The sequence below is a fragment of the Sorex araneus genome, chromosome 2 (genome assembly GCF_027595985.1).
Source record: "Sorex araneus isolate mSorAra2 chromosome 2, mSorAra2.pri, whole genome shotgun sequence".
Taxonomy (NCBI): Eukaryota; Metazoa; Chordata; class Mammalia; order Eulipotyphla; family Soricidae; genus Sorex; species Sorex araneus.
Window position 1 is genome coordinate 309,604,281 of NC_073303.1, and position 72,089 is coordinate 309,676,369.

General features: G+C 40.4%; 1 protein-coding gene across 1 annotated transcript; it reads right to left on the reverse strand.

Moving 5' to 3' along the window:
* Window positions 1-30,747: 30,747 nt before the first annotated feature.
* Window positions 30,748-55,009, reverse strand: LRRIQ4 (leucine rich repeats and IQ motif containing 4). The gene is made up of 5 exons (XM_055124800.1): window positions 53,990-55,009; window positions 44,046-44,219; window positions 41,248-41,386; window positions 39,187-39,383; window positions 30,748-30,891 (listed from the first exon to the last, which is right to left on the reverse strand). The coding sequence occupies exons 1-5, from the start codon at window positions 55,007-55,009 to the stop codon at window positions 30,748-30,750; spliced, it is 1,674 nt and encodes a 557-aa protein (XP_054980775.1).
* Between the last annotated feature and the right edge of the window lie 17,080 nt (window positions 55,010-72,089).

Here is a 72,089-nt window from a genome sequence, read left to right on the forward strand (position 1 = left end):
TTTTATTTTTTTTATTATTTTTTTAAATTTTTATTTTATCACCATGTGGAAAGTTACAAAGTTCTCAGGTTTACGTCTCAGTTGTACAATATTCAAACACCATCCCTTCACCAGTGCCCATATTCCACCACCAAAATCCCCAGTATACCCCCCACCCCGCCCCCCACCCCCAACTGTATAACTGATGAATTTCACTTCATTTTCTCTTTACCTTGATTACGTTCCATATTTCAGCACAAAACTCACTATTGTTGTGGGAGTTTCCCCCCAAACAAGACAACCCTACTAAGGAAGCATTTGATAATTAGTTTTCCATTAAAAGACTGTATGTTTTCAGTTTTTAGAAAAGGTCCCGCGGCCGCGGATGTGTCCCAGTCCAGCATCCCGGAGCCGTGTTAGTTGCTGCTAAGTGTCGCCAGGGCTCCATCAGGAGAAGGTGTGGTGGCTGCACCTCCTCCGTCCGGATCCCCGGTGTTGCTGGCCCCAATTCGGGTCCGGAGCATTCTCTAGCCGCGTTGCTCACCAGAATGCCTGGCTGCTTCTCTGTTGAATGTGGCAAGATGGCCTATTTGGAGGTTTTAAAGGGAAGGAAGAAGAGAGAGAGAGAGAGAGGGAGGGAGGGAGAGAGAGAATAACATGCTCAAGAGAGAACACCCGGGCGTCTCCAAGGGCGGAGAGAGCCCCTGCACACATCCCAGCATTATACAGGAAAGTGCATATCTCAAGAGGGGAGATGCAGGCGCCACATGTGCTCGGCCATGTGGGCGCAAGCAGCATATGCACGCCCTTCCTTTGTTCAGGGTGGCTTTTATAGGATTTCTCCAACCACCCCCCTCACGTGGGGCTTCTACCTAGATAAGAGTCCCTTTTGCTAGGGTTGTTGCTAAGTGGGTAGAATTGGGTGTGGCCTTTGTAACTCCTTTTCTTGACCTCTGGTCCTGCTGGATCTTGAAGGATGGGTCCAGCCTTCTCTGTTCTGGGCTAGCTGAGGGTTAATCGAATTATAGGAAGGAATTGAGGGTTCTCCAGTAATTTCCTTCAGGTTCTTTCTGTAGGAAGGGGTCCAGTTTCCTTTGGATCTGTTGCTGAAGAAGGTCTTGCTTTCAGTATCCACAACGTAGGTCAGACTTTTTTTTTTCTTTTTCGGTCACACCCAGTGATGCATAGAGGTTACTCCTGGCTCTGAACTCAGGAATTACTCCTGGCGGTGCTTGAGGGACTATATGGGATGCTGGGAATTGAACTTGGGTTGGCAGCGTGCAAGGCAAATGCCCTACCTGCTCTACTATCACTCCAGCCCTAGGACTGGTGGCTTTATTCCAGATATTTCATTACCATCGTGTGTGTGTGTGTGTTGGGGGAGGCTGGGGGGCTTCCCTAACCTACCTGCCTGCATCAATTTCACCTCTAGACAACATAAAGACTTTCCTTCTTTCCTTTCTTCTTCCCTCCCAGAAAATAAAAATACACGTAGGGAAGTTCTAATTTTACTCACTCTTTCCTCCCTCCTTCCCACCCTCCCTCCCTCCCTCCCTCCTTCCCTCCCTCCCTCCTTTCTTCCCTCCCTCCCTCCATCCATCCATCCTTCCCTCCCTTCCTTCCTTATTTCCTTCCTTCTTTCCTTTCTTTCTCTTCTTTCCTTTCTTTTCTTCCTTACTTTCTTTCTTCCTTTATACTACTTTTTTAAAAAATTGAATCACTGGGGCTGGAGCACTAGCATGGCAGGTAGGCGTTTGTCTTGCATGCAGCCGGCCCGGTTTTGATTCCTAGCATCCCATAGGATCCCCTGAGCACCTCCAGGGGTAATTCCTGAGTGCACAGCCAGGAGTGACCCCTGAGCATCACTGGGTGTGACCCAAAAAGCAAAAAAAAAATCACTGTGAGATTCAACTTTTTACAAAATTGCAACTGAGTTCTAACACCTGTCCCTTCAAGAGTACACATTTCTCACCACCAGTGTCCCCAGTTTCCCTCCATATCTCTGTCGAAGACACCTCTCTCTTTCTCTCCCCCCTCCTTCCCTTCCGCCCTCCCTGAATTCAGGATCATTATGAACTCATCCTGGCCCCACCAAGTGAAGATCCCAGCAAAGACATGAGTCTTGCTCATCAAGAATAAGATGTGTTCCACAGGAATATCTGTGGATTAGCGTAAATGGAGTCAATGAGTTCTTCGCTGTCACTGGTTTTTGTTCGTTTCCTGGAGGCTCCCTAGCTTTTTTAAATTTTTAAAATTTTTAATTGAGATTCTGTAGTTTACAATGTTATTAATAATGATTTCTTATGCACATAATTCCAATAGCACACCCATCACCATGGACCCGCTCCTGGCTGTGAAAGGGTTTTAAAAAGGTGGTGTTGCAAGTTTGAAATAAGGGAAGTGAAAACAGTGCGGGGGGAGCCAGGGGGAAGGGGAGGAGAAGCTGTATTCAAAAAAGGGACTGGAGTTACTAAAGGCAAACTCCTTTAGTGGCAGTTTTTCAAAGGACTAGACTTGGCTGGAGGCAGGAAGGGTGCTTACCCAGGTTTCGGCTAGGCTCCTCAAATAGTCCTCCAAGCCAGCCAAAGGTGACCCCTGATCAGAGAGCCGGGAGTAAGCCCTGAACACCACAGATGTGGTCCCAAACAACAATAAACAGCTGGAGAGATAGTACAGCAGTCAGGGTGTTTGCCTTGTATGTGACCAATCCAGGTAAGGTCCCCTGAGCACTGCAAACAGTGCACCAAGAGTGAAGAGCCAGGAGTAAGCCCTGAGCACTGAGAAGTAGACTGCCCACCCCCTGCTCCTCCCACCCAAATAGCAACAACAACAAAAACCCCACACCCACAAAAAATAAAAAATAAGAGAGCTTGAAGTAAGATAAGTCCCTGGGTTAGAAGGTAACTTTAGTTGCTCAAATATAAAATGCGTCTACACATTTGATGAACTTGTCCATGTGGTGTTTAATGACTAGTCTATCTCACACCATAAAATACTCAAAAGAAAAATACTCAAATTTGCTTTGGATTTGAGTCTGCTGGATCCTGGTTACTGGATTGCATCATTCTTATTTTTATGTTAAACATTACTAGAGAATAAAACAGAGAACAAAGCAGAAAATAAAAATGCACATAGAGAAGTTCTGATTTTACTCAAGCTTGAAAATCTCCAAAATTTTAGAAAACTGAAAACAGAAAGATGTTTGATTGAGAATGACTCTCTCAACTTAACTATGAGTTTAACAAGGAAAACAAATTGGTCAGAAGGAGAAACTGTCAAACTTCATTTGTCAACTAATTCCTCAGGGGCTCTAAAAATTAGGTGCTCCAGAGCTGACCAGATCAGTGACTTATAACGCTGGAAGGAGGCGCAGGGGATCCCCACTTTAGATACTGGGAAACTCCCAACTGCTGTCATTTATTATTTAGAATGATGTTTTCCACTAAAGAGATTGATTATATGGGTTAACATAAACCAAAAAAGTAGAGTATCTGTTCTAAACAGTTATTATGTTACTGAAGTGCTTTCGTTTGCTAATGAAACCTGAGTTATCAGAGCTGGATTCAGCCTGTCCTGGAAAGCAGATTTGGAGAGCTAAGTTAAGTAAACATAATTATTAATTAATTAACCACTCATAAAGGAATATAAAACTGTAGAAAGACTTAGGAAAATAACTTGTTTCCTTTGACAGTGTCTATAATTTCTTTTCTTTTTTTTCTTTTTTTTCTTTTTTTTTTTTTTTTGCTTTTTGGGTCACACCCAGCGATGCTCAGGGGTTACCTCTGGCTCTGCACTCAGGAATTACTCCTGGCGGTGCCCGGGGGACCATATGGGATGCTGGGGATCGAACCCGGGTCGGCCGCGTGCAAGGCAAACGCCCCACCCGCTATGCCATCGCTCGGGCCCCCTATAATTTCTTTTCATTGTTTCTTATTTTTTTTCTTCTTGGTCTACACCTGAGCTTAGTACTGGGGGGTTGCTCTATGGTGCTTCAGGGCCCATGGGGTGTCTGGGACTGAACCTAGGTCTCCGTCATGCAGAACATGCACTCCAGCACTTTGTGTATCTCTGGAGTCCCTCTTTTCAGTGTTTGTTCATAGATAGGTAGTGATGGCCGGACAGAAGTCTACAGATGATAAGTGAGGATCAACTGTGTAAAAGTCACAAGAGACAGGACCTTGTGTTCACAAAGACACAAGTGCAGATATAACTTCATGTGATAAGTGATATGAAGAAAAATAAAAGTCTGGGACATGGGGAATGATGGAATAGGGTGCCATTTTCGATGAGGTGCAGGGGAGGACTCTCTGATTTGGCAGTATTTGAGCAAGTGTTTGAACAGTTAGCCAGGCACAGTGAATGATTACACAGCTTCCATGGGAATTTCATGGGAAGAGCTCTCCAGGCGTAGGGAAGAGTAAGTGTAAAAACCCAAACTAGGCCTGTGTGTCAAGGCTTTGAAAGCCAAATGGGAAATGAGGGAGTGTGAAATTGGATGAGAGGTGGGGAAAGAATAGCGCAGTAGGAGGTAATTCAGATAGGGATGAGGTCCAGACAGTGCTGCTGCCAGAACCAGCACCTTCGTACTGTAAGAGCCTACACACCCGGACCCTTCAGCTTACAAAGAACTTTAATTCTACCCCCTGGAATATCATATTTTGTATACTATGTGAGAATTGTGCTCAATTCTCACATAGTATACAAAATTTTAATTTTATTTTTATAAAGTTGTTCATGACTGGGCTGGAGCAATAGCACAGTGGGTAGAGTGTTTGCCTTGCATGCGGCTGACCCGGGTTCAATTCCTCCACCCCTCTCGGAGTGCCCGACAAGCTACCAAGAATATCTTGCCCACACGGCAGAGCCTGACAAGCTACCTGTGGCGTATCCAATATGCCAAAAACAGTAACAAGAAATCTCACATGGAGATGTTACGGTGCCCGCTTGAGCAAATCGATGAGCAACAGGATGACAGTGATACAGTGATACAGTGAAAGTTGTTCATGATGATTTATTGCATTTAATATTCTAACCCCAATCCTACCACCATTACACCTTCCCACCACCAATATTTCCAGTTTTCCCAACTACCACCAAGCCTGCCCTAAGAGCAGACCCTAAATAATTTATTTTATATTGCATGTTATGAATAATTCGCTAAAAATGATCAAAAAAGATTTTCTCAGAAGAAAGTGTGTGAAGAATGCTGTGTCTCGCCCTGAATCCCTGAAGTCCTTGTATAAGAGATTACTAACATGTTGTTATAGGTTAAGGCTTGTGTATTAAAATTTTCTTAATCGAGATTGGTTGCCATCTAATTTATATCCCATCTAATGTTTTGTGCTCCTTCTGGTAAATCAGTGGTACAGAGTTTGAAATGTAGCGCTCCAGAAATTCTAAAATTTTGAATGGTGTCATAAAGCTGGAGTTAAATTTTTAACTGGATGGTGACTTTGGGGCCCGTAAACATCTCTGCAGCTTGTTGATCAAAATTTCGAGATTTTTTATGAGTTTATGGATCATCGGCGATTAATGAGCTCATATGGCACCAGAGGCAGTTCATGGGCATGACTGCCAGGCTCGTGGAAACAAGGAGATGGAGGGAGGTCACCCATTCCCAACTCTGTGATAGCCTGGATATTTCAGTCACAAAACCCACATACCTGAGTTTTTGACAGATTCATCCTGCATGAGGCTTGCCTTGAGTCTGTGGAGTCTGGCCGTGAGCATGGTGGCAACTGGAATTTTAGACTGCCGGAGCTCTGTTTGGGCAGGTGATGGGCTCACTCTCCCCACCCCCACCTCCTGGAGTACCTGGGATATGAGACTCAGTCTGGCCCGGGGTCTGGAGGCATCTCTACGGCTGGCATAATTTTAATAGCTACATAACATTTTGAGCATTTCCTATGTTGAAGTCTTCTATGTCCTTCAGTGAATATCACCAAGTTTCACTCTCCCTTCCTCTCTGCTTCATCATATTTTACCTAATTTTAGCACATATTTTTAAAACTGCAGTTTTATGAAACTATTGCAAATTTTCTCAATTTTTATGTGCCATATACAATCTCAGCAATATATATGTATTAAATTAAATGTATTTGACAACATTTGACAACAATTAAATGTATTTTACAACATATATGAAAGTAGGGGGAAAAGGTGTTTCCTTCATCAATTCCTCTAGCAATTACTTTTTATCTTATTTATCTTAATTTTTAATATTTTTGTTTTAGGGTCACACCTGGTAGTGCTCAGGGGCTACACATGGCTCAGTGCTCTCTAGTACTCAAGGGCCCTTATGGTGTCAGGATAACCCCAGGTCTTCTGCATGCAAATCATGTACTTAGCCCATGGAACTATCTCTCTGACCCCATAGCAGTTAATTAATTAATAACAAGTGACCAGTCTTATTTCATTTATACCCACCTGTATTTTCAACAGATTATTAGCATTAAATACCAAAACAATATCGTTTTACCTTAAGGAAATGATTCTTAAATATATTTCAATATATTTCTTTTTTAAAATATGTTCTTTTAAACTTTGGTACATCTACACAAAGGAATACTATCCAGCTATGAGGAGAGATGAAGTCATGAAATTTGCTCATAAATGGATAAACATGGAATGCGGGCCGAATATAGACTAGAGATTGAACACAATGGCCACTCAACATCTTTATTGCAAACCACAACCCCTAATCAGAGAGAACAAAAGGGAATACCCTGCCATAGTGGCAGTGTGGGGTGGGGGGAGATGGGACTGGGGAGGGGGGGAGGGATGTTGGGTTTACGGGTGGTAGAGAATGGGCACTGGTGAAGGGATGTGTTATCGAACTTTGTATGGGGGAAACATGAGCACAAAAATGTATAAATTTGTAACTGTACCCTCACGTTGACTCACTAATTAAAAATAAACTATTAATAAAAAATGGATAAACATGGAGAATATCATCTAAGTGAAATGAGTCAGAAAGAGAGGGGCAGACATAGAGGGATTGCACTCATTTGTGGAGTATAAAATAATATCACATGAGGCTGACACCCAAGGACAGTAGATACAAGGGTCAGGGGGATTGCCCCATAGCTGAAAGCCTGCTTCATGAGAGGAGGGGAGAAGGCAGATAGAATAGAGAAGGGATCACTAAGAAAATGATGGTTGGAGGAACCAGTTGGGATGGGAGATGCATGCCGAAAGTAGATAATGGACCAAACATGATGATCTCTCAGTGTCTTTGTTGCAAGCTATAATGCCCAAAAGTAGAGAGAGAATATGGGGAATATTGTCTGCCATGGAGGCAGGGGTAGGGTGGGAAAGGGGGGGTATACCTGGGATATTGGTGGTGGGAAATGTGCACTGGTGGAGGGACGGGTGTTTGATCATTTTGAGGTTGTAACCCAAACATGAAAGCTTGTAACTATCTCGCGGTGATTCAATAAAATTTAAAAAAAAGAAAAAAATATGTTCTTTTAAATGTATTTTTAACTTGGAAATTTATAGAAGATAATTTCTACCAGAAAATTGTTATTTGATCCAAAGCATCATTTGAAGCTTCAGGAACATGGTTAATAGTACCCATAATGATGATTAACAGTATGAGACCTAGCTGTGCTTCTCTATTTTCATTCCTTTTCCAATTCAGTGGCTCCTGGAATCAAATGAATTCTTACCCCAAATAGCCAGAGAGGGGCTCCGCCTCGCTACTGCTTTACTGGCACACATTTCCTCTTGCTTGGACTAGTATGACAGCTTCCTCACTGGTCTGTTTCTGTTTCCTTTCTTGCCAACCTATCCTCCACACTGTCACTGGTGTTCCTTCCAAGTACAGATATAATGGTGCCTCTTACTTGCTTCAAACCCTTGCCAGAGTCTCTATTACTTGGCAGAGAAAGTCTACCCTTCCTCTTGTAGAAAGTGAAGGAAGAGGAGAGTCTTCAAGTCGTTTGTGATCAGGCGGCTAGTTGTTCAAGATCTCTGCCTTCCAAAGCCTCCCATCACACCCTGTGTTATTCCTTGACTCCTTACACTCTGTTTTATTTGCAATTTCCTTAAATGGCCATATTCTCAAAGGAGTTTCCTTGTACCTAGAGAGTAGTTCCCTATTCCTAGAAACTTTACTTAGGTCATCCCCCTCCTTTAGTGCCCCTCCTGCCTGCATCTGTCCTTCATGCCACTCACTGTCTGATTCCTAGTTCTCTTTGTTGTTATTGCTATTGATGATGGTGATGATGATGATGATGATGATGAAAATACAGAATGTTAGCTAGCAAGTAGCAGGCTCAGAACATGGTTTCCAAAACTGAAATAGTATAGTTGTGGCTCCTTCTTGTAAATTTCCACAAAGTGCTTTACACTCAAGGGCCTGTCAGAGGTCACCTTTCCCCATCCCCAATGTCTTCTTGTTTGCTCAAAAGTGGAGTTGGCAAATTAAATAATGCAAGATTTAGAACATACTCTTACTAAAAACAAACATTTCTTTGTTTACCTGAGGTTTACATTTAACTGAACTTGTAGTTTTGTTTTTCTTAAAGTGCTATTCAAAATAAAGTATCTCATTACCAAGGTATCATAATAAAAATCAAATTCTTAAATGAAGAGGTAAAGTAGAGGGTGCTGCTGCCTCCTACCGGTGGAATGTGGTCACACCAGCCATTCTTGCGAAGGTGCTCCTGTTATAGGTTTTCCTAAAAGCAACAAGCTATAAAATACTCTGTGGATAAGAGTGGAGTTTTTGTTACCCTGATAATGTTTACAGTAATTTATTACAACTATAATTTACTATTTTTTAGTATATGTGCTGCCAAGGGCTGGAACGATAGCACAGCCCCTCTTGGAGAGCTCGGCAAGCTACCAAGAGTATTTTGCCCGCACGGCAGAGCCTGGCAAGCTAACCGTGGCATATTCAATATGCCAAAAACAGTAACAACAAGTCTCACAATGGAGACATTACTGGTGCCCACTCGAACAAATTGATGAGCAACGGGATGACAGTGACCGTGATAGTGAAATAATTTACTATATTTTAGTTTTTACTTAATACCAGTATGTTTCTTTCTAGCTGTGTGGTTTTATATTTTGGTCAGGGTCAGTAGAATATTACTCCCTACTTGGGACATATGCTTCCTGTTGGATTCAAGTGTACTCTTTGTATCTACTTTTATTTGTCACATACCAGTAACTGAATCAAAGACCTTAAACATGAGAACATGCTTTCTACCACTGAGTCATGTCTCTGGTCCTCTTTATATATGTTGTTGTTTTCATTTATTTTTGATTTGGGTCATATCTGGCAGTGCTTGAGATTTACTACTGACTCTGCTCAGAGGTCACTCCTGGCAGTGCTAAGGGGACCAAATGTGTTCTTGGCTTTTAACCTGGGTCAGCCATGTGCAAGGCCAGTATCTTACCTGCTCTACTATCTCTCTGATCCTATGTATATTTTAAATTGCACATTTTCATTGACTAACCACTTTAAGGTCAGTATCAGTACATACATATTCACTTTTTCTCTGAGTCATGATGGGCCTTGTGGGTATCATATACACAGGCCCCTACAGAAGGTGAAGGACTAGTTCATACCAGGAGCTCAGTAAAATGAAAACCTTTGTCATTCTAGTGACGTCACACTGGCATAGAGTTCCTGCAGAGGAAGTTGGGAGGGTAACGCTGTCAGCAGAAGGAAGGATGAGCCTTTCTGAATGTGTTCTCTGGCGAAGCCGAGCAAATCCGAAGACTCTTCCAGGAACCTGCTCTGGCTTTACCAATAGGGCAGCACCGGAAGTGAGCAGCTGCGTTTCACTGGCTCCCTGGAGCCATCTGGAGCTCTTTAGAGGCGGTTTTACTGCTTCCCTTTCTCTAAACCAAACGTTCATAAAATGTTAGTTAGGAGGCCACTACCAGCACGACTAAATTTATCAGATATATCTGTGCCCTTTAAACTGCACTGGTCTGATCGCTTCAAAGCTTCCTGCAGTAACCGAGTCCTACACACTGAGAAGCCAGAGTCAGGCACGAAACCCAGTAGTGCCTCAGGCTTTTCTTGGTAAGAAAGTGTCACGGAAAGGTTAGTGTCCAGTACCCGACTGCAGGAATAGCGAATAAGCGTGGTACCTGGTTCATGTTTTTCCTCTCAGCTGAGGTCTCACCAGGGACAGTGTGGATGCTAAGCTACTTGCTTCTCTTTCCTGTGATCAACTTTGCCGCTTTTCATTTCATTTTTTTTGGGGGTGCTCAGGGCTTTCTCCTGGCTGTGCTCAAGAAACCATATATGGTTTTGAGTATTAAACCTGGGTCGGTCATATCTAAGGCAAGAACCCTAAGTGCTGTACTAATGATCCAGTCCTGATCTACTGTGGCTCTTTTATGCTGTCAATCATAGCAGGTGTTTTATTTTTATAACTAAACCTCTCACTTCAGAAACAGAATTGGGCTTCCAGATGGAGCAAAATGAGCAGTTCTTGCAGAAACTGGTCCAAAAGCCTGGCAACACGTGCATTGATTTGAATAACTGTGAATTAATGGCGGTGGACATGAAGGAAGTAGGTCTGTATGCAACTAACCTCACATAGAGGAATTCGGGACATTTGGGGTCTATCAGCAAGCAAAACACAGCACTCTATTGTGTGGCCCTGGACAGAACAAAAAGAGCAGCTGCACCACTAATAACATTTAAAGCAGGAAGAAAGTTTTTTTGCTTTTCCTGGCAAGTTTGTTTTCCTATTAATTGCCTCTTGTTTCTTGAAAGACATTTAGTCTTGCCAATGACATAAAACTATGTCATAAGAGACTGGAGCGATAATACAGCGAGGAGGGTGTTTGCCTTGCACGCGGCCAACCCGAGTTCAATTCCCAGCATCCCATATGGTCCCCTGAGCACCGCCAGGGGTAATTCCTGAGTGCAGAGTCAGGAGTAACCCCTGTGCATCGATGGGTGTGACGCCCCCCAAAAAAGAAAAAATATTTAGCATTATTTTTGCACTCTCTACTAGAGAAGAAATAGCTTCGGGGGCTGGAGAGAGAGTACAGTGGATAGGGCACTTGCTTTGCACACAACCTATCTGCTTTCAATCCCTAGCACCACCTGTGGTCCTCCCAAGTAATACCAGGAGTGATCCCTAAGCATAGAGTCAGGAGTAAGCCCTGAGTACCCTCACGTGTTGCTCCCCAAATGAAGCAAAATAAACATTTTTTTTAAATAATGGCTTTGGTATTTATGTAGCTAACACTTCTGTATTATGGAATGTCCACATTAAGGAAAGACAGAAAAGGAAATTTTGCTTTTCCTTTGCATTATACTGCCTTTATTAGCCTTTTCACTGACAGTAATGTTTTAGACTGTGCTCAGGGCTTATCCTGGCTCTGTGCCCAGGGACCACTCCTGGAGAGCTCAGGAAACCCAACATGGTGCTGGAGATGGAACCCAGGTCTGTCACGTGCTAGACACGTGCCTTGCCTGCTGTGCTTTCTCTCTGACTCTCCACACTAAATTTTATTATTTCCCTCCCTTGCTTACACTGGGATCCCTTTCTTGTTCTAGCTTAAGATGTGTAGTAGGTTCTTCATATGGGCCTTTTCTTGTTTCTTCATGAACATTTGCATTGTTAACAACTTTACTCTTAGAACATCTTTTACTGTGTCCCATATATTGTGGTTAGTTGTGTATTCATTATAAATTGTTTCCAAAAGTATTTTGATTTCTTTTTAATTTCTTTAACTCACTATTGTTCAATAGTAAATTGTTTAGTTTTCAAGAATTTGGAGTTTTTCCCAGTTTTCCGTTTGTGATTACGTTTCAAATTCAAAGCACTGTGGTCTGAGAGGCTTTTGTCCTCTTGAACTTATGGAGGCCTGTTTTGTATCCCATCACAAGGTCGAAGCATGTCCCATGTGCATTGGAGAAAAATGTGTACTAAACTTTTGGGGTGATGGAAAGCTATTAAGAACATCTAGTAAATCCATCTTTTCTATTTCTTTCTTTAAGACCAATATTTCCTTATTGATTCTTTTCCTTAATTTATTCAGTGATGAAGGTTGTTAAAATCTTCAACTGTTACTATGTTGCTGCTATTACTATGTGTGTTAGTGGTTAGTTTATAAATGTTGATGGTCTTTCATTTGGTATATATGTTAGTGAGAGACTTACTTGTTAAATCTTCTTGATGTATGAATCTCTTGATCATTAAGTAAGTAATGTTCATCTTAGTCCCTTATGATTTTTTGAAATATGAAATCCATACTGCCTGATATAAGTAGACTGTACTGGCTTCCTACTGGCCTTTCTTAGGCAGCTATTTGCCTGTAAGATTGTTTTCCACCCTTTTACTTTGAGCCAGTACTTATTGAGACCTTCCAGCTCACTGTATTTGTCGTGACTCTTGTAAGCAGCAGAGAGCTCAGTTTTCTGATCCATTCAACCACTCTGTACACTTTTTGATTGGTAAGTGAGATTATTTGAATGAAAAAATTTGTCAGCATTTTGTATAGATTGTAAGTACTTTTGAAATTTGTCTTGCCCCTAAAAGTCTGAAATTTGTCTTGCTTTTAGCGCTTCTTGTTAAGCTGATTTAATGGGCTTTATTTTTTTTTCACTTGTTCATAAAATGTTGTGACATTCTTTTGCAGTTGAATGAAAACCTAGCTAGATAGAGGGTTTTGGGGGAATATTTATTTCATCCAATTTATTTGCTATACTTAACCATTTTCTTTTGACGTGTAAAATTTCATTTGATAGTTTCTCAGAGTCTTATGGGAGTTCCTCTGTATGGAAGTCTTTTCTTTGAGCTTACTCATCTCAATATTATATCTCTATCTTTTTTTTGAATATTTAATTATCATCCCAAATGGTGCTCTGGAGACCGTGAGCCCCTTCCATTAATTCTTGGCCAACTGGACTGGTGATTCAATATAAGGACCCGAGTATGCAGTTTTTCAGAACCTAGCACACCTTGGTGATGTTTGTGGGTCTCCAAGATTACAACCAAGCAGTGATCACAAGCCTCAAGACTACTCCTGGTGATTTATAGTGGAAGGGTGGGGATTGGCAGAGATACATGTTGCAAGGTATTGAATTGGGGTTGGCTGTGTACAAGGCATGCATGTTTGCCACTGTACTTTTTGTCAAATGACAAAATCAAGTGGCCAGAAAAATAGTACAGGGGTAATGATACATGCCAAACAGAAGAAACTCAAGACATACTGTAATTAGTATTTCTTGAATTTCTTATATTATAGGGTTTCTTTTGTTTGAAACACTTTGAATTTCTTGGATCCAAAAATATGACTCAATTTTCAGATTGAGAAAGTTCTCAGCTATAATTTCTTTGACCAGTGAATCTTCTCCATTTTTCAATTCCTCTCCCTTGGAGACTCCTATAATTGAGATGTTGTTCCTCTTAAAATTATCAAGTAATTCTCTAACATTGTATTAATTTTTCACTTTTTCACCTTATTTATTTGTTAGTTATTTATTAGGGAGTTCCTGTATTTTATCTCCCAGCACACTAATTTGTTAAACATTTTCTGTCACTCTCCTGTGGAGGTCATCCAGTGAGTATTTTACTTCACCTACCATACTCACCACATTTTTCAGTGCATTGACTTCTGACTGTAGTTTTCTCATACCCTCTCTGGTACTTGCACTTTGTTGGAAGTCTCTACTATCGATTCCCTCAGTTCACTGGAAATTTTATCATCATGACTTTGAAGTTGTCATCTGCAAGGTTCTATAACTGTTCAGTTCTTAGGGCCTTTCTGAGCTTCTGTCTTCATCCATATATTTGGGTCAGTTCCTCCACTTCTTCACTGTGTCTACTGAGCTGTGAGAACTAGAAATGAGAGCCTGAGTTTGTGCAGGCTTGGATACCAACCTAAGGTTCACATTCAAACATTCCACACAGTCTTTTGGGCTGAATTTGTGTTTTTTCCCATTAGTGCTGAATTTGCCATACAAGCTAGCTCTGTCTCGCTACTTCTACAGTTCCTGATGTTACATCCTGGCCTCAACAGCCATAAAGCCTTTTTTGAACAAAACTCCTGCAAGTAGGTGAAGGCCTAAACCTAGGTATACTTTGTGAGAAGGTACAGTCTTTGATTTCCCTGGTGCTGTAATAAGTTTTCTGCCCACCACCTCAGTCTGAAGTGCTAGTGATCACACCTCTTCCTGGGATTATAGATGTGCACCCTAATATAATTGCAAACTGACAATACATCTGTGAAGGTCTGTTTCTATCTATTCTATTCCATTGACCTATTGTTCCATTCTTGTATTAATGCCACACAGCCTAGATTACTGATGCTTTCTAGTAAATCTTGAAATCAACTATGACTTTTCTGATTTTGTTCTTTTTCAAGATGGTTTAGTTTTTCTAGATCCTTGGCATTGCCAGATAAATTTTAATATCAATTTGTCAATATCTATAAAAACTTCTACTGGAATTTTATTGGAACTTCATGAATTTATGGGTAATTTATAAATAAATGATATCTTAAGTACATTGAATACATCGATCTATTAATAACAGTATATTTTTCTCTTTACTTTGGTCCTCTGATTGTTTTGTTTTATTTTTTTCTGCCAATAGATTTGAATTTTTTGTTAAATAATATTTCATTATTTAAACTAATTAGTACAGGGGCCAAAGAGATAGCACAGTGGGTTGGGTAGGGCACTTGCCTTACCATGGTCAACCTGGGTTTGGTCTCCATATGGTCCCCCAACCCATTTTTGTTGTTGTTGTTGTTGTTCTTTGTGTCACATCCAGCAATGCTCAGGGGTTACTCCTGGCTCTGCACTCAGGAATTACACCAGGCATTGCTCAGGGAACCATATGGGGTACCAGAGATGGAATCAGGGTCGGCAGTGTGCAAGGCAAATGCCCTACCCAAGCCTTGCCAGGAATAATACCTAAGCACAGAGCCAGGAGTAAGCCCTGAGACTGATGGATGTGGTACAACCTCCCCTGTGAAAACAGTTTTTAAGTACGAGGGCTAGAGAAGTAGTATAGAGTTAAAGTGCTTGCCTTGCACACCACCAAGACCAGTTTGATTGCCAACACCATATGTGAGTGCCCCAAGCATGGACAGGAGTGATCCCTGCTCACATAGCCAGGAGTAAGCTTCAAATTAGTCAGATATGGCTCCCAAACTAACTGAATAACAAAATGTATAAATAAAATAAAAGTAATAAATACCATTTAGTCCAATGATATCACTCATAGTTATTCCTCTAACAGAAGTGAAAATTATAATTTAAGAAACATACATCCCTATATTCATAATAGCATTATTCACAATTGTCAAAACATAAAATAGCCTAAATTCCCATCTACAGATGACTGATAAAAAAAGCAGTGGTATATAATGAGTAAGGAATAGTATTCTGCTATTAAAAAGATGAGACTGTGCCATTTAGAACAAAGTAGAGTTTTAAGTGTGTATGCCAAATGAAATAAGTCAGATAGTAAAATACAATTGCCAAATAGCTACTCATAAATATAATATAGATAACTCAAGCAAGCAAAATGGCAAAAAAATACAACAAAACTAATTATTAGACTCACAGAAAATTTATGTTATTTAACAGAGGAAAGGAGGATGAGTGAGGGCATGTAAAGGGCTTTTGGGGGTAATGGAATAGTGTTAGAACTTTGGTGGTGGTTCTGGACAGAGTTACACGGGGAGGTGTTAAGCTAGACATTCAAAATTCTATAATATTGCAAACCAATGGTATAGTAATTTAGAAAGTAAGAAAAAGTACTGATTTTAATTTTTTTAATTTCCAATTGTTAGTATGTAGAAATAAAATTTCTATTAACATATTGACATATTAAACTACTGAACTCATCCATTAGTTCTAGGAGATTTCGGTAAGTAATATAAGATTTTTTAGTTAGATGAAACAATCATATCATCTTCAGTTAAAGATCATTTTAGGGGCTGGAGTGATAGCACAGTGGGTAGGGGGTTTGCCTTGCAGGTGGCCAACCCGGGTTCAATTCCCAGCATCCCATATGGTCCTCTGAGTGCCGCCAGGGGTAATTCCTGAGTACATCGCCGGGTGTGACCCAAAAAGGAAAAAAAAAATTGACTTTTTCCCAGTTTGATTGCTATTTATTTTTAACTGACTAGGATTTCCTGAAGACATAGTACATTTGTTACCTGTCCCAATAGTAGGAGGAAAGCATTTAGTTTCTCATAATTAGTGATAAGTTTAGCTACAATGGGTTTTTTCTTTTGTTTTTTTTTGTTTAGTTTTGTTTTTTGATATATGCATCTTCTTTTTAAAAATTATTTAAATTTATTTATTTTTTAATTAGTGAGTCACAGTGAGGGTACAGTTACAGATTCACACATTTTCGTGCTTGTTTTTCCCTCATGCAATGTTTGAGAGCCCATCCCTCCACCGGTGTCCATTCTCCACCACCAATGAACCCAGTATCCCTCCCACCCCCCCAATCCCATCCCCCCCACCCCACCCCACCTCTGTGGTAGGGCATTCCACTTTGATATCTCTCTCCTTTTGGGTGTTGTGGTTTGCAATAGAGGTATTGAAGGGTCATCCTGTTCAGTCTCTAGTCTACTTTCAGCACGCATCTCCCTTCTCGTGCAGGATCTCCAATCACATATTACTTGGTGTTCTTTTATCTATCTGGGATGACTTTCCCCCAGCGTGTGAGGCCAGCTTCCAAGCTATGGAGACAACCTCCTGGTATTATATACTACTATTCTTGGGTATTAGTCTCCTACTCTGTTGTCTTATATTCCACAGATGAGTGCAATCTTTCTATGTCTGTCCCTCTCTCTCTGGCTCATTTCACTTAGCATGATACTTTTCATGTTGATCCACTTATATGCAAAGTTCATGACTTCATCCTTTCTAACAGCTGCATAGTATTCCATTGTATAGATGTACCAAAGTTTCTTCAACCAGTCATCTGTTCTAGGGCACTCGGGTTTTTTCCAGATTCTGGCTATTGTAAACAGTGCCATGATGAACATATAAGTGCAGATGTCATTTCGACTGTACTTTTTTATTTCTCCAGGATATATTCCCAGAAGTGGTATTGCTGGATCAAATGGAAGCTCAATTTCAAATTTTTTGAGAAGTGTCCATATTGTTTTCCAAAGGGGCTGGAGCAGTCGGCATTCCCACCAGCAGTGTAGAAGGGTCCCTTTCTCCCCACATCCTCTCCAACAGCAGTTGCTTTTGTTCTTTTGGATGTGTGCCATTCTCTGTGGTGTGAGGTGGTATCTCATGGTTGTTCTGATCTGCATCTCCCTGATGATTAGTGATGTGATATGTGCATCTTCTACCCACCAAAGGAATTGATAATTTGGCAAGAAATTTTACAATGAATTAAAGATAAATCTTGTTAAATGCCTTTTCTTGATCTATTGAGATCAATGTGTTTTAGTTAATATGGTAAATAATAATAATAATTTATTTTCACATGTTATATCAGCATTACAATCCAAGATAAACCTTTTTGTGATGTACTTGATAGTAATTTTAAGAGGATGTTTGTGGCTGTGCGTAAGATGGAGAATGGTTTGATAATTTTCTTTCAGTGTCTGGCTTTGGTATTAGGATAATGATAGCCTCATAAAATGAATTGGTGTTTTTTTTTTCATTTTTCTTGAATCACATAAACTTGGTATTATTTCTTCCCTGCCAATTTTACAGAATCCACTATTGAGTTGAATTGGACTTTTCCTTGCTTAAATTACAAATTCAATGTGTGTGTGTGTGTGTGTGTGTGTGTTGTATTTAATAGGACTAGATTTTTTTTTCTCAAGTGAGTTTTTGTATTTCAGGCCTACTGAATAATTTTCCCGTTTTATCTAGATTATTGAATGTTCCATTTTTTGAAAAAAAATTTATTATAAAAACAAGGCTGCAGAGATATTATAGGGGTTACAATTCTTGCTTTGCATGCAGTCGTACCTTGCATGGTTTGATGCCCATCACTGCATATGGTTGCTCGAGCACCCTAGGAGTCACTGCTGAGCCCTGAACACCACTGGACAGGGCCCAAATTGCTTTCCTCAAGAAAAAAAAACAGGCAGTGGGGTGTAAAAAATTCAAAGGCGTGTGCACGCGTTGGAGGGGGACAATGTGATGATGTGTTGTGTTGTTGTGTTGTTCGAGGGCTCTCGGGGTGGCACTCTCTTTCGAGCTGCTGTGTATGGACTGGATCGAGATGGCTCCTCCTTGTGCTCTGTTTCTGTGTGTGCCACTGTGCTCTCTTCTGTCTGTCTCTCTATCTCTGTCTCTGTCTCTGTAGTCTCTCCGCTGGTCTCTTCTGACCGCTCTCTGTTTCTGCTTCTGTGTCCCCTTTGCTTCTGTGTCTTTCCTCTTGCTTCTGTGTCATCTCCTGTGTCTTCTGTGTTGCCTCTGCTTCTGTCTCTTCTCCTCGCTTCTGTCTTACCTTTGTCCACTTCTGTCTTACCTCTGACCCTTCTCCCTTACAGTCTTAGTTTATATAGCAATCACATAGGGTGGTGGCACAAAGGTGGGTTGAACATTAACAAATCAACAAAGAGGGCTAAGACCATTTCTCCAGGAGATTAACAAAATCTCATCTAAAGAGATTACTCCAGATTACTAGGAGATCTGCTGAAGGGTCGGATCCAAACAAGGGTGTGTTGCTTTCTTCCTTGCTCAGCTAGTAATCCACTTAAACAGTTACAGTAAATTTACTTCTAATATTTCTAGCAATGTCATTCTGTATGAGCACAATAAGAGATATATCAGACTTAAAGTTTAGTTCTTCTTGCAGATATTCACTATATATTCCAGACCACAGTCCTCAGGTCAGGTTAGTCTTCCTAACCCCATCAGGGTCCTAGTCTCGTCGTTAGTTTTGGATCATAAAAGCATTTGTCTATGACCATGCTCTCAACTTATAGCTGAGTACTGTGGTGCTTTGGCCTGGCCCATTTCAATGCCAAGGTAGACCGCAGCTTGCCCTGGGTCCATTTCATTTCTTGTCAGGCCCCTGGTTTTGGGGTACTAGGAACGAAGGGCAACTGAGTCGAGAAAGCAGATGCCCAGGAGAAAATATTATTGGAGTCAATCAGCTCACAAGTTACAAAGCACATTATTAACTGTCTTCCTGTGTCCACACAGAAAGGACATTGCTTTAAGGTAAACTAAGTTCCCTGCAGCAAGGCTGAAAGGACAAACCCAATGTTACCTTACAGTGTTTATTACACTTCAAGTCTCTTTGCTCTGTGCCTCTTCTGCCACCAACTGAAGAAATTTCCTTGCATTTAAAGGGCTCCTGTGATGTTAACCCCCATTGGGATAACAAGCCTTTCCTTGGGAGTGGGGGTTCCCAGGTATTACTCAGGAGGTCTGGTGAGCTGCAGGGCTGAATGCGAGAGCCTGAGGAGGCTGTGCTGACTGCTCAGCCCTGCAGTGCATGGAGCCACCAGGGCTCCCTGGGGATGCTCAGGAGTATCTGCTTTGTAAAAAACATTTTCAAAACTTAACTAAAGAACTATGATTTGCAAAGTTATCAAAGTTATTTATAATGAGTCATTTATTTACTTATTATTAGTGAATCACCATGAGGTACAGTTACAGACTTACAAATTTTCATGCTTGTGTTTCAGTCATACAATGATGGAGTACTCATCCCTCCACCAGTGCCCATTTTGGACCATTAGTGGTGGTCCTATAGTACATTTCCTACAGACTGGTATTTCCAAGTCTTATTTGATTTTAGATGTGTAGAATGTCTATATAGTTTACAGTTTGCTGCAGGTTTACTTTAGGTTGACCTTGCGACCACTCACTACTTTCGGACTAGCAACTAACTGACTACAAATTCACCTGAGATCCTCTTCTAAGGTGAGGGAACAGATCACCTTCTAAGTGGGGCAATTTATGCTGGTACTAGATCATGGAAAAACATCCGAGGTGGATGCAAAAAAATACTTTCTTCTGTTCTCTAATGTCTTACTTTGAAAAGATCCCACATGTTTAGCTTGGTGTTTTTAATAAGCAAGTAGCCAATAACCATGACTAGGATGAATTCTGATACCTAAAACTATATTTGGTGTGTGTTTAAATGTTGGACTGGAGCGATAGCACAGCGGGTAGGGTGTTTGCTTTGCACGAAGCTGACCTGGGTTCGATTCCTCCGCCCCTCTCGGAGAGCCTGGCAAGCCACAGAGAGTATCCCACCCGCACAGCAGAGCGTGGCAAGCTACTAATGACATATTCGATATGCCAAAAACAGTAACAACAAGTCTCACAATGGAGATGTTTCTGGTGCCCGCTCAAGCAAATCGATAAACAATGGTTGACAGTGCTACAGTGCTACAGAATGTTTATAAAATATTAATACTCAATAAGGTCTTCAAGCACTATCATAAAAGGAAAATGATATCTGGGATTTGCTTTAAAATCACTGTCACTGTCATCCCATTGTTCACCGATGTTGCATGTTCTCTAATGCATAGATATTCAGAGACGAGCATGAAAAATGTGCGAGACAAAAAGACAGGAAGAGACACAGGTAGCAGGAGTTGCTGAATATTCCCCATCGAAGCTCTCAGGTGCTTTGTGGAATCAAACTCTCACAGATAAAAGCTGTAGGACTTAAGCAAGCGGCTTGGTCTGAGAGCCATGATCAGTGAGAAAAGGACAGAAAGTCTTGGGCACACTGAAACCTAAGCGGATGGCAGGGGGTTGGGCATTTACAGGACATTTGTGGGGACCTGCATGTTGGTTAATACTCAGGGCTGATAGGTGGAGGGAGAAGGAGCTCAAGTCTCCAGCAGCCTGAGGGGCAATGAGTTCAAGTTTTCTGAAGGCAGACCTGGGCCCCAAAGAGGCCCTACAGGAGAACTGCTTCACTCCATTGAGGCAAGCTGAAGTGTTAAACAGAATCAGGATGTGAAACAGTCAGGATCCGACTGTCCATCTGGTAGAGGCTGAGGAAAGCCCCTCCACCTCTGAGATTCTCCACTAATCGTCTCTCTCTGGAATTCAGGATTGCTTCTGTCTGTTAGAGGACTCACATGCCGCTTGCCTTGGGGGCTATCTGATTTCCTAAGGGCTACCAGACTTTTCTATGTTCTCACTTGCTATTGTCTGTTTAGTGCCATAGAAAATAGTACTGATAAGTGCTATTCAAAGGGAAATTTTTCCTAAGTGTTAGAGGTCTCTTGGATGAAATTATTAATTAGCATAAAATGTGATCAAATAGGGCTAAAGAAGTAGCTGAATAGCTGAATATTGCATGATCCCCCTAAGCCTGGCCAGGAGCAGCCCCCAGCACTGCAGGGTGTGGCCCCCAAACAAAAGAGATGTGCTCAAGTAATTAATGAATGGTCAATTAATACTTTAAAAGTTTTTTTTTTTGGACTACACCTGGCATTGCTATCAGTTTACTCCTGACTCTGAGCTCAGGGATGACCAGTGGTTCCTAGGAGCTCCTGTGTGCTGCCAGGAGTCGCTGCAGGCAAGGCCTGGAGTATCTCTCTGGGCCTAACTAAAAGGTACCCGCTGATTAAACAGTAGTGAAACTATTTACAAAAGACTATGCAAATTAACTATTTTAAATTACAAATTAGCTGTACATTAGTTATGAGGAACCAAAACTAAGCATGGCAGGCTTCGCTGGTGGAAGGGCAGCACAGGCCAGAGTTTCCATTTACTGGAACTTTAGCTGCCCAGTCCAAGAACACCACAGGGGGCCTGAAACCTGAACCCCCACAGCTAATCAAAGCGCCTTGCCGGGGAAGCAGGACAGATGGTCCCTCTAGAGCTAGTAACGGGGCTAAGGTTGAATGTAGCCTATCCTGTAGCGCCACCCTCGTCAAATTGTAACGATCAACCAATCCTGTAATAATACTGTTTAAATTCCCTGCTTCAATTCGCTGTCAACCCGATATAAATCTGCTCCTCGAGGGCTCAAGTCTCTCAGCCTCTACCCGCTGCGTTGGTGTTGCCTAGGAGACCAAGCTCGAGCTTGCAGTAAAGACCTCCTTGTGTGTTTGCGTTGGAGTCTGCTCCTTGGTGGCCTTTGGGAAACTGAGTCACAGGCGTAACAGTTACAGTTAATAGCGTTTAGCACCTCAGATTTTTAAGTCTGCCTAAAGTTTACTGGAGCTAAAAGCAGGAACTTGACAGAAAAAGTTCTTTGGGGCCAAGATGTGATCCTGGGGGCCTGCACGTGTGCGGCCTCCCCGCAGCTGCACGAGCATGATTCCAGAGGCCAGCTAAACTACTCTTGGTATCGGCAGCTCCTTGCAGAATATCTCCAGACTGAGAACTAAGCTGTGGCCCCATGCCTGCCCAGGAGGGGAAAGGTATTTGGTATTTCTCTCTCTCTCTCTCTCTCTCTCTCTCTCTCTCTCTCTCTCTCTCTCTCTCTCTCTCTCTCCCTCTCTCTCTCTCTCCTTTTTCCTTGCTGGGGGTGAAAGGCGTGGGGGTGAGGACCACAGTTGAGAGTTACAAGCGTACAATGATCCAATATCTGGAAGAAATTTCCCTGGACTTAGTTGCTAAAATACAGAAGTCCAAAACCGCGCGGCCGCTATTGTGGCCACGCGACCTCATATCTCTTCACAACAGGTCTGACTCTAGTGGGGAACTTTTAACAATAATAGTGAGGTTTTTGTTGAAATATTGAATGTAACCAAAGTAAAGAGAAAGTAAAGTGAAATTTATCAGTTCAGGGAGGGGGACGCGGAATGGGAGGTATACTGGGTTTTTGGTGTTTTGGGTTTTTTATTCTTTTTTGGTGGTGGTCCAACGACTTTTTGGATGGCTTTTTATTCATTTTATATATAACAATAATTTACTTACTATCTGGAAGGCCTGCCCAAATTAGTAAGATTCTGGTAATGGTTTCTTTCTTAATCCTTTCTCCCCCTCCCCCGCTTTTCTTTTTCTTTTTTTTTAATAGTTTATTTTTAATTAGTGAATCAACGTGAGGGCACAGTTACAGATTTATACATTTTTGTGCTCATGTTTCCCCCATACAAAGTTTGAGAACCCATCCCTTCACGAGTGCCCATTCTCCACCACCAGTAAACCCAGCATCCCTCCCACCCTTCCCAGTCCCGTCTTCCCCCACCCCACACTGCCACTATGGTAGGATATTCCCTTTTGTTCTCTCTCTCTGATTAGGTGTTGTGGTTTGCAATAAAGATGTTGAGTGGCCATTGTGTTCAGTCTCTAGTCTATATTCGGCCCGCATCACCCTTCCCCCACATGACCTCCGACCACATTTTACTTGGTGTTCCCTTCTCTGAGTTGCCCAGAATGAGAGACCAGCCTCCAAGCCATGGAGACAACCTCCTGGTACTTATTTCTACTATTCTTGGGTGTTGGTCTTATAGTCTATTATTCTATATTGCACAGATGAGTGCAATCTTTCTATGTCTGTCTCTCTCTTTCTGACTCATTTCACTTAGCATGATACTTTCCATGCTGATCCACTTATATGCAAACGTCATGACCTCATTTTTTCTAACAGCTGCATAGTATTCCATTGTATGGATGTACCAGAGTTTCTTCAACCAGTCATCTGTTCTAGGGCACTTGGGTTTTCTCCAGATTCTGGCTATTGTAAACAGTGCTGTGATGAACATATAAGTGCAGATGTCATTTCGACTATACTTTTTGGCTTTTCTGGGATATATTCCCAGCAGTGGTATTGCTGGGTCAAATGGGAGCTCAATTTCTAATTTTTTGAGAAGTGTCCATATTGTTTTCCAAAAGGGCTGAACTAGTCAGCATTCCCACCAGCAGTGTAGAAGGGTCCCTTTCTCCCCACATCCTCTCCAACAGCAGTTGCTTTTGTTCTTTTGGATGTGTGCTAGTCTCTGTGGTGTGAGGTGGTATCTCGTGGTTGTTTTGATCTGCATCTCTCTGATGATTAGTGATGTAGAGCACTTTTTCATGTGCCTTTTGGCCATTTGTATCTCTTCCTTGGTAAAGTTTCTGTTCGTTTCTTCGCCCCATTTTTTGATGGGGTTGGATGTTTTCTTCTTGTGGAGTTCAACCAGTGCTTTATATACCATTGATATCAACCCCTTATCTGATGGGTCTTGTGTAAATATCCTTGTATTCAGGTCACTGTATCTTTTGCGGTGCAGAAGCTTTTTAGTTTAATGTAGTCCCATTTGTTGATCTCTGTTTTTACTAGATTGCTTAGTTCTGTGTCATCTTTGAAGATACCTTTATCTTCAATATCGTGGAGGGTTTTGCCGACCTTGTCTTCAATGTACCTTATGGTTTGTGGTCTGATATTGAGGTCTTTAATCCATTTTGATCTGACTTTTGTGCATGGTGTCAGGTCGAGTTCTAAGCCTATTTTTTTGCATGTGGTTGTCCAGTTGTGCCAGCACCATTTGTTAAAGAGGCTTTCCTTGCTCCACTTCACATCTCTTACTCCTTTATCAAAGATTAGATGATCATACATTTGAGGTTGTGTGTGGGGATATTCCACCCTGTTCCATTGGTCTGCAGCTCTGCCTTTCTTCCAGTACTATGCTGTTTTAATTGTTACCGCTTTGTAGTAGAGTTTAAGGTTGGGGAGGGTGACACCTCCCATCATCTTTTTCCCAAGAATTGTTTTAGCTATCCGTGGGCGTTTGTTGTTCCATATAAATTTCAGGATTGCTTGATCCGTTTCTTTGAAGAATGACATGGGTATCCTTATAGGGATCGCGTTAAATCTGTATAATGCTTTGGGGAGTATTGCCATTTTGACAATGTTTATTCTCCCTATTCATGAGCACGGGATATGTTTTCATTTCCTCATGTCCTCTTTTATTTCATGGAGTAGCGTTTTGTAGTTTTCTTTGTAGAGGTCTTTTACTTCCTTGGTTAAGCTGATTCCGAGGTACTTGATTTTCTGGGGCACGATTGTGAACGGGATTGCTTTTTTCATGTCCCTTTCCTCTGTCTCATTGTTTGCATATAGGAAGGCCATGGATTTTGGGGTATTGATTTTATAGCCTGCGACTTTACTGTACAGGTCAATTGTTTCTAAGAATTTCTTACTAGAGCTTTTAGATTTCTCTAGGTACAGTATCATATCGTCTGCGAATAGTGAGAGCTTGAGTTCTTCCATTCCGATCTGAATCCCCTTAATATCTTTTTCTTGCTTGATGGCTATTGCTAATACTTCCAGTACTATATTAAAGAGAAGTGGTGAGAGTGGGCATCCTTGTCTTGTCCCAGATCTTAGAGGAAAAGCCCTTAGTTTTTCTCCATTGATGATAATGCTTGCCATAGGTTCGTGGTAGATGGCTTTGACTATCTTGAGGAAAGTTCCTCCAAAACCCATTTTGATGAGAGTTTTTATCATGAATGGGTGTTGGATCTTGTCAAATGCTTTCTCTGCATCTATTGATATGATCATATGGTTTTTATCTTTACTTTTGTTGATGTGATGGATTATGTTGATTGATTTCCGAATGTTAAACCATCCTTGCATCCCCGGGATGAATCCCACTTGGTCATGGTGTATGATCTTTTTGATGAGTTGTTGGATTCTATTTGTTAGTATTTTTTTTTTTTTGCTTTTTGGGTCACACCCAGCGATGCTCAGGGGTTACTCCTGGCTTTGCACTCAGGAATTACTCCTGGCGGTGCTGGGGGGACCATATGGGATGCCGGGGATCGAACCCGGGTCGGCCGCATGCAAGGCAAACGCCCTACCCGCTGTGCTATCGCTCCGGCCCCTATTTGTTAGTATTTTGTTGAGGATCTTCGCATCGGTGTTCATCAAGGATATTGGTCTATAGTTTTCTTTGTTAGTGGTGTCTTTTTTTGCTTTTGGTATTAGGGAGATATGTGCCTCGTAGAAACTGTTCGGAAGGGTTCCTGTCTTTTCAATTTCCTGGAAAAGCTTGAGGAGAACTGGCAATAAGTCTTCTTTAAATGTTTGGAAGAATTCGCCAGTGAATCCGTCTGGACCTGGGCTTTTGTTTTGGGGGAGACTTTTGATTACAGTTTCTATTTCCTTGATATTTACGGGCCTATTGAGGTATTTCACATCTTCTTGGCTCAGTCTTGGGAGCTTGTAGGAGTCAAGGAATTCATCCATTTCTTTTAGGATCTCTTGTTTCATGGCATACAGACTTTCAAAATAGTCTCTGATGATCCTTTGAATCTCCTTGGTTTCTGTTGTGATGTCCCCCTTTTCATTTTTGATTCAGTTTATTAGGGTTTTCTCTCTTTCTTTCTTTGTGAGTCTTGCTAGCGGTTTATCAATCTTATTTATTTTCTCGAAGAACCAGCTCTTTGTTTCGTTGATCTTTCCGATTGTTTTTCAGGTTTCCATATCGTTAATTTCTGCTCTAAGTTTTATTATTTCTTTCCTTCGATCTGGTTTGAGTTCCTTTTGCTGGTCCTCTTCTAAGATCTTGAGCTGCGAAGTCAAGCTATCTATATAGGCCCTTTCTTCCTTTCTGAGAAAGGCTTGCAGAGCTATAAATTTTCCCCTTAACACAGCTTTAGCTGCGTCCCATAGGTTCTGGTAGCTTGTGTCTTCATTCTCATTTGTTTTGAGGTATCTCTTGATTTCTTCCTTGATTTCCTTCGTGACCCACTCGTTGTTCAATAGTAAGTTGTTTAATTTCCAAGTGTTTGATTTGGTTCTCCGCGTCTGTGCGTGATTAACTTCCATCTTCACTGCATCATGGTCTGAAAAGATAGTTGATACAATTTCTATCTTCCCGATTCTATTACGGTATAATTTGTGGCCCAGAACGTGGTCTATTTTGGAAAACGTTCCATGTGTGCTGGAAAAGAATGTGTATTCTTTCTTTTTGGGGTGTATAGCCCTGTATAGGTCTATTAGCCCTGTCTCCTCCATTTCTTCCTTCAGGGCCATCGTTTCCTTGCTGAGTGTTGTTCTTGTCGATCTATCCAGAGGTGATAAGGCAGTGTTGAAATCTCCAACTACTATCGTGGTGCTAATTATGTCCTCCTTAAATTCTGTTAGGAGTTCTTTTAAGTATTTAGCTGGTCGTTCATTAGGTGTGTATACGTTTAGGAGTGTGATTTCTTCCTTTTTGTACATATCCCTTGATGAATAGAAAATGACCTTCGCTGTCCCTTCTGATCTTTTTCAGCCTGAAATCTATGCTATCGGATACTAGTACGGCCACCCCCGCTTTTTTTTTGAGGGAGCTGTTTGCTTGCAGGATTGTTTTCCATCCTTTGATTTTGAGTCTGTGTTTGTTCTGACTATTCAGATGTGTTTCTTGTAGGCAGCAGAAAGTTGGGTTTAGTTTCCAAATCCATTTTTCCACTCTGTGCCTCTTGATTGGTGCATTTAGACCGTTAACATTAAGAGAAATTATTATCATGGGATTTTGTGTCATTTTTCTGTCGGGTTTGTTGTTCTTGTAGGTTTTTTCCTTGTCTTATAGTAGCCCTTTGAGTCCTTCTTTTAAATTTGGTCTTGAGTCTATGAAGTTCCTGAGCTGTTGCTTCTCCATGAAATAGTGTATGGTTCCTTCAAGTTTAACTGAGAGTTGTGCTGGGTAGAGTATTCTTGGTGAGGCATTCATTTCATTAAGTTTTTTCACTATATCCCACCATTGTCTTCGGGCTTGGAGGGTTTCTTCTGATATGTCTGCTGTGAATCTAAGGGGTGCTCCTTTGTATATGATCTCCTTCTTTGATCTTGCTGCTTGCAGTATTGTGTCTCTATCCACGACCTCCATCATTCTGACTATGATATGCCTTGGGGATTTTCTATTTGGGTCCCTTTTAGCTAGCACCCTTCAGACTCCTTGGATCTGGATGTCCGCATTCTCTAGCTCTGGGAATTTTTTAGCAATGATGTCTTTAATGGTGTTTTTTTTTCATTGGGATTGGTTCCGTGTGGTTCCGGCACTCCCATGATTCTTATGTTGTTTCTCCTGAGGTCATCCCCTAGGACTCTAACTCTCTCTAGAGCCATTTTGAGGTCTTTTGCCATTATTTGTTGTTCCCTATATGCTTTGTGCATCTCGTCTTCAAGCTCACTGATTCTGTCTTCGGCTGTAGTCATTCTACTATTGAGGGCTCCTACCGAGTTTTTTATTTTATCTACTGATTCTTTTAGTTGTGTGACTTCTGTTCGTAGCTTTGAAATTTCTGTTCTCATTTCTTCCTGGATTATCTTGGTGGAGCATTCCAATGCTGCATCCATATCCTCCCTTAATTTATTGGAAGTTCGTTCCATAGTTGCTTTGAGTTCGTGAACCATCCTCACAATTTCCTCTCTGAATTCTTGATCCGAGAGGAGGTTGTATTTCTGGGAGGTCACTGCTGAGGTTAGTGAGATATTTTCTTGGATCTCTCCTGGTGGTGGGGATTTTCTCTGTTCATGTTGTTATGGGCTTTACTATCTGGTGCTCTCCTTAGCTTGGGAGGGACCTCAACTGAAGATGTGGGGCTATGCTCTTTTTACAAAGGACTTTTATGTGCAACTTGATGTGTTCACTGACAGTTTTCGTGAAGTTAGTATAGGCTAGGTTACTTGACTATTAACATATAGTGACTAAGATGACCAGGGAGTTCTTCAGAGGAGTGGGTTCTATCAATTGTGGCCAAAGGATAATGCATGGGATGGTAAAAAAAAACAACTGTGGCGGGTGGCGTAAGCGGCCTGTGCTCCGGAAAGAAGCCATGCCCACTTTGAGGCCACGCCCCCAAAGGAGAGGTCACACCCCTAACCTGCGGGACAGGAGAGGGAGGGGTCAGGCGCTGTGGGCGAGATGGTTGAGAGCTGCCAGGCGGGGCTGGGGGGTTCCGAGCGGGCCCCCAACCGCGGGCAGGGGACGCGGGGAGCGCTCCGCTTTTCTTTTTCTACATCTTAAAAGTAGGGAAGCATTTTACTATAGGAAACTTTCTATATGTTTTAAATTAAAGGGGAATGTGTACATGTGAAAATCTCATATTAAAAGTACTAGCTATAGAATAATTTCATATTTTCTTAATAATTATCATTGGAATCTTAATGTGATCTACTTACATTTTATTAGAAAGTGGTCTACTATTTTATTTTCTGGAAACTTTCATCTCAGATAGGACCCATAATATCTAATAATGGTCACCGACATATTAAATCTTAGTAAAAAGTGGTTAAAAATTTAAAACACTACATCAAGAACACATTTTTTAGTAAAATCTCCAGTTATTAAAATAAATTATCATGTCATATCCAGACATGTCTTTGATGTATAATTTGCATCATAAAACCTATTTGATGTACTAATTAAAATTTGGGGGAACACTAAGTGATGTTTAAAATTTTTTTTGCCTTTTTCTGGAATATGCCAGAGATATCTGTTCATACATTTCTATTCTGATGTCCTCTAGTCAGATTACACTTTGTTTCATTTTTTTCATTAGTATTTCAAGGTTTGCGTAAAATATATGTAGAATCAATTGTCTCTGTCCAGGAGAGCTTGTTGATTTTTAATTTTGAATGTATGTCTTAGTCTCTTTGGAGCCAGTTTAAGCACTACTTCAAAAAATGTCACAAAGATGAGGTATAAAAGGGAATGTCTTGGGCATTGTGTATTCTTCACTTATGTGGGTATCCTCATGAACTCTATGAACAGTCTCTTCCTATAGTCAAAGAGCAAAGACCTAAACTGGAAGGAACTCTCTGCCTTCAAGATGTGACTGGATAAACTATAATACTGTACCATACTGTACCACAACACTTTCTATTGATGAACTATTGTCAGAAGCAATAATGCAGAGAAACTTCATGTAGATATGCTGAGTAAAAAAGATACTGTAAATGCCCACCTACTATGTTATTCCACTTGGATTACATTCTGGAAAAAAATTATAAATATAGAGAAAAAGTAAAAAATTGGGAAAGGGGTAGATGGTAGGTATGATTAAAAGGAAAATCACAAGATTTATCGTAAAACATTTATGTTCTCTGTATTCTAATGGTGGTCATGTGAAATTACATGTGACAAACAAAATTACACTGAACTGCACACACATTGATGAGTTGATAAAAAACAAATGAAATCTGAAAAAGTTCTGCTCATTCTAATCAATTTTCTGGTTTTCTTGTCTTAGTCCAGTTAGTCAAAATGGCAGCAATAAGAGACTGTGAGGGGAGCATTGACCTTCCTATTCATCTCTTTGAAACTTGTAAATCTACCATCATTTCAAAATAGAAATGTCTAAATGAGACACAATAGTAGAAGAGACATCCATGTGACTACCACATGTACTACAACTATGACTTAGTAGCTGATCTTGTTTCATTTCCTCATACTTATTCTCAGGGGTATATATACTCTAACACAATTCTTAGACTTCATATCATTTTACTTTATAATGATTTACTTTGTTTTTGTTTTTTTTGAAGTAAACAGATTTTATTTATTTAGAAGTTTCTGAGGGAAGGAGGAAGGGATAAGTGGGAGAGAGAATAGTAAGAATAACGCGCTCAAGAGAGAATGCGGGCTTCTCCAAGGGTGGAGAGAGCTCTACACACATCCTAGCACTGGACACAAAAGCATGAAAGTACACATCTCAAGGGGGGAGATGAGGGCGACACATGTGCTTGGGCACCACATGTGTTCAGCCACGTGGGCACAAGCAGCACATGGGCTCAGGCAGCATATGCGCTATAATGATTTACTTTGTAAAGATTATTATAATGATCTTTATACTTATATAATTTTACAAATTTTGTGAAAAATATTAGTATAGTAGGCACATAATTTCAGGGATTTGACCTTTTTTAATCCATCATGTTAAATTACCTCAATTTTTTATGCCTTCTTTTTTGGCTTTTTAGGGAGTTTCTTTCCATCTTTCTTATCTTTCGCAGAATTCTTTCCCTTTTTCTGCAACCTTAGTTCTTCGAATTTTCCTAGTCCTTTACGCACCATCATTCCACGCCACCATGCCTGAATCTGAACAAGAAAAAACACATCAGCCAGTATCACTATGAATTGGGGATGAGTGCATCTCTTTATTCAGGTACGTACTCTTAAAGATGTGCAGAAAGGGATATGATTAGAATCCCAATTTTTCCCTTTCTCATTTAGCCAGTCCTCTAGCACTGTCACACTGTCATCCCGTTGTTCATTGATTTGCTCAAGTGGGCACCAGTAACATCTCCATTGTGAGACTTGTTACTGCTTTTGGCATATTGAATACGCCACAGGTAGCTTGCCAGACTCTGCCATGCAGGGGGGATACTTTCAGTAGCTTGCCAGGCTCTCTGAGAGGGACAGAGGAATCGAATCCCGGGTTGCCACGCTCCAGCCCAGTAGGTAATTAGGCCAGTCATCTAATTAAAGAAAATTGTGCATTTATGACCCTGAACTGTTGGGAAACAGCAGTTAAATACCAATGCCTTTGATTGAGTAGGTTTCACATTCCAGTGAGGAGAAGTATAAGTGTTCTTTTTGTATAAGTGTTCTTTTTGTATAAGTGTACAAAATTAAATCATGGTCATCAGTGCCATGGAGACTCCAGTACCTACTTAGGAGAATTGGGAGTGCCTTCCTTTATTACTAAACCTCTGTGTTCCTATCTATGGCTAATCCTCACTTGGTTATTAGAATCCTGTTCCCTCTCACATATGCAAAACATCCCTCCTCTAGTAGTTGACTCTTCAAACCTTCCAGTGACTTCCGGTTTGTCTCAGAATAAAAGCCAAAGTCCTATTCTTCAAAAAAATCTATGGAGTTTCCCACAATTCCACAACTTGGGATACACCCCAAGGGCCCCAAAACACTATGCAGAAAAGATATCTGCACTTCAATGCCTATTGCAGCACTATTTACCACAGCCAAAATCTGGAAACAAACCAGTTGCCCACAAACAAATTATTGGATTATAGAACTATGTACATATACACAGAGGAATGCTACTTGCACCCCCAAAACAAGATGAAATTATGCAACTTGCTACTATATGAATGGCTCTGGAGAGTATCATGCTGAGTCATGGGGACAGAGCCAGACAAAGAGTGTATCTTTCTCCTATGTGGTGTATAAAAAAACATATTTGGGGAATGGCAAATGCACATAGGCAATAGAAACAAAGAGCTTAAGAACTGGTCTTCAGTAAGTTTTCCTCTTGAGAGGGAGAGGAGGAAATAGATGAGGAAAGGGAGCAATATGACACTGGTGAAGGAAGGTGACCACTGTGGAGGAGGGCATAGTGCTGAAAGCAGCTGAAGTGGCACGCATGGTATCCCATCACAACAATATGGTAAACCACAATGCCTAAAGGGAAAGAGGAAAAAATAAAGTACCTGTCATAAAAGCAGGTGTGGGGAAGTAAGGAGGGAAGGAAACTGGGGTCATTGGTAGAGGGAACTGGACACCAGAATATTGTACACCTGAAACACCCATGAATAACTTCATAATTTGTAATTTGTGATTATTCAATTTTGTTCAAGGCCAGTCCTTACAGTGGCTTACAAAATGCAATCCAGCCTCCTCATAGTTCATACAAACCAAACACAATCTCAGCTCAGGGCCTTTGCCTTCGCAGCTTCCTCTAGACAAGACACCTTCCATAAGTGTCTGTTCGCTTATCATTGCCTTGGAAAAAACTGTGTCCTTCTCTCCAATCTCCCTTCATATACTGAAGCCCCAAATCCAGTGTGGTATTTGCAGATGTCCAGAGTGGATAGTCAGCATTGGATGAGTTCCTGAGTGTAGGACTCAAGATGGGATCAGTGTCCTTGTTAGAGAAGTCAGAAAGTCTGTTCTGTCATGTGAGATTACAGTGAGACAAGTGGCCTTTTACAGGCCAGGAAGAGAGGATTCATAAAAACCCACCCTGATGGGGGAAGGGGCCCTGAGAACAGGGTAAAGGGTTCTGGAATCATTGATGGAGGAATGGTACAGTGCTAACATCATGTCAACTGTAATACCTTCATAAATTTTTTTAAATTAAAAAAGCTCACCATCCTATCACTTTGGTCTCAGATTTCTAGGCTCCACAAATGTGAGAAAACATATTTCTATTGTTCAAATCACCCAGTCTATGGTATATAATGGTAGCCTGAGCTGACATGCAACTCTTTTCAATTATGTCTACTCTCACCATCTCATTTACTTATTGGCTTAATTTTTTCCTTCATTTAGGCACTGTGATTTACACTAGCCATAGAGATTCAGCCACTGTTAATAGTAATGTTACAGTCACACAATATTGTGACGCCCACACCCACCTCTGTCAGCATTCTTCCTACCCTTTGTCCCCTCTCAGTCCCTCCGGCCCATCTATTTGCAAACTCAGTGTTAGAGGAAGATTCTCAGGGTTTGTTAACTCTGACCATTGTTTATTCCTTTCTATGTTTCCTTATACTCACAAATGAGTTCAACCATTCGGCATTTGTCCTTTTCCCTTTAAGTCAGTTCCATCCCAGTTGCAGCATGCTGCAGAATTTCATCTTCAATTTTGTTTTAGACACTATGATTTAACAGTAGGGTTTCAAGCATACAATATTTTCACTTCCAATCCCATCACCATTCATCTTTACTCTTTTTTGGGTGTTGTTGTGGGGGGTTGTTGGGGACTGTTCAGGACCCTGAACAAAAGAGGGCCCCGCAACCTTTACTCTGGACAAACCAGAAAATTCCATCACCAGCGTTTGCATAACCTGAGGCACAGGTGCCCTTGTGACAAAGGAAATAGCTAAACTCAAGAAGTAAAAGTAGCCCAGGGCAGTTAACCACGAGACCCCAAGAGCCCGTAGAGTAGAATACCTTCCTTTACACTAAAAGCCATATTTAGCTTACAAAACCTTGTACATTCCGCCTAACAGATGTTCCTGCCAGATAAACCCTTGTCTTCCCCTCCCCACTATTTCTCAACCGACTCTTAGAGAATATTGTAAGGCCACCAAAGAACACCCCGAACCTTTCCTTATTTGGTCTGAGAAGACACTTCCCTGATGATTGACAACTCATGTACCAACCCCCTGCTAAGAAAGGTATAAAACCAGCATGACTGATAATAAAGATGCTCTTGATTAGCATGTGTTGTCTTGAGCCTCTTTCTTTCTAACCTCACCAGTTTTATTCTCAGGTCGGGACCGCTCACAGAACCCACCCAATTAGGAGCGCTTGCCACTGTTGTCTCTCCGCGGGCCAGAGAGATTTTGGGGAAACGCGCAGGGGGTGACTCCTGAGCAGTGCTCAAGAGACTCGTGGGCTACTCCTGGAGATTCTCAACCAAGTGAGTCCATTGGTTCAGCAAACGAGCCATAGAAGTAATGCTGCTTGAGATCTGCAGTTTTGGGGGTTCCTGGACCACCTCAGTGGTGCTGGGGACCTCCAGTGTCACACCCTGCAGTGCTCATGGGTCGCTAGGACTGTATCTGGTGATGATCAGGGGAACAAATGTGTTACTAGAAACCAAACCAGGTTTGGGCACAAAATCTATGCTCTAATCTGTTCTATCTGCCCCACTATTTTCTTATTTAAAGTTTCAAATTGACCTTCAGCTCAATGGTTTTAATTCTGAACTCATTATCTGCATTTGTGGTCTTTCATTAGGATTTCTGGGTTCTGTTGACCACCTTTACCTTAGGGTTTTTCAGTTTCCTCTTCAAGTTTATCATAGCAATTTTAGAAAATTCGTGTCTTCAAGGTTGGATTCTGGATAGTTACTCCTCCTTGTGATGTTATATTATTTGAGGTCTTAAATTGTTGGGTTTTTTTCTTCTTTTCTTGGTGAGGTTGCACACACACACACAGTGCTCCTGGCTCTACGCCCCGCTGGGATCAACCTTGGGTTGGTCTCTACTGTACTTTCTCTCTGGCCCTCCCCTCCCCTCAGTCATGCTATTTTGTTTACACATTTCGTTAATTTATATTATATCCTTGTTTAAAATATGTGGATCAATAGAGAGCTTAACTACCACTTCCATAGTAGATAGTACTGTGGTTTGACTTTGGCCTTTCCTGGTTTCTGTTGGTACTAAGGCCTGTATTTTCAGCTGCTGTGTTAGTAGGGTGAGAAGATGGAGCCATTGTCACTAATGTGACTGGGTAGGGCATACACTGTATCATGTGGGTGGCACCACCATTAGCTTCTCTGGTCCTAGATCTGAAATTTGAAACCTATCTGGTGTCACACACGGATGGTGGTCAGTAGCAGTACCAAGGATGGGGCAGAGGGATGTCTGCATTTGCTATTTCTCTTGGCTTTCTTCTTGGGGTCCCCGCTCGTGAGGACCACCTCAGTTTCTTCTTATGGCTTCACCTGGATCAAGGGTAGATGCCACCACAATGTTTCTGGTCTTCTCCCCAGAGGTCTGGTGGGATGGCATCCCAGCCGAAAAGATAATACATTGATTTTTGTGTCCACCACAGTGACCCACATCTTCTAGTGCTTTCTCCTCATCTAATTTTTAATGAAACATGAATTTCCCCCATGACCCTTTAATTGCAATCTGTGATGAGTGCTCAGCGCAGGGGTGCCTCATTCTCACCCCAAGCTGTGCAACTCTCTTAATGTCTGGTCCTGGCTAATTACTATTTGCTCCTCTTGGGAGTAAAGCAAGGGAACTCCTTTATTGCCAGCTTGGCAATGTCTTTATAATTACTTGGTCAAAAATTACTTGGAATAAACTCTTTGTAAAAATTTAAATTCAATGGCAAAAGTATGTTTTAACATCAGTTTTAAAATATCGCAGATGGGACTGGAGAGATAATACCCTAGATCAGGTGCTTGTCTTGCATGCGGCCTAGCCAGATTTTATCCCCAGCAGGCTATGTGGTCCCCAAAGCTCCACTAGAAGTGATTGCTGAGCTCAGCACCAGGAATAAGCCTTGAAAACTATCAGGTGTGGCCCAAGAACCAAATAATAATAATAATAAAAATCATTGTATCACTGTCATCCCATTGTTCATCAATTTGCTCAAGTGGGCACCAGTAACGTCTCCATTCATCCTAGCCCTGAGATTTTAGCAGCCTCTCTTTACTCATCCTTCCCAACAGTGCCGCATTGGAGGCTCTTTCAGCGTCAGGGGAATGAGACTCATCATTGTTACTGTTTTAGGCATATCAAGTACACCACGGGGAGCTTGCCAGGCTCTGCTGTGCGGGCAGGATACTCTTGGTATCTTGCCAGTTCTCCAAGAGAAAGAACTAGACAATAAGAGATCTCACGGCTTCGAATAAAAAATTGAATAAAAAAATAAATAAAATATGGCAGAGGGTACACGTTTTATTCAAATGCTTTCAAGAACTATCCAAAGGTATTAATTTTATTCTCTCAGGGTAGTTTAAGTTTGTACATATTGAAATAATTACTTTAATATAGATTGCTTTTCTTTTTCTTTAATGTTGCAGCTCTGTCATTATTTTGATTTATTGTAGTGTTTGGTAAGTGAAAATTAACTATTAGCCTTATTTAAGAAGAGTTAAGGAGGAACATACGCTGCCAGAGCCCATGTGCTTCTTGCATCCATGTGGCTGAGCACATGTGTTGCCTGAACATATGTAACGCCCGAATCTCCCCTCTTGAGATGTGTATTCTCATGCTTTCGTGTCTAATTCTGGGATGTGAGTAGGGGCTTTCTCCAACCTTGGAGAAGCCTGCATTCTCTCCTGAGAGCTCTACTCTCCCTCTCTCTCCCTCTCTCTCTGTCTCTCTCTGTCTCTCTGTCTCTCTGTTTCTCTCTCTCTCTCTCTCTCTCCCTCTCCCTCTACATCTTCAAAAACCCTCCAAGAAAAAAAAAGAAGAGTTAAGGAAATGCTACATACTTATTTTGAAAAGGATAATATTTGGTCTGATGTATTTGAGGGTCATTTATAGAGAGCTTTATAACTCAGTCCAAGTAAAATATAAACAATTTAACCAGTGGAGTGTCAAGATGTAATCTATCACTTTAAATTTTTACTAGGTAATTTTGTTGCAAATTTTTATTAAGTAATTTTGGGTAGGGCATTTGCCTTGCACGTGGCCAACCCGGGTTTGATTCCTCCGCCCCTTTTGGAGAGCCCAGCAAGCTACCGAGAGTATCTTGCCCACACGGCAGAGCCTGGCAAGATCCCCGTGGTGTATTCGATATGACAAAAACAGTAAAAACAAGTCTCACAATGGAGATGTTACTGGTGCATGCTCGAGCAAATCGATGAGCAATGGGATGACAGTGAACAGTGAAAATTTTGTTGTATAAGAACTTATGTTTCAGGATCTGGGGTCTTCATGTACTTCCAGAAGTCCCAGTAGTCATACTCAAATCCTTAGAGGAAAGTGTGTGAGGATTATTTTGTCACCCTGGAGCCATTAAGCCCTTGTATAGCGTATGGCCTCTCGCACTCCAGAAAGAAATTCTAAGATTTTAAATAGGGTCATACAAATTTGCATATAAGTGGTTCAACATGGAAAGTATCATGCTGAGTGAAATGAGTCATAAAGAAAGAGACAGACATAGAAAGTTGCACTCATATGTGGAATATAAAGTAGCTGAGAGGTACAAGCTTGCAATGGTGCAATTTCTGGAAGATATTTATTTGGACTTAGTTACTTAAATACTAAAATACAGAAATCCAAAACCGTACAGCCGCTAGTGCGACCGCTCGACCTCATATCTCTTCATTCTCAGCAATGAAAAACAAATTATCAAATGCTTCCTTTTCAGCAGGTTCGACTTTAGGGGGGAGAAAATCCAAACAATAATAGTGAGTTTTTTGTTGAAATATTGAATGTAATCAAAGTAAAGTAAAAATAAAGTGAAATTTATCGGTTACACAGGCAGGGTGGGGGGCTGGGGAGGTGGGGGGAGGGGGGAGGTATACTGTGATTTTTGGTGGTGGAATATGTGCACTGGTGAAGGGATGGGTGTTTGAGCATTGTATTACTGAGACTTAAACCTGAAAGCTTTGTAACTTTCCACATGGTGATTCAATAAAAGAATAAATTAATTTAAAAATAAAAGTTAACAATTAAAATAAAAAAAAGAAAATAGTAAAAATTTAAAAAAAATTAATAGGGCCATACAGCAAGAATTAAATTCTTAACTAGATGGTGACTTTGGGATCCAGAGACATCTCAGCAGCATGTGGCTCTCTTCCTCTTCTGAGGTTTATTTGTGAGTCTGGATCATGGCCGTTAATGAGCTTAAAAAGTGCCAGAGGCAGATCGTGGACATGACTGCCAGGCTCCCGGAAGCACTGGGAGATGGGGGGAGGTCACCCATTCCTGACTCTGGATGAGCCTGGAGATTTCAGTCACAAGTCCTGCATACCTGGGACTCATGGATGAGGCTTGTGAAGCCTGTAGAGGTTGGTCATGAGCATGGCAGTGACTGAGTCCTGGAGGTTTCCGACTGCCAGGGCTTTTGGGGGATAGGCAGTGGGACTCGCCCACCTCCCACTCTGGACTATCCCTGGACCATTTCTTTTCTTTTTCAATTTGGCTGGCTGTTTCTTTGCTTGACTTACTTTGCTTGACCACATCTTAATGAGATCCTCCAGTATACACTAAGTGAAATAAATCAGAATACTGGTTTATTTCACTTAGCACAGAACAACATGCCACAGAGATGCCTCCAGACCCCGCTCCAGGCTGTCTTGACTGGGCCAAATTGGAGGGGGGCGGGTGAGTTTCTCTCCCTGTTTCAACAGAGCCCAGCAGCTGAAGACCTCCAGAACTCAATCACCACCATGCTCACAGCTATTATTCTCCACAGGCTCAGATGAGCCTCATCCATGAGCGAATCTGTATAATCATATGCTAAATTTTAGAATTCCTGGAGTGTGTGTCCTCTCATACTCTATACCACTGATGCACCAAGAGTAGCACACAATATTTGATGGGGTTTAAAATAGAAGGTAACCAATCTCTTGGGAAAATAAATAAACGTGTGTGTGTGTGTGTGTGTGTATAAGCACACAGGCGCAACCTTTAATAAACAAGTTGGTAATCTCTTATACAAAGGCTTAATGGCTACAGGAGGAAATACAATAATCTTCACACACTTTCCTCTAAGGAAAATATATTGTATCATTTTTAGCAGATGATTCATAACAAGCAATACAAAATTAATGTTTCAGTCTGCTTTGGAGGGCACGGTTTGGGATTTGGGGTGGAAACATTTCAAATATGGTGGTAGGAAGCTGCAATGGTGGTGGGATTGGTATTTAAATATTAAATGTAATGAATTATTGCAAAAAACTTTATAAAAGTAAAATTGTAAAAAAATCACAAAAAAAAGCTTTTCCAGTTTTACCTTTGTCGTCATTGATATCTTCATTCTGAGATCCTTAAGGTAGTCCCAGATGGCCTGACAGCCTTTGACACACTCTTCCATTGGAGGTTCTTCCAGTGGATTGTTCTGTACTGTCAGGACAGTCAGGTTCACTAGAGAATCCAAATTATATGGAAGATGGGTGAGCAAGTTGTGATCAAGTAGTAATTCTGTCAAACCTGAAATGATTTTTAAAAATATGATGTTAGGGGCTGGACAGTGGTTAGGACACTTGCTTTGCTTGCAGCTGACCTGATTTAATCCCCAGCAATTCAGATGGTAACGTGAGCCTACCAGGAGTGATTGCTGAGTTCAGAGCCAGGAGGAAGTACTGAGCACCACTGGTGGTAGCCCCCAAAACAAAAATATTAATTTATCTTAAGAATATGCATGTTTAGTCACTTTGACATGTCTGTCACCTGAAGAACAAAAGAAACCAGATTAATTATGCAAACTTAATTCTCTTCTTTACAAATTCTTTATAACAACTAAAAGTTGTTGGTGCCAGTGTAAATAAATGTTTGATTTAAGTTAGTAGTAAACACTAAACCCATTGAAAATATTTCATTCCTTCAGGGACCATGAGCAAGGTAAAATGTTATAGTCAGAAGTACTAAGGAGTGCTTATTCCTACCCTCTAATTTCAATTTTTTGATGCCTTGTGGGTAGACAGTAGCTTCTACTCATGTTCCTCCATCCTCCTTTCTTTTAAAAAAGACTAACCGTAGTTTAAAAACATTGTCTATGCTCCTAAAGGTTCAGTACAGTGAGGCAAGATTTTTTTTTTAAGTTTGGCACCAGTAAGACTTGAGCAAATGCTTAAGTTAATGGAATGACTCGTTAGATATACTAACAAAAACTGATTTAACTAATGGAAAATGTTTGGTTGTTTAAATATGAACTACATGATTTTTCATGTCAACTATGTAGTCCTGAAGCATTTATTTAAATGCTATGACTGCTTGAGATCAATATTTTCCCTTTTATTTAAATGACTTAGTGACCAAATACAAATTTACTACAAAACTACCAACTTCAAATCTGGCATATCATAAGCATGCCATGTATTACTGATGGTGGTGCACTATCTACTTTCTTAGCAGCAACTATTTTCAATTTCCATTAAACTATCAAACTGCCTCTGTAAGGCTCTTCTGCTAATAAGGTGCTCATCATCCCCATGTCACTAGTGAGGCCAGAGAAAAAGAAACTCCCCGTAAAATAAGGGAGGCTTCATCATAGGAAACAAAGGCTCAGATCATACCAAGCCACACATCTACAGCAGGTGTGTGAATAATATCATTTTTCTGCATGTTATTTCATTATAAAGTTAATGGGAAAAATTATTACCAATACCAGTTATTGCTATGCAGCATTTTCACATTTTCCTGTGTCAGCATTCATTTTTTCTGGGTATTCTGGTTTCCTTCCTGATCCTAATGATGTGCTCACATGTTTCTCTGCTGCGTTTAAATTGTCTCAGTCTGCGTGAGCATGAATGGGGGTATGAATATGCCCTGTGCTGAAAAAGCATCTTATCCAGAATTGGTTCCAACCTGAAGCTCCAAGTTACTGGGACTGGCTCTGTCCATTATTGATTGTGAACTGAATAAGTGAGTTATATATGAATGAATGAGTGAATAAATAGAAAAATTCTTGTTAAAGATAAAGAAATAGTACAGTGGTTAGGGTGCTTGTATGTGGCTGATCTTGGTTTGATCCCTGGCCTGCCATATGATGTCCCAACCCACACCAGGAGTGATCCCTAAGCACAGAGCCAGGAATAAGCTCTGAGCACTTCTGGGTGGGGTACAAACACACACACACACAAAGAATTATTTTTGTTCAATATTAGAATTGTTTGGGTAAGTTTTGGTGATGTGAAAATGATCAGAAACTTGTCATAGGAAATTAGCTCTTGTTTATTTTAGCTTATGGTGAACTTAGTTTTGTTCTGCGTTATTTGACTTCATCACAATTTCCAAGAACCTATTCACAAAGTTAAATGAGGACTTAAATGTATGATTCTGTAGGATTTCTCACCTTGTGCTTGACAAATGGTATCAGGAAGCTGTTTAAGCAAATTGTGGCGACAATCAAGAATTTTCAGGTTAGGCATTTGGCCTAAGGAGTTAGGCAGGGATTCCAACTCATTGTTCTCTATATACAGCTCCTTAAGATTCTGAAATAACATGAGAGCATTACCAAATGATCTTACATTGATAAATTAACTACAATAACCAGAATCAACTGTGAGTTCCCAAGCTCTTTCAATTGGGGATGTCATATATTGGAATAGAGATAAAATATATTTAAAGAACCATCACAAAAATATTAAATTTTTTGTCCATCTCTTTTGGAAAATAATGACATTCCTCAAAAAACTAGAAATTGGGGCTGGAGCGATAGCACAGCGGGTAGGGCGTTTGCCTTACACGCAGCCGACCTAGGTTCGATTCCCAGCATCCCATATGGTCCCCTGAGCACCGCCAGGGGTGATTCCTGAGTGTAGAGCCAGGAGTGACCCCTGAGCATCGCCAGGTGTGACCCAAAAAAGCAAATAAAATTTTAAAAAAACTAGAAATTGAGCTTCCATTTGACCCAGCAATATCACTTCAGGGAATATACCCTGGGGACAAAGAAACACAGCAAAAAAACCATCTGCCAAAAAAAGAAGAAAGAAACACCATATGCACTATTTTCATTGCAGCACTATTCACAATAGCCAGAATCTGGAAACAACCTGAGTGCCCAAGAATAGATGAATGGATAAAGAAAAATTATATAGTACATCTACACAATGGAATGCTATGCAGCTGTTAGGAAAAATGAAGTCATGAAATTTGCCTATAAATAGATGGATATGGAGTATCATGCTGAGTGGAATGAGAAGGAGAGGGGCAGATATAGAATAACTGTATTCATTTGTGGTATATAAAAGTACAGAGTAGAAGACTAATATCAAAGGCCAGGGAAAACAGAGGCTAGGAGGACTGATAAATGAGTGGAATCCACCACAAGTGTGTAGGGGGCAGAAGGTAGGTAAGATAGAGAAGGGACCAGTATGACAATAATTGTTGTAAATGATCACACTGGACAAGAGCTGAGTGTTAAAAGTAGGTGAAAAGATATACATGATTACCTTTCAGTATCTATATTGCAAACCACAGTTCCAGAGGGGGTCGGGGAGATATATATATATATATATATATATATATATATATATATATATAGAGAGAGAGAGAGAGAGAGAGAGAGAGAGAGAAGTGCCTGCCATGGAGGTAGGTTGGGGAGGGGGTAGTGATGGGAGGGAGGGAAATATACACAGATGGAGGGACGGGTGTTGGAACACTGCATGACTGAAACCTCATCATGAATAGCTTTCTAGGGGTCTATCTCACAGTCGTTCAATTAAAGGTCCTTTAAAATTTGTTTTGCTTTTTGTGTCTCACCCAGTGATGCTGAGGGGTGACTCCTGGCTCTGCACTCAGGAATTATTCTTGAGTGCTCAGGTAACTATATGGATGCTGGGGATTGAACCAGTGTCAGCCGTGTGCAAGGCAAATACCCCACCCACTGTACTATCACTCCAGGCCCTAAAATAAAAATACTTTTGAGGAAAGTCATCTGATGTTTATATTTTATGCAGGGGAAAGAAAACATGGGAATCTAGCATTTGTTTCAAAACAACTCTGGGAAAATCATTTGTATATTAGTGTTGAGGTCATGCTTTACACATATCACTTGTTCTTTTTCAAAAGTTAATTATCTGTGTCAGCTTTCACAAAAGCAGAAATGTGTCAAATATCAATCCAACATAATTTAAGAGGAAGTTGCAGAAATATTTAGATAATGGGACCAGAGAGGTTGCTCTATAGACTGAGAACATGCTTTGCGCGGAGGAGATCTGATTTTGATCTCCAAGGGCAGCCAGGAGTGACTTCCTGAGCACAGGGTCAGTAGTCCCATTGTGCTGCCAGGTGTATCCCAAAAACCTGCACACACGGGGTGGGGGGCGGGCGTGTGGGGGGAGGGGGGAGGGAGGAAAGAAGAAGAGAGGGAGGGGAGAAAGAATAAGTCAATTATTTTCAAATTCACTGGGAAATATTTGCCTTTTGCACAACAGGTCTTGGAAAAAAGTGGTAGGATGAAAGTAGTTTTACTAACACAATATAAAAGCAAAAGAATGAAGAATTAGAACTATGATCCCTGTACCTTAGGTGACAAGAACCTGTGCTGTATCTGCTCAGTTCCAGGACCAGGAGCAACTCAGTGGCCCACATCTACTTTACCATTATTAAGAGAGCATGTCCAGAAAGTGAAAAACAATTCTTTAAAGAATGTAAACATAAAGGCACACTTTATGGCTATGGCTATTTTTAGGTAATTTTATTGCTTTGCTAGGATTTATAACTGTACCATATAGACCCTGTTCTTCAGCGCAAACAGTTTAATAAGCCGTCATTTTCCTGCCACTATTCAGGGAAGGAGGTCACATTGCCCTATCCAAAATGCAGACTCCAAGTGACAACACCTGCATGATACTTTAAAATAGTAAACATTTCACAAGTTACTTATAGGTGGTAATTAAATGGAAAACTATTCATCTCTGCACATGAAACATGCTAAACCATACAGCATTACATATCCAATAGCAATCATAATAAGTCTGTGGGTTGTTCAGTAAAACAGTAGAAATGTGAAAGTGTAATAATGACTTCTTGTTTGGAGCCAGAAATCTAGTTTGGTTTACACAAGGCCTGTTATTTCCTCAGCATCAGCCAGTACAAGAAATCAGTGGTCAGCTCTATTTTTATATCTACTCATTTGGCGAGGCTTACCTGTAGCATATTAATGTTTTCTGGTAAACTGGTGAACTTGTTTCCCATATCTTGCCCAATGTATAATTTTTCTAAAGATTCTAATGAAAGTATTTCTTGTGGAAATGCAAAGAACTGATTTCCAGATAGCCCAAGGATCTTCAGTTCTGAAAGTGAGCCAAAGTCTGAAGGCAGCTAGAATTATTCCAAAAAGATAGGTTTCAAGTCAAGATAATTTTTAATAGAAAATAAACTGGACCTTTAGTTTTGAGGTAGATTGTTAAACAAAAAGTATAACACTTTAGAAATTCACATTGATGAAAACATTACACAAATGTTTGCATATGTACTATTTAAGCTTTTTGATCTAAAGTCTGGAATTCCATTTTCCCCCAAGCCTTTCTGCCCTTCACATTTATGCATTGCTCTAAGTTGTAGCAATGTTTAGCCTACTTTATTACAGTTCTGAACTGTGTCTTAGCAAGCAGCTTTTACATTTTTCAAAGGAAAAGTATAGAAATTATTACTAAAACATTGCAATAGTAGTATTTATAATTCACTTAAAGAAAATGATCAATTTAGTAACATAATATCTTACTTTAACAGGCTTTAATTCAGCAATTTTAAATTTTCAGTTAAGCTATCAGAAGCAATGAAAATTACATATATATATATATATATATATGTCATATTCTGTGTTCTAGAGAATACCGAAACAGATACTATATAGACCTTTCAAGGCTCCCAGACTTTCAGGTAAGAAGATCAGAAAAAGGTACTTTAATAAGGTGGATGAGTATGTTTTGTAGTTAGTCATTCAACTTTGTTGAAACATCACCTTCTGGAGTAAAAATCCATTAGCTTAGGTGAAAACCTCTAAGCATCAGATTTCCTTCTTTGGTTAAGCAAAAATCTACACTGCTGTTACTGACCACCTGTCGATCTTTCCTTGGCCCTCTGAAGCCACTTGGGGAATGTAAAAATATGTGAAACAATTACTCTATTGGTTATGTTAAATGCCTGTTTTCTTGTAGTAAAGAGAAAGGGCCAGCTACATCTCTCAAAGACTTCTAATTCACTTTGAGCCCTATCCCATTCTCAATTCTTTTTGCCTCTATCTCTCACTAGAAAATTCTTCCTCACAGTTTTCTGCTTTAGGCCTTGGTCTTTCCTCCTTCCTTTCCCTAATCAATCACCCTACTTTTCATAAGAATTTTATAATTCAGCTCATAAACCTCTCTCTAGAAAATGTGGACTAGATCTATCATAGGTAATGAGCCAAAAGGAAGCACAATAGCACAATGTAGGGGAAATTTCATATATCTGAAATCTTCCATAAGATATTTTTCCTTAATTGCATAGGATGAGAGCTTATTTTCCTAAGACTGCAGTAAAATTATTACAATTATTATAATTACATTTATTTACTTTAAAAGATAAGAACAAATCTCCAAAGAAATTGATGTTTAAACTTCCCTTTTAGGCTATCTCAAAATTCTGTTGTTTTTTTTTTTTTGCCTTTTGGGTCACACCTGGCAATGCACAGGGGTTATTCCTGGCTCATGCACTCAGGAATTACTCCTGGCAGTGCTCAGGGGACCATATGGGATGCTGGGAATCGAACCCAGGGCAGCCGCTTGCAAGTCAAACACCCTACCCGCTGTACTATCACTCCAGCCCCTATTTAAAATTATTTATCTGACAGATTCTTCTTCAATATAAAGCACTATATTCAGTGCAATCCAAAATAATGAGAAAGAATTTCTCAATCTAACCCTTTATTAAAACTACTGCTTCACTTTTATTGCTGTTCACTTAGCTCATAGGTTTAGCATTTCTTAAAAGCACATTAAACAGATTTTAGACATTTTTCCCATTTTGGGCTGGAGCGATCGCACATCAGGTAGGGTGTTTGCCTTGCACGCAGCCGACCCGGGTTCGATTCTTCTGCCCCTCTTGGAGAGCCCGAAAGCTACTGAGAGTATCTCACCAACATGGCAGATCCTGGCAAGCAACCTGTGGCATATTCGATATGCCAAAAACAGTAACAAGTCTCACAATGAAGACATTACTGGTTTCCGCTCGAGCAAATGGATGAACAATGGGACGACAGTGCTACAGTGATAGTCAATACCTAATAATTAATTCCCTCAGTAATATTTAATGATAGTGAAAATAAATCTGTATACACAAGAAAGTTTACAGAAGATCAAATAACGTTAATTACTGCTAAGAGTGAAGTTAAGCTATAGTCATTGTGAGATTGGGTTTTCTTCTTAATAGAAATGTATTATACAAATAAAATTTATCTAGATACACACTATTTTTACTTCTATTTTTCATCTACATAAATGAGATTAAGTCAGGCTCAAAAAGCTAGAAATCCACCAATAGGCCTTTGGGATAAGACATGTAGATGGCTCAAAGCCTTGTGCTATTGGGGGGAAATGCATTGGGGGTTACTAGATGTGCTAGCTAAGAGAAAACAGAAAGAGACAGTACATCAAGATTTTGATATTCAAAATATCAAATATTCAAACCATTCAAAATATTCAAATCTTGTTTGATATAACAATATTTAACTTATGCTTACTTCAGTGTAGTAGTAAAACTTGACACAGTAGTTTTATTGTGATCTTGCTTCCTATGGCTTCATTGATCAGAGACCAACTAAAGTGTTAAAATAGTGTAGCTCTGCTATTTTGAGACCACATGCACATAACTTTATTACAGTATGTTGTTATTAAGCAGGCTTGGTGCTGGGGGGTTCCTTCCAGGCATTTACTAAGAGACCATGTGGTGCTGGGGATCAAACTCAGGCCTCACACATGTAAAACATGTGCACTAGGTGTGTAAGCTAGTTTTCTGATTAGAGTAAGCTATTATAATTATTTTACTAGCTACTCTATAGTTAATTATTTCACAATCTCTTATTTTGCCCATTTTAGAAATTAAGCTTTACTAAGTGAATTATAGGTATATGTGCATATATATAATATACATAGTACATATGTATATAATATATATACTATCTGTAATTTAAAGTATCTGCTAAAAGTCTTGACCACATCTGCATGGATAAGAGGAGCCCATTCCATTTGATGAGGTCTGTGTGTAATTCCTTCTTCTATTTTGATATCTTTAAACGTCTCACATTTAAAGTATTGGATTACCATTCAGGAGTCAGAGTTAGTGTGTTTTCTTTCTCAAGTGCACTTGTTTATTTAGACTTTCACTCCAACTGTTAGACAGACTTTGTATACTATATGCTTTTGTTTCATTTTGTTAGAGTGCAAGGGGACCAAACCCAGAGTGCCATACAAACAAAATATTTGCTCTTTAACTGACCTACATACCACGATGGGCTGGATTTTTTGTTTTATTTTATTTTGGTCCACTGTTTTGTCTACTTAAAGGAATTTCCTGCATCAGGAAGAGTTGTGGGATATGGGTAGAGAGTCTCTCATGAAACCTACATTATTTCAGGATTTTTGTCTTACTCTCTCCTCTAATCCTATCAAAATATTTACTTTTTAACTGGCAAGTTTTAGACAACTAAAGCAGTTAGGAAAACCAATGTCCCTCACTCAAAGTTCTAGGAATTGGAAGCTGAATATGGAGAGTGGCCTTGAGCATGGAAGTTGAATATAAGGAGAATAAAAACAAACCTGGCCTAGAAAATCGATTCTGTGTCATTAAAGGGCCAGACAGCTCAAGTGGTAGAGCACAGGCCTAGACTGTGGGCCTCAGCATGCTCACTCCCAGGACCTTGCGTGTCCTCTCCGTAGCACCGCCAGGTGCTGTGTCTTGTTTTTGTTTTTAATTCTCTAAATTTATGAGGGGTGTTTTGGGAGTTTTTTGCTTTTTTTTTTTTTTTGATCACACCCAAGTTGCACAGGGGTTACTCCTGGCTCATGCACTCAGGAATTACTCCTGGCGGTGCTCAGAGGACCATATGGGATGCTGGGGATCCAACCCAGGTCGGCTGCACACAAGGCAAACACCCTATCCGATGTGCTATCACTCCAGCCCCTAAATTTATGTTTTGACCACATGAGTATGGTGTCCACGCCAGGAAAGGCAGACCTATTATTTGCTTATAGTTGTTGGTTCCAAATCTTCCTTTCAAATAGCAAAAAGTAGCAAAGAAATGTATGGACTTACTGCCCAAATGTTGTTAATAAGCAAAAGAAATAAATATAATTAAATTTGAATTTCCTCTGAATCCTTCCTCCCTTCTTTAATTTTCTCTTTTCTGAGGCAGCACTAAGTGGAATTAGCATTTTTTCCCCAGTCCACATCTTTTCATTTTTACTACATATGTAAATATCAATAAAAGAAGTGTGTGCATATGTATATGCATATATTGAGAACCAAAGTGAGAATCAAAGTTTATAAATGTATCATAAGATTCTGAGATTTGGCATTTAACATTAATAAACATTCTAATCTTGAGATTTATCCAAATTGGCATTATTGCTCTGGTTCACTTCAATGTCTGTAGTTTTTTTATTTTACAAATAGAGCACAAATTATTTCCCTTGCTGATTTACATTGATATTCTCCTTTATGATTTCAACAAAGCTAGGATGATCTTTCTAAAACTGTAGTCACCGTAACATGGTTTCTATTGCATTAATGTGTAGACTTTGGTATTCAAAGTTATTGAACTTTCAGCACCACTGAAGTGTTAACGATTTCCCTCCCAACACTGTCCTGTATCATCTTCAGTGCCCCTATGCCTCTCCCAAATCTCCCACCCACTTCAGTTCTTACATCAGTTATCTCAATTATTAGTCAAGTTCAAGAGTTTGTTATAATTGAATACTGTATATTCTCTTGCACTGTTTTACATAACATATATGGATTCATCAAGTACTTGTCATTTTCATCTTATTTTGCTTAGTATGACACCTCTACTCAAGTCATGTTGTAGTGAAGGCAAGATTTTATCTTTTCTGTATATTGAATACTATGTAACTTCTTTAGCTATTCACCTGCTGTTGGACATTTGGTTTGTTTCCTTATCTTGGTTATTATATTAGCACTGCAATGGAAATAGGTTTATTGCACTTATAGGTTTGTATTATTGAGATACTTTTGTTTTCATGAGGTATATAATAAGGAGTTGAGTCATTGAGTTTTTTGAGAAGTCTCCATACAGGCTAAACCAAATGGATTTGCACCAACCTTGAATGGTGGGTCCTTTACACCACATCCCTGCCAACATTGGTTGTTTCAGTCTTTTTCTTTCTTTTTTTAGGGCTGGAGTGATATTACAGCAGGTAGGGTGTTTGCCTTACGTGTGACAGACCTGGGTTCGATCCCCATATGGTCCCTGAGCACTGCCAGGAGTAATTCCTGGGTGTGACCCAGAAAGCCAAAAAAAATTTTTTTTAATTGAGTCAGAATAAGATAGACTGTTACAAAGCTGTTCATGATTGGGTTTTAGTCATACAGTGTTCCAAAACCCCTCCCTCCACCAGTGTACAATGTCTAGCACCAATAACCAATGCCCCCAGTTTCCCTCCCATCCCCCACCATTCCCTCACCCAGCCTACCAGCCTACCTCTATGGTAAGTTTCTCTCTCTCTCTCTCTCTGGCATTATGGTTTGTAATACAGATACTGAATAGTTATCATGTATATCCTTTCACTTACTTTTAACACTCAGTTCTTCTCCAGTATGATCATTTCCAAGTACTATTGTCATACTGGTCCCTTCTCTATCTTACCTACGCTCTGTTCTACATACACTTGTGGTAGATTCCATCCATTGACCAGTCCTCCTAGAACCTGTTTTCCCTGGCTGTGGATATGTCTTCTACATATATTATATCCCACAAATGAGTGCGGTCATTCTATATCTGTCCTTTTCCTTCTGACTCATTTCACTCAGCATGATACTCTCCATGTCTATCCAATTACAGGCAAACTTCATGACTTCATTTTCCCCAGCAGCTGCATAATATTCCATTGTGTAGATGCGCCATAGTTTCTTTATCCATTTGTCTGTTCTTGGGCACTCGGGTTGCATATTCTGGCTATTGTGAATAGTGATGCAATGCACATAGGAGTGCAGATGATATTTCTGCTGTGTTTTTGGTCCCCCAGGGTATATTCCTGCAGTGGTATTGTTGGGTCAAATGGGAGTTAAACTTTTAGTTTTGCAAGGAATGTCCATATTATTTTCCAAAAAGGGTGGAGTAGTCAGAATTCCCACCAGCAATGAATGAGAGTCCCTTTCTCCATGAATCTGCACCAGCACTGGTTGTTCTTGTTCTTTTTGATGTGTCCCAATCTTTGGTATAATATCTTGTTGTTTTGATTCACATCTCCCTGATGATTACTGATGAAGAACATCTTTTTCATGTGCCTTTGGCCATTTGAATTTCTTCTTTGAGGAAGCTTCAGTTCATTTTTTCTCCCCATTTTTTGATGGAGTGTTTCCAGTCTTTTTCATATGTCATTCTCACTGGTATGAAATGGTATCTTATTGTTGTTTTGATTTTCAATTTCCTAAATAATAAGTGAAATGAATACATTTTCATATACCTACTAGTTATCTATATGTCTTCCTCAGAGAAGTGTCTGTTCATCTCTCCCCGTATTTTATGGGATTATTATTCATTTGTTCTTGTCATTGAGCTTTGTGAGTGCTTAATATATCTTGGTTATCACCCTATAATCCCTATATCTAATGTATGCTATAAGTATATTTTCTCCCAATGAGTGTATTTTGGTAATAATTTCTTACCATGCGAATCTTTTAAATGTTATGTTCCATTTATTTTTGTTTTGTCAATGGCATTGATTCAATTACAACATCTCTGAAGTCATTATCTTGGAGAGTTTCACTTATGTTTTCCTTGGGGTTTACCTGGGTACTGGCTTAATCTATTTTATTTCCCTTTGCAGTTTTTGTGTCATACCTAGCAATGCTAGGTTACTCCTGGCTCTGCACTCATGAATTCCTTCTGATGGTGCTTGGGGTACTAGAGATTGTCAAAAGATTACTACTGGTCTCTTCCACTGAATTCTTCTGTTCACTGAGCTTGGTAACATTGTTGTTTTAAAGTCTTTCTCAGCAATTAGAAATCTTTGGTGTGTCTGAAGACCATCCTGTGGTTTTGGCGCCATTCATCAAAGCAACTGAATTCCTCTATTTTTTTTTTCTTTCATTGAACCTGGTGTTACAAGAAGTCTAGAAGTGGTGATCAGAATGCCAGGTGAGGGGGCTGGAGAAATAGTACAGCGAGTAGGGCATTTACTTTGCACATGACCAACCCGGGTTTGATTCCCAGCATCCCATATGGTCCCCCAAGCACCGCCAGGAGTAATTCCTGAGTGCCTGAGCCAGGTGTAACCCCTGTGCATCTCCAGGTGTGATCCAAAAAACAAAAACAGAATACCAGGTGATCCAAGCAAAATTCAGGATCACCTGACTGAATTTGTATCTTGTTTGCCTGGATAATGGCTGAGGATTTGTTGTTGCTGCTATTGCAGTGATGTTTAGCTGACCAGGGATGAGTTGCTGATGTCTTGCAATTGATTTGGCAGGGCGGTCGACCTAACTTAGTTAATGACGGAAATTATGTCCTAATAATAGATGTTTAGAAAACTGATCTTCATATCCACTCAGGGATTTTTGCACTTGCCAGTACTATTATCCGTTCAGGTGCTGCTCCCAGCCATGTCTCAGAGCGCAAGGATTCCCACCAGGACAGCTGTTCCCAGCTGTGACCTGTGGCGACAGCACTGTGTTGACTGTTGCTAACTGCTACTATCTTTCCCCTTCATTAAGTGAGGTGCAAAACTGAACCTCAATAAAGCCTCTTGGTTCAGAATCCCCACCCTGGAATGGACATTTAGGTCTAGCGTTCCCCAGCTGAGCACCTTTGCCTTTGATCTGCGTTGACTATAGATGCAAACCTTCCGGGCTAGGCTCATTCTCAGAGTGGATGCCCACAGGTGTGGCCTGGGATAACTGTGTGGCCTATGCTGATCCCAGCCGGTTCCCAGGCTCTGTCCAGCTCAGCAGAGAGAGGCACAAATCTCAAACTCTTAGACTACACAGATGGAGTGCCCTGGTCTTAGGTTGGAGATTAAGTCTAGTGCCCCCACCTTTGGGAAACTCACCAGAGAGCTAAGTTATCTGTGGTTGCAGCTGGTCAGGGCTCACATCAGAATGATGGCTCGAGGTTGTCTGGGGGATTTGACTAGCTCCTAGTATCTTCACCCACCTCAGTGGATACAGAGACAAAACTAAACGTCTGTAAAAAACCTCTGCATTCACACTTATTGCTCCCAGCCTTAGAGACATCTTATGTCTGGTGCCAGTTTGCCAGTCGCTTTTCTCTTTCAGTCTGATTTTCCCCTCCTCCAACTCTGGGAAGTGTTCCTTGGCTTTGGATTTTTCACATCTCTGTGTTCTGCAGCAGCAAATCTCCTAAATATGATGGCTATGTTCTCTTGTGAATTTTCTCAGTGAGGCCCCTTGCGCTGCATTTCAGTTTTTATGCGTGCGTGCATGCGTGCGTCTGTGCGTGCGCGCGCGTGTGTGTGCGTGCGTGCGCGTGTGTGTGCGTGCGTGCGCGCGAGGAATACTCTCAGAACTTTACCTTTTCAGTCTTCTTGATTCTACCCTTTAGGATGATCAGTCTGAACAGACTATACTACACGAAAACAGAATATCTAGAGCAAATTTTTTTGTAGTTACCTATGAATGGAATAATAAAACCTAAGATACAATCTTTCAGAAAATCCTGGTATTTAAGGAAATCCTGTTAGGAGGAGGTAATCGCTGTAGAGATTCTGTAAAGTCGGGCAGCTCTGAGTTGAAACCTGGCTCAATCACTTACATGTGTATGTCTTGAAAAGTTAGTTAAACTCCTGATACTTCAATTTCAAAATAAATCACTGAGGATAATACTAACCGTTAAAAAGCTATAAATGATAGGGCTCAGAACGTTACCCCAAAGTATGTCACTCTCGCATAATGATTACTTTTAACTGGTTTTTGGTTCTGTGATTTGGAGCCACTCCTGGTCACGCTCAGGACTTACTTCTGACTCTGCACTCAGGGATCACTCCTGATGCTCGAGGGACCATATGGGGTACTGGACATTGACCCCAAGTTAGCCACATGCAAGGCAAGCACCTCACTGTACTATCTGTCTGGCCCAATTATTATTTTTAACTAACACAGTGACATTAGCAGATACTGCCTATGGCTCACACTTGGATGCGGCTTAATTAACACAAATTGCATTATGGGAGCCAACGTGTTAAAAGTTACTTGAGAAACAATTACTGCTCAAAGATGACTCTGACTTTTGTGTCCTGAAAGTAGGAGAGAAATAACCTGTGTGAAAAGTACCTTCCTTAAGCAAGGACAGAGACGTCTTATCATCAGAGATGGGAATGGGATCCAGAAGGCCGTAAGTACAAATTTGTTAAACTAATCCCTCTCTACCTACTCACCCTTCCTATTTACTACTCATACCCCAAATCCCTTGTCAATTATTCACAAACTTGTTTTTTTCTTAAAAGTTATGAGAGGCTCCTAGCTTTAGTCACTTCAGGTCTTCATTCTCTTGTGAAGGTTCACATATACATGTAAAAATCAAGTAAAATATATATGCTTTTTCACATGTTCATCTGTTTTATGTCAATTTAGTTCTTAGAACCAGTTGTAGACCTAAGAGTATTTTTTCCAGTCTATGTTAAACATCCAGTGACTGTCACATAGTCTAAATAACTCTTTATACAGTTATTGTTATGGGGTAGAGGAGTAATATATATATATATATACATATATATATTATCACCTCATTTGATATGCCCAGATTGTTACTCACAAAGTCAGTTCAAACTTGTTGATGTTTGGACATAGAAATCAGACCAATTTGGGGCAGGAAGGGCCCCTGAGTAGAGCACAGTGATAGCCAGAAAGGCAGCCAGTACCTTCCATAGCTTATTATCATCCAGTGCCAGAATTTCCAGATTCTTCATTGTACAGATAAATTGGGGACAGCAATCCAGAAGGTTCTGGCTGAGATCCAGGAAGCGCAGATTGATCAGATGCCGGAAGGAGCGGCGCAATGCTGGTAGACCAGTGTTCATAAGGTAGAGCAGGTGCAGCGAAGTCCACTTACAGATGAACTTTGGTATCTTCCCCAGGTTGTTCCCACTCAGACCCAGCTCAGTCATCTCCAAAATCCCATCCAGGCTTTGTGGGATGGAATGAAGAGAGTTATAGGATAAGTCCAATACCGTTAGGTAACTGCATTGTCCCAGTGACTCAGGTAGAACAGACAAGTTGTTGTAAGCCACATAAAACTTCTGTAACTTTTTTAGGTCCTTGATCTCTTCTGGGATGATACTTAACTTGTTCTCATCAAAATCAATGATCTCCAGATTGGGAAGCATGCAGAGCTCTGGAGGAAAAGTTTCAAATTGATTATGCTTCAGGTAGATCTCCCTCAGCTTGACCTGAGTCATTACTTCCCTGGGCAGAGCTTTTAGGTTGTTGCCACTCAGTCCAAGCAGCTCCAAATGATGAAGGAACTTACAGATGACAATAGGAATCTCCTCTAGGTTGCTGTTGTAGAGTCGGAGTTCGCGCAGTGAGTGAATGTTGCTGAGGACAGGAAGGGAGGATACCAGGAGGGGGTTGTTGCTCAGGTCCAAGCCCTCCAGTTTACTCAGTTTCCCCAGCTCTGGACACAGTTTGCTCAGTTTGTTTTTGTTCACGTACAGGATTCTGAGATTCTTTAAGTTCTCAATAGCTGGGGGGATTTCATCAATCTGATTATTTTCTAGATGCACTTCTTCTAATTCCTTTAGTAGTAGGATGTCTAATGGAAAGGTAGTCAAGCTCTTATTAGCAGCATCCACGAAATATATTCTATCAGAAACCTGTAGTGGATCATTTCCAAAACGAAGTTTAGATGAAGTTGATATTGATTTGACCTCAGTTGACATTATCTTGATGGAAATTTCAAATGTTCAAAATCTGAAACATTGTGAAAAGAAAAAAATCAGAGCATATCTATGATTTATGGGTGGTAATTCATTTAGCCCCTGATTTCTTTTTTTTTAATAGTTACAACCTTTCATGTTTGGTTTACAATCACACAATGATCAAACATCCATCTCTCCACCAGTGCACATTCCTCACCATCTATACCCCAGTAAACCCTCCCTTTCCCACCCTCCCCCTGCCTCCATGGCACACAATATTCTCCATACTCTCTCTCTACTTTGGGGCATTATGGCTTGCAGCACAGACACTGAGAGGTCATCATGTGTGGTCCACTGTGGGCCACCTCATACTGTGTCATATAATTGAATTCTGGGATTATCTTTTAAAAATGGCAAAAGCAATGGGGCTGGAGTGAGGGGGTAGGGCATTTGCCTTGCTTGAGGCCGATCCAGATTCGATTCCCAGCATCCCATATAGTCCCCTGAGCACTGCCAGGGGTAATGCCTGAGTGCAGAGCCAGGAATAACCCCTGTGCATCACCAGGTATGACCCCACCCACAAAATGGTAACAATAAAAGGTTCCTGAATGCAGAAAAAAACATTTAATTAAAAAAATCAAACACATAATGATTCTGGAGTATTTCTGGCAGTGCTCACCCATTCTGCATTTCTTGGGTAAAAAAAGCATCAGTCACTGTCACTGTCATCCCATTGCTAATCAATGTGCTCAAGTGTGCACCAGTAATGTCTCCATTTGTCCCTGTCACATTCAGGGTCAGGGAAATGAAACCCATTAAAAAGCATCATGAATAGAAAAAGTTAAAGTAGACCTGGTTGTTCATGCCTAGTGATATTTTCAGATTTGGGATTTAGAGAGAAGCCTTACATAGACACAGGCACAGGAACTTCTGTCACAAGGAGAAATCAGTTGAAGTTTTAATAGGCATGTGTGAATTAGCATGGTGAGCTGAAGTTTGGAATAGCCTCACATTCAACCAGTTCTCTCTACAAACTGGCTCTTCTATATTAGACTCAGGCTGACTAGGTGGTCTTAGGGAAAGCTGTGTGGCCTGGACTAAAAGTAGAGAGATCTCTTTTCTCATGGTATTGGATCCCTACACTTAGATAGAGGGAGGAGCTTAATCCCTAGGCCAATTCTTAGAAATTGTAGTGATTTGAAATGTACTAAATCTGTAATCAAAAAAAAGAAGCTAAATATCTAAATAAGAAGAGAGAAATAATAGAACACCCAATGGCTTTAGAATGCCAATACTCCCTAAATGGATTAATTAATTCAGTGCACCCCAATCAATATCTTAGCAATATATCTGTCTGTTTTCTAACATAAATTGACTATAAAATTAATATATGAAAATGCAAAGAACCTAGAACTGCAAAAGTTGATCTTGAATAATAAAATCAAAACTGGTAGATTTACATGTTTAGTTTTATAAAACTTGTAAACATAATATATCAATATTTTATTATAGATAGCAGACTAAATTATTGGCCATTAATAAACATACACATGTGCATGTCTATGCATACTTCAAAGCCTACAGGGTTAGTGAAAGAAGACTATGACAACACAGCAGTAGTCTGATGATATCTCTTTGACCTGCCTCCAAGGATGGGGACTTGCTGCTGGAGTACTTGGCCTTTCATCCATGGTACATTCCATTGATGGACTTAGTTTGTTTCTAGCTCCATAATTAATACTCATCCTCCTTGCAACACAACACGTGGTTTGGATCCATGTTACTATATGACTAGCCTCAAAAAGAACTCATTCAGTACTATAGGATAAAATCCCCAATCTCCTAAATACAAACTACTGAAAATACCAGTGCTGAAGGGTCCTTGAAAACTCATAGGATATAGACAGAGGTGATAATATAAAATGGAGAACACCTAATATACCTATTATATGATCTAGGCTTTACTTACATTTACCTATTTAATCCTCACAATTATGAAGGAGGTCCCGTTCAGATTCTTGGTTTACAGATTAAAAACTTAAATAACTGGGGGCTGGAGCCATAGCACAGCGGGTAGGGCATTTGCCTTGCATGCGGCTAACCCGGGTTCTATCCCCAGCATCCCATATGGTCCCCCAGGTACTGCCAGGAGTAATTTCTGAGTGCAGAGCCAGGAGTAACCCTTGAGCATTGCTGGGTGTGATCCAAAAAGAAAAAAAATGGAAATAACTAACAAGGACTCTTTCCAGAAAATAATGGGAAGTGGCTACAGAAACAGAAAACAAATTAACTTCACCCCACCTATCCTTTAACACTATTCACAAGAAGTTAAATTTTTTAATTAAAATAATTATCAGATGTGATGCTTCAGACTTGATTTTCTTTTATTGCTTTCCAACAGAGTCATCTGGGAAAAAATTTATGTGAAGTAGTTGGCTTGATCAAGGTTAATACAAATATCTTGGAGCTATCAGATACATTAAATAACTTATTTTTTTAACATTTCTTTTGTTTCATGATGAAACATGAACAAAAACCTAGATTGTCTGAATGTGTTTGAGCATTTACTATCTCACCTTACTAATGTGTGTGTATATATATGTATATACATATACATACATATATATATACACACACACACACACATATATATATAAAATCTGAGCTGCACAGGAGGAAGAGAGTGTCATGGAACGCCTTCAAGAGCATCGAAGAAGTGGTTAAGAGGATGAAGAACCTCTGGCTCCAGGCACATCTTTTTGACTCCACCATTCTTCCTGCACAACATACGCCTCAGAGAACTGGGCCCTAGGAAAATAGGATGAGAATGGTATTTGGATATTCCTATTCCAAGAAATCGAAAGAGCTAAGCTTGGAATATCACTTTTACTCAAGTGAGAGAAGGAATCCGGAGTTCTGACCTCCTTCAACAATTAAGAATCAAGGACGCTGTCTCGTTTGCCAAGGCGTCAAAAATCAGGTGGGCCAGACACTAATGTGATTTAGAGATGACCACTGGACTAGAGCTGTCACCGACTGGATTCCACAGGACGTCAAAAGACCGTGTGATCGCCCACCTACGAGATGGTCAGACTTCTTCATTAAGACCCTGAATGAAAAGTTTGAGGCTCTTCGTGTTCCTGGAGCGAACAGACACCACTAGACTACACTAGCACACGACAGGGATGAATGGAGACATTACTGGCACCAGTTCAAACAAATCGATGAACATCGAGATGACAAGTCATACAGTGATATATATATACATATATATACATGTATATATATGTATATATACATGTATAAATATATACCATGTACATTTCAATTTGATAGCCTTCTGAAAGCTATATAAATGGTATACATTAGCAGACTTAACATAAGTAGATTGTAAGACCTGGATTTATAATAGCCTTTTCAGTTACTCAACTACTGTATGTAAAAATGGAGTTGTCTATAACAAGCCCATAGCAAGTATCATTCTTAATTGTGAAAAATTGAGAACATTCTCACTGAGATTAGATACAGGAATTATCATTGTTCCTCTTTTATCCAACATAATATTAGACGTCCTAGCTATGTTAATGAGGTAAGAAAAAGAAATCAAAAGTATCCAAATTGGAAAACATCATCACTATTTGCAGATGACATGATAAAATACATAAAGGCCCTAGAGAATCCACCAAAAGAGCTCTTGGAAAAATATACCAATGCAGTAAAGTATATACAAAGTCAATATCTGAAAATCAATCATATTCCTATTCACAATATAGTAGAGGAGAAAGTGATCGAAGAGTCTAGACCATTCAAAATAGTGTTCAAAAGCATCAAGTACCTAGAAATCAATTTAACAAAGAGGTGTGAGATTTATATCATGAAAAAAAATTTCTTAAGTCACTTAGGTAGATGGAAGACCTTAGAAAATAGATATCCCATGCTCATGGATGGGAAGAATCAATATTCACAAAAGGACCATCCTGCTTAAATGTTATACATATGAACTGGAGCGATAGCACAGAGGGCAGGGTGTTTGCCTTGCATGCAGTCGACCAGGGTTCGATTCCTCCATCCCTCTCAGAGAGCCCGGCAAGCTACCAAGAGTATCCCGCCTGCACGGCAGAGCCTGCCAAGCTACCCGTGGCGTATTTGATATGCCAAAAACAGTAACAACACATCTCACAATGGAGATGTTACTGGTACCTGCTCAAGCAAATTAATGAACAACAGGATGACAGTGCTTCAGTGCTACAATTATATATTTATATATATATATATATATATTCAAAGTGACAAAATGAACAGCCTGCATATATATTTAACACAATCCCCATCTGAATGCAGCAACATTCTTCAAGGACTTAGAACAGTTAATAATAAAGTTATATGAAATCATATAAGACCATGAATAGCCAAAGTCATACTGAGAAATTTTTTTTTAAATGGGAGGAATCTCATCACCTAACTTGAAACTGTACTATAAATCAATAGTGATGATAAGAGCATGATATTGTAATGAGGATATACTAAATGACCTATGGGTCAGATTCTAATACCCAAAGATAAACCCCCATATCCATAGTAGATAGTTTTTGACAAAGGAGCGGGGAACATGAAATGGAGTAAAGACAGTCACTTCAACCCATTGGTTCTTCACTAGTGACTTAATTTCCAAGTGTTTAAGTTTTTTCCAGCTCTAGTTTGTGGTTGATTTCTACTTTCAAAGTATTGTGGTCTGAGAAGATATTTAATATGACTTTGTACCTTCTTGTCTTCATTAAGACTTATTTTGTGTCTCTGCATACAGTCTGTCTTGAAGCATGTCCCATGTGGATATTGGCCTTTAGGAGTTATTGTCTATTTTTGTGATGTCCTTTCTGGCTTTACTATCAGGGTAATGTTGGTCTCAAAAATAAAAGTATTTGGAAGTATTCCTTAGAATATTTTTTGTTTTCCTCTGTTTTTACTTTGGGGGGCTTGGAACCTCACCCAGTGGTGCTCAGGTCTAACTCCTGATCTGTGCTCAGAGATCATACATTGTAGTGCTCAGGGAAGCATATATAGTGCCAGAGATCAAATTCAAATCACCCACAAGGAAGACAACTGTTTTACCCACTAAACTATCTCTCTGGTCTCATTACTTGAGATGTTTCAAATTTTCGATACTAGGCTTAAGTACAGGCTTAAGAGATGTGGCAAAATTCACTGGTAAAGCCACGAAGTAAAGGAGATAAAATTCAGGGTCTCTTGCATGCAAGGAATATGTTTTGCCCTTTTAAACTATCTCCCACTCTTTGCCTTTTGTTGGTGAATTCAAATCATTAAAACTTGTTAATTGCTGAAATATAAGTGCCATTTTGTTATTTGTTTTGAGGTCAAAAACTTACTTTAGAAAAAATATTTTATTAATTTCCATATTGTGAGCAACTGATGGCAGTAATTTTCTTGTATTTCAGTATTTAAAAGCTTAATTTATCTAAAACTACATATTTATTCTAGTTTGTCAAATCTATTGGCACAAGGGTGTTCATAGTAGCCTATAATTCTTTATATTTCCATGGTAGCTGTAGTAATCATTCCCATTTTGTTTCTGAATCTATTTATTCATTTTAAAGTTTTCTTTTTTATAAGCTTAAGATTTTGTCAGTTTAATTTATATTTTTAAAAAAACTCTTATTTTCATTTATCTTTTCTTTATGGGTTTCACAGTTGGCAGTGCTCAGGATTTAGTTTCAGCTCAGTGCTTAGGGAGCACTCCCAGTAGTGAGTGGAGGACCATGTGCTGCCAGAGGTTGAATCCAGGACACCAGAATGGAAGTTTGAGTCAGTCCCAAATCTGTCAAGGGCCTGGCTGATAGCAGAAACTGTCTAACGGTCTCAAGCTCCCCAGGAACATGGGTGTAAGGGATCTCTCTTTAGTCTTGGCTCCTTGACTATTTCCCATCTGTCTGGCATCTGCCATTACCAGCTTCTATATGCTCCTCAAAGCCCCACTGCTTTCAAAACAAAGCCTTCCCTTTTGCATTTGGACCCATTGCAGCTCATAAGTATCAGAGTTCCTGGCATGGATTTCCTGGCATGGGTGTGGACTCTTCAGACTCAAAACTAAAGTTCCGAATCATAACCTTCCTTTCTCTAGCAAGTCACAGTGGTCCAAGAGATCTTATGTTTATTGTTCATACCCTCTCGTGTATCTTGCTGCCGCTTTCATTGAAGGCACTGCTTCTCCGACCATTTGGTCCTATTTCATGGTCTATGTTTCACTCTGTTTATCATTCAGTTGAAAATGCAGGGAGAAGGAATCTGAGATCTTGACCACCATCTTGCTACTCCCTACTGTCATTTGCTTTGGTTTAAAACACTATTGAAAACTATACAGTATCTTGAGAAAGTTATTAATTATCCTCTCAAGTAATATTAAGATGAAATCCTATATATAAGACTTGAGTGGACAACTACATTGTAGTCGAAGGCCATGTGGGGGAAGGGAGTTGCGGGCTGAATGAGGGCTAGAGACTGAGCACAGCGGCCACTCAACACCTTTATTGCAAACCACAACAGCTAATTAGAGAGAGAAAACAGAAGGGAATGCCTTGCCACAGTGGCAGGGTGGGGTGGGGGGGAGATGGGATTGGGGAGGGTGGGAGGGACACTGGGTTTACGGGTGGTGGAGAATGGGCACTGGTGAAGGGATGGGTTCCCAAACTTTGTATGAGGGAAGTATAAGCACAAAAGTGTATAAATCTGTAACTGTACCCTCACGGTGATTCTCTAATTAAAAATAAATAAATTTAAAAAAAAAAAAGAAAAAAAATAGTATTTTCAGTGTTAGGTTGGTTAATTAGTAAGTACTAAGTCTTGGGCACTATTGGGTATTGGTTGATAATGAAATGAAACTAAAACCAGTTTATATAACAAGAAATGTTCATTTTTGAGGAAATACCCCTCTTTCCAGATTGTTTCCCATTTTCAGGGAGAAACGTGGCATGGCGTACACCATACTATGAGGCGTGGGAAGGGGGATGAGGGGAAAAAAAAGGAAAGGGAAAAAGGAAAAAAAAAAGAGTTATGTCCTTGGAGCAGTGGGGCTACATATCTCTTCATTCCCAGCAATAGAAAACTAATTATCAAATGCTTCCTTGGTAGTAGGGCTGTCCTTCTTGGGGGGAAACTCCAACAACAATAGTGAGTTTTGTGTTGAAATATGGAACATAATCAAGGTAAAGAGAAAATGAAGTGAAATTCATTAGTTATACAGTAGGGGGTGGGGGTGGGGTGGGGGGTATACTGGGGTTTTTGGTGGTGGAATATGGGCACTGGTGAAGGGATGGGTGTTTGAATATTGTATAACTGAGACATAAACCTGAGAACTTTGTAACTTTCCACATGGTGATTTAATAAAAAGTTTTTTTTTAAAAAAAAAAAAGACTTGAGTGGAAAACTTTATGTAGGCAACCTTAGATTTTCTGGAGAATTTCAAAAGATTCATCAATAATACAGTGTGATATTGTGGGGCTGGAGCGATAGTACAGTGGGTAGGGCATTTGCCTTGCACGTGGCCGACCCGGGTTCGATTACCAGCATCCCATATGGTCCCCTGAGCACTTCCAGGGGTAATTCCTGAGTGCAGAGCCAGAAGTAACCCCTGTGCATCGCCGGGTGTGACCCAAAAAGCAAAAAAATAAATAATAATAATAATAATAATAAAGTGTGATATTGTGATATAATAGGAAATACTTACTTGATCTATGTTTCTGTTTCTAAAACAAGAGGAAAAGGTGAGAACATTTTTATTTATTTATAATAAGCCCTTTTTATCCACATCTGAATTTAAACTAAGTAGGTAACTTGATGGGTCCCTTAGACTTTTGGGTTGGTTATCCATCAAATTCTAATGACTTTTTTTTAAAATATGGAACAAGCTCTATTAAACTTTGTATGGAACCATAAAACTCCCAGAATAGCCAAAGCAATCCTAAGAAAACAAAAAAATATGGAAAGTATTATATTCCCCAACCACAAACTATACTTTAAAGCTAGACTATAATCATCAAAACAGCATGGTAGTGTAATAAAAAAAAATACCTTGAGAACAATGGAACAGAACTGAGATTCTAGATTTAAGTCCCCAGATTTATGGCCAGCTTATCTATTACAAATTACCTCTGTGAAGTGAAGCAAAGAAAAGCTTTTCAACAATGTTGGGAAAACTGAATAGCCACATGTAAAAATAAAATTAGAACTGTAACTCACATTGTTCACAAAAGCAAACTCAAAGTAGATTAGAGATCTTAAAATTAGACCAGAGTCCATAAAATACATGGAAGAAAACATCGCAGAACTCTCCAGGAAATTGACCACAGAAAAATCTTCAACGAGATGACCACAGTGGCAAAGAGAACAAATATAAACAAATTTGGTTACATCAAATTAAAAAAGCTTCTGCATAGCAAAATAAACTCAAGATCCAATATGGATACCCTACTGAATGGTGTCTGATAAAGAGTTGATATCTGAGATCTATAAAGCAGTCACTAAACTCACTAACAAAAAATTCAATGGGGACTGGAGCAATAGCACAGCGGGTAGGGCGTTTGCCTTGCATGCAGTCAACACAGGTTCGATTCCCAGCATCCCATATGGTCCCCCGAGCACCATCAGGAGTAATTCCTGAGTGCATGAGCCAGGAATAACCCCTGTGCAATGCCAGGAGTGACCCAAAAAGAAAAAAATATCCAATGGCCCCTTGAATAAATGGAGATGAACAGAAGACATTGCCAGCATGCATATGAAAAAGTGCTCATCATCACTCATAATTAGGGAATGCAAATCAAAACAACAATGAGATATCATCGAGTGTCTGTGAGAATGGCATATATCAAAAAGTTTGGAAACAGCTAATGTTGACAGTTAGTGGGAAAGGAACCTCTGCCACTGTTGGTGGGAAAGTAGTGTGGTTCAACCTCCACGGAAAGTACTTTGGAGATTTTTCAACAAACTAGGAACAGTACTGCCTTATGACCCAGTGTCTATCCCCAACACATGAAAACATTGATTTGAAAGGATATAAGTGGATCCTGAGTTATAGTACAGTGGGTAGCTCACTTGCCTTGCATGCAGCCCACCTGAATTCAACCCCTGACACCCCATATGGTCCTCAAGCCCTCCAAATGTGATCCCTGAGTGCAGAGCCAAGAGTAAGCCTTGAACACTTCTGGGTGTGTTCCCCCAAAATGAAACAAAAAAGGGAAAGGGGAAAGAATTTTTTTTAAAAAAAGGATAGTCATATCTCTGATGATCCCAGCACTTAGTACAAAAGCCAACATATGAAAACAACTTAAATGCCCAACAACAGACGAATGGATCAAGAAGTTGTGGTATATATGCACAACTGAATACTATCTACCTCTAAGAAAGGATAAAATCATGTGATTTGTAGCAGCATAACTAGACCTAGAGGGTATCATGCTAAGTGAAGTCAGTCAGAAAAAAAGGGATATTTATAGAATGATCTCTCATGTAGAATTTAAATATACACAGCAAAGTAGCAACAAAGATGCAAAGGCAACATAATGGGAGAACTGACTCACACAACTGAATTGGGGCAGAGGATGAGAGGGAGTGGTGTTAGGGTCCTTGTGGAAGGAAAATGGGTATACTAGTGATGGGTGTAGTGAGAAAAGAACCCTCTTCCACTGTTGGTGGGAATTATTAGCATGAGAAACTTACTAATAATGTTGTAAAACATAGACACTCAATTAAAAAATAAAATTAAAAAAGAGCTTCAAGTAGGTGGTTTTTGACAGAGGACCTAACCAAAAACTTAGAACTTTGAACCTCAGAGTGGGTGAGGGGTTGAAGATTGAGTTAGTCACAAGAGCCAATGAAAATTATCAATGGTGACAACATGATGGAATCTCCATAAAAACCCTTAACCAGTGGGGTTCAGAGAGGACAGGAAACTCTGGGATCTCCTAGAGTTGGAAAGGTCCTTACAGGTAAATACACAGAGGTCCTAGGAGGGTGGCACAACCAGAGTAGACATGGAAACTCTGGGCATCCCCTCCTAATACTTTCGACTAAGGATCTCTTCCATTTTACTATTTCTGACTTGTATCCTGGGCCTTGAGTTTCCCTGAGTTTGAGTTGTCCAAGTAAATTATCAGAATGGTGGGTTGTTGGAACTTTATAGCTGGTCAGTCAGCACTGTTAGTATTAGTATGAAGAAAGTTCTGGACAAAACAACAATACCTCATACTTGAACTCATTGAATATCAGTGAACCCTCAGTGGTATAATAGGCTCCATGGTTATAACAATGCTGTGAAACTGGAATGAAGGCTATACCAAGTCCTCACTATCCATCTTAGAGTGAAGCCAGAGCCAACCCCTGGACTATATCCTGGCCTGATAGTTTCCAGGGTGAAAAGAAAAACATACTTGGAGCTGTTTTCATAAATTTTAAGCATGGAACAGCGTATTCATTCCACTTGCTTTTTTCTCAAAGCTGTATTTGTTTTGCCTTTGATATAATATTTCTTTTTAGGTGGTGTGATAGTTTTTATCACAACTGTTGTGCTAGATTAGTAACTGCCAGACAAGAAGCTAACAAAAGCTTTCAGACAATAACCCTTTAAGGAAAACACCAAGACAAGAGCCCACATCAAAGTTTAGGCTCCACTCAGAACTGGAAGACTATAAAAATCCACTCCTGGGAATCTGTGCAGCTGTATTTGCAATCTCTCTCCCTCTCCTCTTGGCTTGGGGCCATAAATATTCACTCATATGCCCCAGCCCTGTGATGTAATTCTTCTTGCATCGATGGCAAAAGGTCATCATCAGTTGTATTTCCTGGTGACCTTATACAAGTTCCAAATTTGTAATTACCATTTGAAGTGAAGGGCATATTTGTAAAACTAAGCTTTCAACTGGTGGAGTCCATGCTAACTCTAGGTGAAGTCAGAATTAAACTGTAGGGTGCATAGTTAGAAAGTGTGTGCTGAAAATACACACATTTGACATTAAAGTATTCTGTGAGAGCTCGAGAGATAATATGGTGGGTAGGGCTTGGTCTTTAACACCACAAATGGTGTCCCAAGCCTTATCAAGAGTAATCCTTGAGTGTGAAGTCAGGAGTCAGGAATAAGCCCTGAGCACCACTGGGTGTGGCCCAAAATAAGTAAGAAAAGAAATAAATTTAAATTTAAAATTAAACAAAAATTTTAAATAAAAAATTTAAATTAAAATGCTGAATAGAAATTTATTAAATTACTAGTGTTTGAAAGGTCTGGAGCGATAGCACAGCAGGTAGGGCATTTGCCTTGCACGTGGCCGACCCGGGTTCGATTCCTCCATCCCTCTCGGAGAGCCTGGCAAGCCTCCCATGGTGTATTCGATATGCCAAAAACAGTAACAACAAGTCTCACAATGGAGACATTACTGGTGCCCGCTCAGCAAATCGATGAACAATGGGATGACAGTGCTACAGTGAAACAGTATTTGAAAATTTTTATATACTTTTAAAAATATATCACTATTGTTATGAGGGCCACATCTACCACATCTAGCAATATTCAGGAAGCCATGAAGTGCTAGGTCATGAATGTAGGCACCACACATGCAAGACATGTCCTCTACCACTTTAGCCACATTCCCAACATTGATTTTTTAAAATTTGAATCACTGTGAAATCCTTACAAAGCTGTTCATGATTAGGGTTCAGTAATATTGTTCCAACACTCAGTCCTCCACCAGTGTACAATTCCCAGCACCAGTGTGCCCACTTTCCCTCCTGTGATAGTTTTCTGTTTTAAACAGAAGTACGACAAAGACTATCCACAGAATGGGAAAGGATATTTACACAATACCCATCAGATAAGGGGTTGATATCAATGGTATATAAAGCACTGGTTGAACTCTACAAGAAGAAAACATCCAACCCCATCAAAAAATGGGGCGAAGAAATGAACAGAAACTTTACCAAGGAAGAAATACGAATGGCCAAAAGGCACATGAAAAAGTGCTCTGCATCACGAATCATCAGAGAGATGCAGATCAAAACAACTTTAAGAGCCCTCCCCGCCCCTGCCCACCGCGGCTCGGGGCTTCTCCTGAAGCCCCTGCCTGGCACCTCTCCGCCGCCGCCGTCGGATCCTGACCAATCTCCATCCTGCAGGTAAACAGGCAATCCCTTGGAGAGCCTGCCTCAGCGCGGAGAAGTCCCCTCCCCGCCCCCTGCCCACCGCGGCTCGGGGCTTCTCCTGAAGCCCCTGCCTGGCACCTCTCCGCCGCCGCCGTCCGATCCTGACCAATCCCCACTCTGCTGCTTAGGGGCGTGTCCTCATCTCAGGGGGCGTGGCCTAAAAAGTGGGCGTGGCCTGTTTCCGGAGCGGCGGCAGCTGACGCGGCCGCAGTTATTTTTTTTTTTTTTTTTTTTACCATTCCATGCCTTCTCCTTTGGCCACAATTGATAGAATTCATTCCTTTTAAGAACTCCCTGAGGCCCTCCCTTTCCCCCACTTCCCGCTGCCGTCTTTGTCTCCCGAGTTTCTGAAGTCACTCCCTGCTCGCCCGGCGCACCCCGTCTCCCCAACCGGCTTGTAACTGTGCACGTCGCCCCCATCAACAGGAAGACACTGGGGGCGTGGCCTGTGTCTTAGTGGGCGTGGTCTAAAGTGGGCGTGGCCTCCTCTCAGAGCGGCCAACGCTAACGCGGCAGCAGTTATTCTTTGCTACCTCAGCTCAATCCGTACTGTGGATTCCTTTGAAAACTCACTTTTGCGATCTCAAACATTTACGCAAAATAGCCATTAGCTTAGGCTGACACTATAAAACCTATCAGTGAATAAGGGAAGTTTAGCACAATCGGAGCCCCTTCTTCCCACAAAAAGGAAGAGGAATAAATAACTACAAGCTTCCAACTCTGCACTTCCGTGACAATATGAAGAAACAGCGAAAATCCCCTCCACGAAGAGAGGGAGAAGAAAAGATACTAGAAACCTCAAAAGAGGCTCCCAACATCTACGACCTCTCAGATAAACAATTCAGAGAGGAAATATGGAGGAGAGTCGACCTACTCCAAGCAACTATGGAACAGACATCCAATAAATTAAGGGAGGAGATGAATCAAGCGCTGGAACGGTCTACCAAGAAAATACAGGAAGAAATGAGAGCAGAAATGAGAGCAGAAATTTCAAACCTTCGAACGGAAGTCTCACAAATAAAGCAATCGGTAGATGAAATAAAAATATCACTAGATGCCCTCAACAGCAGAATGACTACAGCCGAAGACAGAATCAGCGAGCTTGAGGATGAGCTGCAGAAAGCTTACAGACAGCAACAAATAATGGCCAAAGACCTCAAAATGGCTATAGAGCGAATCAGAGCCCTGGGGGATGACTTCAAGAGGAACAACATAAGAATCATTGGAGTACCAGAACCACAGGGAAGTAACCCCAATGAAAAAAACATAGTCAAAGACATCATCACTAAGAAATTCCCAGAGCTGGAGAAGGCAGGCGTCCAGATACAAGAAGTCCGAAGAGTGCCAGCAAAAAGAGACCCAAATAAAAAGACTCCGAGGCATATCATAGTCAGAATGGCGGATGCTGTAGATAGAGACACAATTCTACAAGTAGCAAGGTCAAAGAGGGAAATCACATACAAAGGAGCACCCCTCAGATTTACGGCCGATCTGTCAGAAGAAACCCTCCGAGCCCGAAGACAATGGTGGGACATAGTGAAAAAACTCAACGAAATGAATGCCTCACCAAGAATACTTTATCCAGCTAAACTCTCACTCAAACTCGAAGGAACCATACACTATTTCTCGGATAAACAACAGCTCAGGAACTTCATAGACTCAATACCAATCTTGAAAGAAGGTCTAAAGGGGCTACTGTAAGACAAGGAGGAGCCCCATAAGAACAACAAATCCCACAGAAAGATGACACAAAACCACATCACAATAATCTCTCTCAATGTCAATGGCCTAAATGCACCTATCAAAAGACACAGAGTGGCTAAATGGATCCGGAAATTAAACCCAACATTCTGTTGCCTGCAAGAAACACACCTGAACAAACAGAGTAAACATAGACTCAAAGTCAAAGGATGGAAAACAATCCTGCAAGCAAACAACCCCCTTAAAAAAGCTGGAGTGGCCATCCTGGTATCCGACAACATAGATTTCAGGATGAAAAAGATCAAAAGGGACAGCGAAGGTCATTTTCTGTTTATCAAGGGATATGTACAACAGGAAGAAATCACACTCTTAAACGTATATGCTCCTAACAAACGACCGGCTAAATATTTAAAACGACTCCTAACAGACTTCAAAGAGGACATCACTAACAGCACAATTGTAGTCGGAGACTTCAATACGGCCTTATCGCCTCTAGATAGATCCACAAGAACAAAACTCAACAAGGAAACACTGACTCTGAAAGAAGAAATTGAAGAGAGAGGCCTAATAGACCTATACAGGGCCTTACACCCCAAAAAGAAAGAATACACATTCTTTTCCAGTGCACATGGAACATTTTCAAAAATAGACCATGTACTGGGCCCCAGAACATACCTCAATAGAATCGGAAAAATAGAAATTGTATCAACCATCTTTTCAGACCACGATGCGCTGAAGATAGAAGCTAACCACCCACAAATACGGAAAATCAAATCAAACACCTGGAAATTAAACAATTCCATGTTGAACAATGAGTGGGTCAAGAAGGAAATCAAGGAAGAAATCAAAAGATACTTAGAAACAAATGAGAATGAAGACACGAGCTACCAAAACCTATGGGACGCCGCTAAAGCCGTGTTAAGGGGAAAATTTATAGCTCTCCAAGCATTCCTCAGGAAGGAAGAAAGGACCCACATAGATAGCTTGACTTCACGACTCAAGACCCTAGAAAAGGACCAGAGAAAGGACCCCAAACCAGACCGAAGGAAAGAAATAATAAAAATTAGAGCAGAAATTAATGACATCGAAACCAAAAAAACAATCCGAAAGATCAATGAAACAAAGAGTTGGTTCTTTGAGAAAATAAATAAGATTGATAAACCGCTAGCAAGTCTCACAAAGAAAGAAAGAGAGAAAACTCTAATAAATCGAATCAGAAATGAAAAGGGGGACATCATAACAGAAACCAGTGAGATTCAAAAGATCATTAGAGACTACTTTGAAAGTCTTTACGCCACAAAAAAGGAGAACCTAAAAGAAATGGATGGATTCCTTGATTCCTATAATCTCCCAACACTGAAGAAAGAAGACCTGGAATACCTGAATAGACCCATCAATGTTAAGGAAATTGAAACGGTAATCAAAAACCTCCCCAAAAACAAAAGCCCAGGCCCAGATGGTTTCACTGGCGAATTCTTCCAAACATTTAAAGAAGACTTATTGCCTGTTTTCCTCAAACTTTTCCAGGAAATTGAAAAAACAGGAACTCTCCCAAACAGTTTCTATGAAGCACATATCTCCCTAATACCAAAAGCAAACAAAGACACCACTAAGAAAGAAAATTACAGACCAATTTCCCTGATGAACACCGATGCGAAGATCCTCAACAAAATACTAGCAAATAGGATCCAACAACTCATCAAATAGATCATACATCACGACCAAGTGGGATTCATCCCAGGGATGCAAGGATGGTTTAACATTCGGAAATCAATCAACATAATCCAGCATATCAACAAAAGTAAAGATAAAAACCATATGATCATATCCATAGATGCAGAGAAAGCATTTGACAAGATCCAACATCCTTTCATGATGAAAACCCTCGCCAAAATGGGGTTTGGAGGAACTTTCCTCAAGATAGTCGAAGCCATCTATCACAAGCCTACGGCAAGCATTATCCTCAACGGGAAAAACTAAGGGCCTTTCCTCTGAGATCGGGCACAAGACAAGGATGCCCACTCTCACCACTCCTCTTCAATATAGTACTGGAAGTACTTGCGATAGCTATCAGACAAGAAAAAGAGATTAAGGGCATCCAGATAGGAAGGGAAGAAATCAAACTCTCACTATTTGCAGACGACATGATACTATATCTAGAGAAGCCTAAAACCTCTACTAAGAAACTCTTAGAAACAATAGACTTATACAGTAAAGTTGCAGGCTACAAAATCAATACCCAAAAATCCATGGCCTTCATATATGCAAACAATGAGGCAGAGGAAAGGGATATGAAAAAAGCAATCCCATTCACAATCGTGCCCCAGAAAATCAGGTACCTCGGAATCAGCTTAACCAAGGAAGTAAAAGACCTTTACAAAGAAAACTACATAACGCTACTCCATGAAATCAAAGAGGACATGAGGAAATGGAAACATATACCCTGCTCGTGGATAGGGAGAATCAATGTTGTCAAAATGGCAATACTCCCTAAAGCATTATACAGATTCAATGCGATCCCTATAAGTATACCCATGACATTCTTCAAAGAAATGGATCAAGCAATCCTAAAATTCATATGGAATAACAAACATCCAAGGATAGCTAAAACAATTCTTGGGAAAAAGATGATGGGAGGCATCACCATCCCCAACCTCAAACTTTACTACAAAGCAGTAACAATTAAAACAGCATGGTACTGGAACAAAGGCAGAGCCGTAGACCAATGGAACAGGGTGGAATATCCCTACACACAACCCCAAATGTATGACCATCTAATCTTTGATAAGGGAGCAAGAGATGTGAAGTGGAGCAAGGAAAGCCTCTTTAACAAATGGTGCTGGCACAACTGGACAACCACATGCAAAAAAATGGGTTTAGACCTTGACCTGACACCATGCACAAAAGTCAGATCAAAATGGATTAAAGACCTCAACATTAGACCACAAACCATAAGATACATTGAAGACAAGGTCGGCGAAACCCTCCACGATATTGAAGATAAAGGTATCTTCAAAGGTGACACGGAACTAAGCAATCTAGTAAAAACAGAGATCAACAAATGGGACTACGAGTGGGGCAGCGCCAGCCCAAAACTCCAAGTGGTCCCGGCCGCCGGAAGTCACGCCCTCGACCCACCCTCGGCGCCATCTTCATGCCACAATCCACAGAGAAGCGGCAGGCATTCTGGTGAGCAACGCGG

Bases quoted from the DNA above. Each gene is read 5' to 3' on its own strand.
- LRRIQ4 (XM_055124800.1), bottom strand. From the start codon at position 55,009: ATGTCAACTGAGGTCAAATCAATATCAACTTCATCTAAACTTCGTTTT. The intron at 39,384-41,247 runs GTGAGAAATCCT...AAATCATTTCAG, and splicing joins TACCATTTGTCAAGCACAAG to GTTTGACAGAATTACTACTT. The intron at 30,892-39,186 runs GTAAAACTGGAA...TTTCTTGTTCAG, and splicing joins AGATATCAATGACGACAAAG to ATTCAGGCATGGTGGCGTGG.